Raw genomic sequence first — 72,089 nt, forward strand, 5'->3', positions numbered from 1 at the left:
ATGAGAGAAAAATATGTTTGATAATATGTCTGTTTTTATTCTGAAAAAAAAGAATTATGTTAATAACATAACAAATAATAATAAAAAATCATTACTATTAAACATAAAAAAAAATCGGATCATCACTTTCTTTTTATATGGCGTGGTGGTGGTGGCGGTAGCTGTGGTGGGTGGTGGTGGCGTAATGATGGTAATGGCGGTGGTGGTTACGATGATAGTGGTTGTGATGGTAGTGGTGGTGTGGAGCTAGTGGTGATGGTGACATCTTGGTGGTGGTGATCGTGATGACGATGATGGTGGTATAACAATATCGGCGACAATGACGGTAGTAGTAGCAGCAAGTGATTGAGAAAGACAGACAAGTATTTTTTATTTTGTGCCCAAGAATAAAATTAAAAAAAAAATTGATTCTGTAAAGATTGTCATACACATACTAAATGATCGAACTAAGTCAGATGATTTTTATTTTAAAACCGATCTAATCTAAACCGTAAATATATTAATTTTTTCAACAGAGAAGTATATAAACCTGCTCCGATAGTGTTTAATTAATCAATTTAGTTTAAGAATATATTTTAACACTACATATATTGATGCGATTGTCCACGAAATTTTTTTATTATCATTATTATTATTCATTGATTATATAAATAGAAAACTTCTTTCTATTAAATTTTAATACAGCCAGTGTTTCATATACTCGAATTTGAAATGATTAAGTTAAAATAATTTCTTACCCACTAATCCACATATTTGGTAATAAATATGAAAGCTTTAAAGAGCCATGAAATTGGGAAAAGCGTATTTGATGTAAAATAAAATAAAATAAAGAGCATTTGCGTTTTTTTTTTTACCAAAATAAAAAAGAACGCAGACTACGCTATAAATACTAGCATATGTTGGCAATTTTCTGAGGTTGGATCTATTAAAATAAACTCTGATAGTGCGGCTTGTGACAATCCAGAATTTGCTGTTTGTGGAGGTCTGATTTGGGACGCAAGAGGTAATTGGTTATGTGGATTTGCAAAACGGTTAGGTAGTTGTTCGTCTTTTAAAGCTGAGTTATGGGTTATCCTTTGTGGTTTGAAAGTGGCGTGGAATGAAAGATACCAAAATATGATTTTAGAAAGTGATTTATCTAGTGCAATCATTGTACTCACTTTTGAAAGTGCAGTAGTCTGTGAGATTCAACTTGTTTCTTGTATACAGACATAGCTTCACAAAAACTGAACATACGTATAAGGAAGAAAATATGTGTGGCTCGCAAATTTTATTTTGGATGATAAAGAACAAATTGATCAGCGAATGTTTCAAAAACCTCCGTGTGGAATTCAACTATTATATTTGGCTGATCTTGCTGCTGTTGCTGCTGGGAACCGTGTAGTAGTTTACTCTTGATAGAATATTTTTTGTTTATTTTTGTGTTATGTTTTGATTTTCTTTGGATTTGGTTGTCTTCGTTTTGGGCCGCTGGCCCTTTTGTCTAACAAAAAACGCAGACTACGCATAAAATAACTAGAGATTGATAGTGAAAATATTCCGCACAACAGTGAAATAAGATGTGAAATTACAATTATGCACCTCTTCCCACTTTTTAACAATTAGAACCAATAAATGTTTATCGATTTATACGAATATAACAAAATAATGTTACTCGTTAAAGATATGGTAAGAGTAATTTTAATTTTGTTGTGCCTATCCAAGAACCTAATGAAGGTCAACTGCATTTGCTCTCAACTGCACAAGCCATAGAGTTGAGGCAAGTTAGTCTATATTTAGAGTGCCAAAGGATGTCCCATCACGGGCTTACAAGGTTAAAGCCGACAATATTGTCCGTGGCGACAAATATTTTAGCTGTCCAGAACTTTACAACATGGATCATTTGATAAACGAGATGCTATTGCATTGCATCCAAACATACTTGGAATATACACACCCACGAGTTCCACCGACGAGGGTGTTTGACCCAGCCGGAGTCGAAGCTGTTACATATAAGACATGTTTGTTTGGCCTTTTAAAAATATATATATATATTTTCATCGTTATAATAGAAATATTTTTGTCTACCATAGTCACAAATTTTTTTATCTTCCTGAAAAATTTCTTTCTTTCCTTTTTTTAAATGAGTGGATCCCCAGTTTATTGTGTATGTGATGGACAAAATTGTCTGTCATTGCCTCAGATCCGAGAGAGCCTTTAAAAAAAGTAGCTTTTGTGTTTTACTTATTTTAGAAATATTTTTTACAAAAATTAAAGTTATTTAAATTTTAAAAAAAAATATTTAACTTTTGAAAAAAATATTTGACTTTTATTTTTTTTAGAAGTTAAAACTTTTGGCTTTATTGTGACTTCTGTTTATTTGTTTTTTAAAAACATACATTCAAATAAAGTTACAATAAGTAGTGCTTTTTTAAAAAAAAAAACTCAACCAAATGATATCGTTGAGAATTACATTTTCAATGTGTGGTCAATTTCACGACTCCTCACTATATTCATTTACGAGGTTTGCATTTGTCATTTAACATGACACAACAAATTTTTCTACACACAATATTTTGTGGGACTCACTTTTTGAAGAAAAAAAAAATTATGACACGCAAAACGAATCTCTATAACATTACACAATCACTTTTCCTATAACATAACTCTTATAAAACCCTTTATTTATATTGTCTATATTATCCAAGTCACACGTGACCAAAAAAATACATGTGTGAAGTTCTAAGGGCAGTTCAACTGTCAAAGTTGAGTGTCGAAAGTTGCTTGATCGGGGATTTGATAATTGGTCCAAGTAATTATGGAATCTTTTTGGAGCCATAGGGAAAAGGCTCTAACTTGATGAGGTTTAATATCATCATTTTTTTGATGACATAGCTCAATGCATCGTTGTTCCAACGAAAAGAGGTAGGATTTGGGGTAGTACTTTGAGTATAAGATTATTAGAGAATGTTGAATGAGATAACTCCATGTTTCTTCGGAAAAAAAACACATATGTGTAATATTTTATTGTATTACTTTAATAAAATATTTAATTTTACATTCATTCAATTGTTTATTTTTAAAATTACATTAAAATGGTAAAAAGACTTGTTGAATAGCTTCAAACCAATTTATGGAGTGCTCCTCTATAAAGGTAAATCAAGAGGCTTAATGTCAATGATACAATTTGATAAAGAAAAAAGACTCAATTAAGTCTAGCGTTATTCCTGACACGAACATCTAGCAGTTTTAATAAGAATTTAAGGGAAAAGCATCATTTTAAAAATTTTGGGCAAAAGAATTGTCCAATTAAAATTGATTGGATAAGTTTTTTCAAACTAATGCAGTTAAATATGTCACTTATATAGTACTAGTTCCCTCAGGCGTCAATAATACTGATGAGACTCATGCCACATCAGCATCACGTAGATAGTCTCGTTACCGTAAAACTTTTGAAGGCTATAACTTTTGATTCGGGTACCCAAATCAGATAATTTTTTTTATTTCACATAACTTTTTGAGATCTACGCAATGACACCTAATTTGACATATTTTATCTCCCACAAACATAGTTTGAATTTGTAATAATTGTACCATACAATCACAAAAGCGTTTAAATCCAGAAGATGGCACATGCGGCAGCTCATGATGTTAGTTCGGAAAAAACTCGGGTTCTTCTGAATTTAAATGATATTGTAATTGTGGAGGAAATTTTTTTTTAAATATTGATTTTCTAATAACAAATTACGCATACGTAGTCGTTTTGAAATTATTTACGCAAGCATATCACCCAAACATGCCCTTGGAGGGCGTGACCATCTAGAGAGAGACGCCCTCCAAGGGCGTGTTTAGGTGCTATACTTGCGTAAATAGTTTCAAAACGACTACGTTTGCGTAATCTATTATTAAAAAATAATATTTAATTTTTTTTTGCCTAATTGAAGAACTATTGTTGCAAATTTAAATTATGTTTGTGGGAGATAAAATATGTCAAATGAGGTGTCATTGCGTAGATATGGAAAAATTATGTGAAATAAAAAAAAATCACGGTCTTCCGAAGTTTATCCAAAGTTATCTGATTTGGATACTCGAGTCAAAAGTTATGGTCTTCCGAAATTTTTCGATAACGAGACTATCTACATAGCATTGACGTGGCACGAGTCCCGAGTCCCGCCAGTATCATTGACGGGACTGTCCCGTCGGTATAAGTGACATGTTTAACTGCATTAATTTAAAAAAAAATTATTCAATCAACTTTAACTGAATCATTCTTTTGCCAAAAAAATTTAAAATGGTGCTTTAGCTAGAATTTAATGATATTAATTAGTTTTACATTTTAAATTTTGTTGGGTGGAAACTGTGTGGGATTATTTTCTTCATTTTTTGGGTATATCAGGTCTGTTATTCTCATAAGTATTAACTTTTTAAGATGAGTATTAATTTAAGTTCTCTCCCCCTCTACTCACTCTGTGTCTACTGGTTGAGTTAAATTGCGTGGGATTTTAAACAGGCATTGATTAGCATTTTATTAAATGATTGAGTAAACATTTTGAATTTGGTGTGTGGAAATTGTGTGCGAATTTGTAAAGCCACTGATAGCATTTCCTATTTGATGAATTTTGGGGATTTAATGAGAACTCAACGATGGCTTTTTCACCTTTTTGCTCCTCATTAATTAATTAATAACCATTTTGTTCATGATTCGAAATTATCTATCAATCTGCCCCTCTTTAATCGACTACCTTGCATTTTTAATCGATTAAATGGTCAAAACAGACAAAAATAGTTGTTGGGAGATTTAATCGACTAAATCGGGAGATTTAGTCGATTAAATCTCCCAACTTGCAACAAAGGAAAACAAGTCAGTATGATTTTTTAATCGATTAAGTAGAGAAATTTAGTCGATTAAATCTCCCAACAACCATTTAATTGATTAAAAATGCAAGTTAATCGATTAAAGATGGACAGATTGGTGGATAGTTTTGAATCAGGGGCAAAATGATTATTAATTAATTAATGAGAGGCAAAATAGTCAAATAGCCACTCAATCATATTAGTTTTTTTTTTTTAAATTTGGAAATTACTCAATGATATTACTTAGTGTTTCATTGACTGACTGAGCCACTATAAGAGCATGTTTGGTATTTCCTCTCTCTTTTTTAAGTTAAAAATTATTTTTAAGTTAAAGTAAAAAAAAAACTTAAAAAATAAAGCTAAAAACTATTTGATGACAAAGAGGGAAGATAAAATAATTTGATATTAAAATAAATTATTAGGATAAAAGATAAAATTCATAAATATAAATTTAAAATAAATATGAGAAGTCAAAAAAGCTAACATACATTTTTTTAAAAAAATATATATATAATAAAAACATTTATAAAATTGTGTTTGGCTAAGGCCATGTTTGAATACTGTTTCAATTTTTTTTTAATTTAAAAAAAAAATGAAAAAAAAATTCTTTTGATAACATTTGTTTTGTAAAAAAAATTAAAAATTGTAACTTTTTTATTTTGTTTTTAGAATCAAATTTAAGAACATTTCGAAATTGTTTTTATTTTGTGTTTTGGTTTTTAACTTTAAAAAAATACAAAATATATATATCTTTACAACTATTATACAATCAAAAGATCTTAAATTTCTGTTTTTTTTAAAAAAATAAATTAAAAATAAGATATGCCTAACCGACAGTAACGAGAGCAACATAGAAAATCAAGGTAATACGTTCAGAGACTGCAGAGAAAAAAAAAAGACTAAAGATGTGATGGATAAAAAGTTAGCGGTGTCATTGTTGTTAGATCTAGTGATAAACCCTGGGGGATGGAATTCCCATGAATCAAGGGTAGTGGGGGCCTTTTTCATGACATCAACGCCTCTCATTACACCGAATATAAAAATTTAACAATTATATGTATACCAAAAATAAATTAAAAATATATATATATATATATATATTGGTGAATGTAGCATTGGATGATAAGGCCCGGTTCAGATATTGTTGGGACATAGTCATTTTTGAGAGAGAGTGAGATTCACGCGCGCGATATTTTCTCTGTTAGGGTTTGGTTCAAGTTGGGGCTGAGATGGAATCGGAGGACGGTGACCAACAATCACCGACGGGGGATGAGACTTCTAGGGCTACGAGAGATCGCAGCAACACTGAGGAAGTGGTGACTCCCCGTGGTGGGAAAAAATCCAAAGGGGCTGCGATGGATGATGCTACCATGGACGAGAACATGCAAGTAGAAGGAGGGGTGGATACGGATTCGTGCTCCCCTACCCCTTTGAACCTGGAGGGGAGATTAAAGGAAGCCTGTGGGGGAGCTCGTAGTAGTACGGTTTCCTACAAGGATAAGCTCTTGAAGCTGAATGGCAATGGTGGGCAATCGGACACCGAGGAAGAAGATTGGCTAACTAAACAGAAGAGGGAGGATGAGGAAGCCGAACTTGTGGAAGGTCTGGTGCAGAGGGAAGTTGAAGATCCGCTGTGTCTGAGATACTCTTTTCCCATAGAAGAACACAAGAAGGATTGTGAGAAATGGCGAAAAGCGCTCATAATCAAATTGCTGGGTAAACGGATTAATTTCAGGTTCCTGGTGTCCAGGTTGCAGAAGATGTGGAACCTGGTAAGCTCCTTCGAATCTATTGATCTGGATAATGGATACCTCCTTGTGAGGTTCCAAGATGACAAAGACTATTGTCATGTCCTTGAAGAAGGCCCCTGGATTGTCAATGATCACTATGTGATTGTCCAACGCTGGAGGCCTTTCTTTGACCCGTACGATGAAAGTGTGAAGAAATTGGCTGTGTGGGTTAGGATACCTGGACTTCCAATTGAATTATACACAACTCGTCACCTATGGCGAATTGGTAATATCCTTGGTCGTACTTTGAAAGTAGACCGTAATTCCCTTAGAAAGAATGAGCTAGGGGATGTTGTCATCACTGAGAGGGCACGTTTTGCAAGAATTTGCGTGGAGATTGATCTAAGGAAGAGTCTCATGCCCAGATTCTTGATACGTGAGAAGGTGTACCAGGTTGGGTATGAGGGACTCCATCTGGTTTGTTTCAAATGCGGTGTATATGGTCATAGGAGGGACCAATGTCCTGAGGATCATACCCAGGGCAACCAACAAACCCCTATTTTGGTGGAAGGCAGCATAGACCAGGAGAAGAGTGTGTGTGATACTGTGGCTAAGGACACCAAGGAGGTGAAGCTGGAGGAAGCTTTTGGTAGCTGGATGGTAATTCAGAGAAATCCTAGAAGTAGGAAACTTAAAGCAAACCTGTTAGCAAGAGTAATGATGTGGTGGAGACTCAAATGCATCAGCCTTCTCAAGAGGTTCAGGTTCTGAAGGAGATGGCCAGCCCTTCTGTGATTTCAGGGGGGAAATTTAAGGTGGAGGATCAGGCCATTAACATTCAGGCTATGACTGGGTTGGGAAATACTCTGGCTATGGAAGTGGACACCATCCCAACTAGTTTGGGTAAGGAGTATGGGAATGATGTGTCCAGTCCCCATAAAAAGAGTAGGAGTCCAGAAAGTGGCTCTAACAGGATTAGGAGTAAGCAGGGGAGAGATAAACCCAAGATTGGTTTGAAGATTCCTGCGAAGAAGGGTGGATCTGAGAATGTGTCCCCTAATTCTGTGCTGGAAAGTATGGGGAAAGGGAATTCCAGGATTAGAGGGAATATCCTGAATAGTGCGGAGCTGCTCTTTAGGAGTGGAAGCAATGGTAACATCCTTGGAATGAAGGATGTTCAAGAGGATCCTACTTTGAGCAAACTTATCTCTGATCATAGGACCAGGGTTCATGAGGATGGCCCCTCCTTGCTGGGGCGAAGTTCTGGTCAACAGAAGTGATTCTCCTACCAGGGGTTTCCCTTGTACAGGTTCTTTTATTCATTTTTATGTTTATTATGTCTTGGAATTGTAGAGGGGTAGGGAAGAAGTGCTTCCCTTCCCTAGTTAGAGACTTAAGCTTTCGTTTTAAAGTTAGTATTTTGGCTCTCTTGGAAACCAGAGTTGGTAGCCTAAGAAGTGATGAGATCATTAAGAAGTTGGGTTTTCCCAATTTCTTTAAGCAGGACCCAATTGGTTATTCTGGTGGTTTATGGCTGTTGTGGGATGGTAATAAGGTGGAGATGGAGATTCTAAAGTTCATCATCAATTCATTCATACTAGAGTGAAGTATCTAGATTCGAAAAAGGTTGATTTGGTTACTTTTGTTTATGGTAGCCCTAGAAGACTTGAAAGGAAGTTGCTTTGGACTGAGCTTGAGGTTCTGAGCAATTCTATCTTGGAACCCTGGTTGCTCTTGGGAGATTTTAATTCTATCCTGCATGCTTCTGAGAAAGTGGAAGGTAAGGAGGTGTGTTGGGACAGTATGAAGGATATGCAGTTTTGTTTGTCTAGGTGTGACATCCAGGACTTGGGCTATAAAAGGCCTGATTTTACCTGGAAACATGGGAGGCTCCAGGAGAGATTAGATAGAGCTTGTACAAATGAAAATTGGAATATTGCTTGGCCTGATAAGTTTGCCTCTCATCTCCCTTTCTTTAGCTCTGACCATAGGCCTATTCTTATTTGTGATGATGGTAAGTTCAGACCTGGAGATTATTCTAGGAGCTTTAAGTTCTTGGCTGCATGGTTGACAGATCAGAGGTTCTTTGATGTGGTTAAAAAGAGTTGGGGCAATGAAGGGAATTGGCTATTAGCTAGAGACAGATTCGAAGCTGATGCTAAGGAGTGGCACCAGAATGTGTTCAAAGAGAGAATGAAACAGAAAAATAAACTGTATGCTAGACTTAATGGGCTGGACAGTTACAGGTATGGGAAATTTGATCACAACTCAGAGATCCTTCAGAAAAATCTTTGGAAGGAGCTCCATTCAATCCTAATTCAGGAGGAGTTGATCTGGCACCAAAGGTCTCGATGCCAGTGGTTGAAATATGGGGACAAAAACTCCAGATTCTTCCACTCCTCTACTGTTAGCAGGAGGAGACACAATAGGATAATTACCTTAAAGGATGAACAAGGAAATTGGGTAGCTGATACTGAAGCTCTTGTGAACATGGCAGTGTCCTATTATCAGGGTCTCTTCAAAGCGGATGAGGATAGGGATGATGAGTTTCCTGTTCAGAACTCCTTCCCTGGTTTGACTTCTGTTGAGAAAAGGTTTCTGGCCCAGACTCCCAGCAAGGAGGAAATTAAAGGTACTGTTTTCAGGATGGGCAAGTTAAAGGCCCCAGGTCCAGATGGCCTGAATGCCTTGTTCTTCCAAAGTCAGTGGGACATTATTGGGGATTCTATCTGTAATATAGTAATTGATATCTTTCATTTCCCTGAGAAAGTGAGAGATATTAATGGTACTCTGATTTGCTTGGTCCCCAAGAAGGAAAGCCCTGAGAATATGAAAGACTTTAGACCTATTACTCTTAGTAATGTTGTTTATAAAATCATTACAAAAATTATTACTGAGAGATTGAGGAATATTCTGCCTAGGATTGTCTCCCCAAACCAGTGTAGTTTCATTAAAGGTAGACAAGGGCTAGACAATATTATTATTGCTCAAGAGGTAATTCATTCAATGAGAGCTAGGAAAGGCCATAGGGGTTGGATGATGATAAAGGTGGATTTGGAGAAGGCCTATGATCGGCTGGAATGGGGTTTCATCTTGGAAACTATGAAGGAGATTGGGCTTCCTGATTCACTGATTGACTTGATTTATAGTTGCATCTCCACTTCTTCTATGAGTCTTCTTTGGAATGGAGTCAAAACTAAGAATATTTGTCCTGGGAGAGGAATTAGGCAAGGGGACCCTATTTCCCCTTACCTGTTTGTGCTGTGCCTGGAGAGGTTGGCCCATCTCATCAATGTGACAGTGGATACTAAAGCTTGGAAGCCTATAATTCTTAGGAAGCATGGTCCTCCTATCTCCCACCTATTTTTTGCTGATGATATCATCTTGTGTGCTGAAGCCAGTTTGGACCAGGCTCATGTGATCAATCAGGTTTTAAAGCTGTTTGCTGGTGCTTCGGGGCAGAAGGTGAGTAAGGACAAAACAAGGGTTTTCTTCTCTAAGAATGTGTGCAGAGAGAGAGCCAAAGAGATAAGTGATTCCCTGAGAATAGGGATTACCCCTGATTTGGGTAAATACCTTGGGATCCCTCTTCACCACAAGAGGGTTACAAAAAGGACCTTTACCTATGTGTTGGAGAGAGTGCAAGGGAGACTCTCCGGTTGGAATCCCACGTCCCTATCTTTGGCTGGTCGCTCCACTTTGGCTAAAGCAGTCTTGGAGGCAATGCCTGCTTATTCTATGCAGGCTACTGTTCTGCCGATTGGAGTTTGCAAGGAGGTAGAACAATTGACAAGGAATTTCATTTGGGGCTCCTCCCCAGCTAAGAGAAAAACCCATCTTGTGAGCTGGAAAAAAGTTTGCAAACCGAAGAATGAGGGTGGATTGGGCTTTAGAGATCAAAAGCTAGTTAATAGGGCTTTCTCCATGAAGCTGGGTTTTGGGTTGCTGGCTAATAAGGATGAATTATGGTCCAGGGTTCTAAGGAACAAATATAAGGTGGACGAATCTTTCACTCCTGTGATCAGAAACAGTGCTAATGTTTCCAATGCTTGGAAAGGGATTCAAAGGTCTTGGGACCAGTTCTAGAGGGATCTAGAATAGCTGTTGGAGATGGGACCAAAACCTTATTCTGGATGGACAGATGGGTTCCTTCTGTGGGCAGATTGATAGACTATGCCATTGCCAATATCTCTAATGAGGAGAAGAGATGGCTAGTGTGTGATTGGGTCAAGGAGAGAGCTTGGGACTGGGACAGGCTTGCTACTCTCCTGCCCAGAGATATTCTGGACATCCTAGGTGACATTAACCCTCCTAATGAACTTGGGGGCACTGATAGAGTAATATGGACTCTATCCAGTACAGGTTCTTTTACAATTAAATCTGCATGTACTTGTCTTTCTAACTCTGGTATTGCAACTCACCCTAAAACTTGGGATTTTGTTTGGAAATGGGAAGGGCCACAAAGGGTGAGATTCTTTCTCTGGTTGCTGGCTGGAAACAAACTTTTAACTAATGCAGAGAGAAGCAGGAGACATATGACAACCAACTCTACTTGTCCTAGGTGTCATGGGGATGTGGAGGAGGTTGTGCATGTATTCCAGAATTGCCCTTGGGTTCGTGAAGTGTGGAGCTGCTGGATCCAGAACAGTGAGATGAATTCCTTCCTGAACAATGATTTGGAGTACTGGTTGCACAGGAACTTAAATAGGGAGAAGAGGAATAAGAATTGGAGGCTGATCTTTGGGGTAGTCTGTTGGCTTATTTGGAAAGACAGAAATAGGTTGGTTTTTGATGGAAAGGGTTCTGCCCCCTTGGAAATTTTTTCCCAGGCCTCCTTATTTGTCAATAACACCAAGTTGGCCGAGGATGTACTGGTTGGGGCTGACTTAGCTGTGGACAGATTTTTGGAGATTTTGGTTAGTTGGTCCCCCCCCCCCAGCTGGTTGGGTCAAGCTGAACTTTGATGGTCCTTCTCTGGTGATGGTGTAAGGGCGGCTTGTGGTGGGGTGTGCAGAAATGAGTCAAGTATCTGGCTAATGGGATACTCTAAGAAGCTCAATCCTGAATCAGTTTTGATGACAGAACTATGGGGTCTCTTGGTGGGTTTGGAGTGGGCTTGGGAAAAGAAGTTTAAGAAGGTAATTTTTGAAGGTGACTCTTTAATGGGGATCCAACTGGTTAAGGAAGGTTGTGTTAACTCTCACCCTTGCTTTCTGATAGTGTCCAAGATCAGGGGGATGTTATTGAAGGACTGGGAGATTGAGGTTGTTCATGTGTATAGAGAAGGAAACCAAGTGGCACACTGGTTGGCTGCTAATGAAATATGCTCCTCCTGGAACACTCAGTGGTTTGAGAGAACTCCGGCTGGTTGTGAGAAGCTGTTGCTTGAGGATACCGAGGGCAAGATGATGCCCAGACACGTTAGTTTGTAGTTGTCTTTTCTTTCCTTTGTATACAAAAAAAGATATCGTTGGGACATTGAAATGAGCTTAGTCTTGAAGGAAAAAAAATTATGCTTAGCATATTAAATAAGAGCTAATGATTTAATCAACTTATTTAAGGCTTAACACATTCAATACAAAAAAATTATATTTGCTAGATTTTTAAGTTTGACCATTAAAATTAATGGCAACATTAAAATCATAGAAGTATGTGTTTTTTTTTCCCTCATACTCCATTCAATGACCTTGACCTAACATTCACGCCATTGGTTTTATAACTCGAAAAGGCATGCCATTGGATCCAATCCAACGAATGAGGCGCGCTGCTTCCTTAACTCGTTTTGCATCAATCGTACATCATTTGGTTGACCCCGTATGATTTGTTGTGACTAAAAAATTGCAACATGTAAACCCATATATAGCATAGACATATTTTAATATAAAAACAAGACGGATTTTGACACTATATAGTAAGTTACATCATGTTTAAGGGCATATTCATATTCTTTAGTTATATTACCCAACGTGAATATGAGTGTCGATATTAAATGTGGACAATTCTCTCCAATCTGGATCGACAGATTCTCATTTATAAGGCAATCACTATCTTCATATTAAATGCACATAACTATATATCTAAAACCAGAACCAAGACAAAGCTAAGATGGAAGGGCACCACATGGTAGTGTCATGCCAAGACATAATTAGGTCGATTATTTAAATGCTACTCAGCCAGCAGATACATAACACGTCAACTAAGAAATTGAACCCAATCAGACGAGAAAGGAAAACGTTTCTCCCTAATTGACATTTTGATTATTTCTTTAAAGAGGCAGTACATTTTATTATGCCATAGACAAGGATCATGTGAAATTTAAGTATTTTGAAACCATAGGCTTTTGATTTGATCAAGTCAATTATTCGCCTAACAATTGCCCTTAGCTTATGTATGTACTTGCCAGAGTTTTCAATGCTGTTAAACTTCTTACAATTCCAAATGGACTTACTGAACATTTTTTAAGGAATTAAAAAAATTCATGATGGATCAAATTTACATGAGACAAGTTAAAGCAAGAGGTTGTTTTCCAATTGAAATAAATATCCCACTAGACACAATTGATGACAACCAAATGAGTAAGACAGAAAAGGCCTGGCCATGTGTTATGAATCCCTTCACAAGTTCACATCTAAACCCTTTTGCACATTACAAGAGGGTAATTTACACACATTCCAGAAACATTATTGTCTTTCGCACCCATACTTTGTCGCTCTCCATTTTTCCTCATCAATATCTAGTGTTTTAAATATTACCTTTTCCATTACGGAAGAAGAGAGTCCAAGCATTCTTGGATAACCCCCACCCCGCGAAAAAAAATATATATGTTCCTTAAACAAAAAAATAAAAATTTGATCTTTTCCATTGCAATATCCATAACCTATTTAGTGGAAACGTTAAAGTATAACAAATAATAAATTAACAAGATCTGAGAAATACCTCACTCTTCACTCTTCAGTCCTTGAGTGTTCCTCCCACTTCTTCAGAAGCTCCAGAAAAATTTCATTCCATGTGTCTATAGGCCCTGGCAAGCACCAATGAACACAATCATTCTGAACACGCTCTTGAACCCCATTAGCAAATGGAAAAGGATACATATAAGGACCTGGGTGGCCATCAGGTCTCAATAATGCTAATTTGGTTACATCCAATGCCTCCAACCTAATCCCTCCAAATTTATTGGCTTTTTCCTGTGCATCTTCCACTTCTTCAATCTCAATCTTTCTCATCTCAGCATCCATACCTTCAAGTTGCTTCTCCCCATTTCTATAAGGCTTAATCTTTGGACAAGCACCAGCCTTATCCCATTCACCTTCAAAATGAGCAGGTGAAAATGTTGTCACAATTACATCAATTCCATTGCCTTTACCTCCTCTCCTATCAACTACGCTATTAAGGGTAGTCCTTAAAGCCTTTCTTAGCACATCATAAAACCCAATCTCAGTGTGATTAAGACCAGGACAGTAATGACAACCCAAAACTGAATCACCCTCATAGTATACTGCAGGATGCAAAAACCAGTGCCCAATTGATAGCACAATCAAGTCCATTTGATCCATATCCCCAGCCCACCTCTCATCAACATGATCCAAATACAACTCATTATGATTTGGCCCTGAGTTTGATTTCTCAACACCATGCACAAGAAATGGGGACCAATAAACTGAAACACTCACATTGTGAGAAGGAAAATGCCACCGACGAAATTTGTTATCCTCACCATTTCGGTGGACAAGGTTAGGGGTTGAAGCAGTGGCTAACAAGCAAAGAAGGGACTCTAATTGGTTCCTAGCCATAGAGTCCCCAACAAAAGCTACATGCTTGTTCTCAATGAGTTGGAGAAAAGTGTTAGGTTCAAACCTTGGAAGATTGCATTGATTTGGTTTCCATCTCCAGTAAAGATAGCCCGAGTCAGGTCTTCCATGGTTGATGCAATTCTGGCCTTCTTTGATGGTACCACAAGTGGTACCATTGTACAAAGGACCTCTCCTGTCACGGATCCATTTCCCATTAAAGTAGTCACATGGGGTCTCAAAAGCTTGTTCCTTTTCTGCAATAAAGAACATGTTAAGACTAGCAAACCAACAAATCCTACATCTCAAAGTTGCTAATTACAATTTAAGACAAAACCCACTAACAATAACACAGTTTTGACTAGATGAAATTATCCGTACATGTACCTGAAGAAGAAAGAAGAGGAGGAGGAGAAGAAGAAGAGTGGGAGATGAAGGTGATGTGGTTGGAATTAGGAAGCTCAGTAACTGGAGATGGAAGAAAGGGTAGAGGATAGAAGTATAAGCGAAGCAGAGCTATGGGAAGTATAGCATAGAGAGTCCAAGGAATGAGTCTCTTTGTGAGAGAGAAGGAGAGAGATTGATCTTTGAATGGGTTTGTAATTCTCATTTTCAAACCTTCCTTCTCGCTTATGGCTTTTTCTGGTGTTCTTAGCTAAGATAAATGATAGGGGAAAAAAAACAGTGTTTTTTGGTTTTTGCAAATGTCATGTGAAAGTTGGAAAGTACAGACAGAGAAGCAGGCTTCCTGGGTTGGAAAAACACGTCATTGGATCTCTATGATTTCTCTTACTTTTATTTACTAACTAATCTTTATAATTTCTGTCTTGGACTTTTATGTCATGGAATATTGGTATTCCAATGTTGTCCTCATTCCTTGCCATCGTTATCTAACAAAATAATAACACAGAGGCTATTGTGCCTAGATGCATAATAGTTAAAGGGTTTTATAATTCTCGTTTAACATGATAATTATAATTATTTTATACATCTTTTGATTTTCGTACTGATATGGGTCTTATATATAATTTTTTCTTACACATGAGTTCCATATGCTTTTTATCTCTACAATATGAGATTTCAATTCTCCTTCAACATGAGAATTATAAAACCCATAGTTAAATCATATGTAAATAACACTGTTAGATAAATAAATTTTTTACACTTGTAATTGACTATTTATATATTATTACTCTCTTCTATTTCTTTTCTTTTTGCATTTTTTCTCATTAGAACAACTTTTTCCTTTTCTATGGCATCTATTCTGCTTTTTCTTTTTCCTTTTTTTTTTTTATAAAAAATGCATTAACCGTACGAGAGTGAAAGATCATAGTAACCAATAGATAATATAAATTAGATGTTGTATATATGCAAGGACAAAATCGTCTGGACGGGAAGGAATTTGCTCAAGGACCATACGTTCAAATACCCTATAAAAAACACATACTTTTTTTTGCTGTTAAAAAAAAAAGAAATAAATGTTTAAAGGATTGCATAATTTCGTGCATTAATACAACACGAGACAGTACAACTAGATCAATTATTTTTTTAAGTGAGATGTGCAATTTCAGAAGTATAATACATTTTTGTTGGCGTGTGAAATGCCCACATGAGCCAAAAAAATTTATTGCATGCACTGAATCCTCTAAAGTATATAATTATTATAGAGACAGACTTAATACTTGTTTTGCATAAAGTTATATTATTTTATTTATTTTAAACACGAGATCAACAACAGTACAACTAGAGGGAAAAAAATATTAGAAAAATGTAACCTACTTTCAATTGGAAATGAAAAAGTCTTCCAACTCATAACGATGGAAAATATGAAAGGTGGGGTATCCACTTGATAACGATGGCAACGTGTAATCATCACCACTAAAATTGATTGTGCTGCTAACTTCAACTTTTTAGGGCGATAGCAAGAAAGATTGATCTTACAAAATTAATATTATTTGCACCATTGTAGGTGCACTCTTTCTTGCTTTTGAATATTAGATATTTTCATAGTTAAAACAATTGATTATTGCCGACATAGCAGGTGTTAGAGTACTCAAACCTCCAACTTATATAATATATATTATGGATTTATTAATTTTATGTTGTTGGAAAATAATTCTTTTATATCATAATATAATTATAGATGGGGTTCACTTATTTATAAAAAAAATTAAATTACACAAAAATTAATAGGTACGTATAAAAGAGACTTACTTTCCAACAATATGAAAATAGTTTTTCTCATATTATTTGAGAAAAGATATGTTTACAAACTTCTTTTTTTTACAAATTACACTAAGTATGATCAGTCATACAAGTCATACACTCTTGATTGAAGTATGATCGGTCATACTTAGTGTATTTGTAAAATTTTATAAACATGTTATCAAAAAAAAAAAAAATTATAAACAAAAAATTTATAAATATAACATTTCCCGTATTATTTAACTATAGTTAATCTCACGTAAACTTTTCTAGTTCTCTCTGAGGTAATGTGAATCTAGGTAAATTTTATATTAAATAGTATTTTTTAAAAGTATGTAAAATTATAAGAAATGCGTATGATTAATAATTAATTTAAGTAAAATCGAAAAATATAAATTAACAAATAATTGAAATTAAAAAGAAGATGGATATAATCAATTTAAAAAAATAAATAAAAGTTACATATGTTCTTTTCTAATGAAGAATAAATTAGGAAATTAATTTGTCTTAAAAACTCTGTTAATATAACAAAAAATTAAATTAAATTTTATCCAAAAGTGAACTACTAACAATTCTTAAAAATAGACAGTCAAAACATAAATCTTGATTTGTGTTCAATATTTATTAGTTAAACCAATTGGGGATAATTATATTTATTATGTATTTAATCTTCTCATCTGTGCTATTATTTTTATTACCGTTAGAGTATATTTAAATCAACAGTTGAAAGAGAGATAAATAAGAAGTGTAATTTGCTAAGAAAAATAAAGGAGAGAGAAGCAAAATCTAGAGATGTATAACTATTATTTTTTAAAAAAATTATTATATTTGAGACAGTGATAATTATATTATCTATCTATTTAACTTTTTTTAATTACAGTTAGATTGCATTTAAATCAACGGTTTGGAAATAGAGAAATAAGAGGTATAATTAGTTGAGAAAAGTAAGGGAGAAAAAACAAAATAAAAAAAATTATATACTTTAAATCAACATATACTTAAAACCGTTGATTTAAATTTATCTTACCGTAATAAAAAGGTAATAAAGATATGAAGATTAATTAAATAGGCAATATAACTGTCTCCTTTTGATACTGTTGATTTAAATTTTCTAATGGTAATATTAGGTAATAAGGATAAAAAGATTAATTAAATAAGCCTATAACCGTCCCCAAACTAATTTTAACCGAAATTTTCAATTATTTATTTCACACTTCCACAGCCAATATATGTCCATTATTTTTCATTTTAGAAGCATTTTCTATTTTCCATCAATTTATTTAACAGAAAAATATTTCTGCAATCAATGCAGATAAATTATCTGCATTTATTCTCAAAACGATGTCATTTTGGGATTGAATGATTAAAAAATTATAATTATAAAGACTATAATAATTCTGCAACAAATTAAAATTACAAAAATACCATGATTTCCGTCTAAAACGACGTCCTTTGGGCTTATTGCAGATAACTTATCTGCAATGACCGCAGAAAAAGTGGATCCTTTATTATAAAAATATGAATTAATTATCACTAAATATATAATTTAATGTATTTGATACTTAAATACTAATATAATTAATATATGTAATTACTTGAAAATTAGATATAATTGAGATATTATGTCTATTGTTTTTTATATTTATTTTACCTACTCATTTTCAATACTGTTTGATCAGAAAATTTCAACTAAATTTCATCTTTATTCTCTTCTCTTGAGATTTTGATATAATAATATTGAAAGTTAATAAGTTGAGTAGGCATAAAAAATGAAAATAATAGGTATAATATTCTGTCACATTTTCTGATTCTTAAACTTTAATATAATTGTCGCGAAATAGTTAAAGAACAAAATTAAAAAAACTAGTTTCCTTTACCAAAAAATAAATTAGTTTCAAAAAATGAGGTATAAAAAGGAATAACATTTATTTGAAATGAGATAATGGATACGAAAGAAGAATCCGAATAAACAACAAGGATACATAAAGAGAAAATAGTTTCTCATTTGCATAAATAAAATCTATTAAGAAAAAGAAAAAAAGAAAAAAAAATATATTTCACTTTAATGTGTGTAACCTAAAAAAACTATAATCCCGTATACAAAAGATAAAAGATAAAATTTACTATTATAAAAAAGAGATAAATGACATTGTAACAACCAAGTTGTGTTACTACTATGTTACTACCAATCAATCTCACCGTTAGATCGATTATATTGATCCAACGGTTATATTTATTTCCATCTTTGTATGGTCACGATTTTTCATATTTAATACTTTATATTTATTTTTACCTTTGGATGATTATGATTTCCCATATTTAATGTTTTTATTTTAAATTTAAAAAATCATGACCATACAAAGATAAAAATAAATACAACCGTTGGATTAAGATAATCGATCTAATGATGAGATTGATTGATAGTAACTTAATAGTAACATAATAATAACATAACTTGATTGTTACAATATCCTTCCAAAAAAGAACGGAACATGACGGTGGACCAAGATTTGTAATGGTGACCAGCTCAACAACCAAGAATGGGTTCAGACTTGTTCGGTGCGTGGATCGGTGGATGTGTACAAAAATAAGTTGTATACGACATCACGACTAGTTAATTTAAATAATACGTATATTGTGTTGATATAAATAATTTTTGAATATATTTTATATTGAATTAGCTCGATCTGATGCATCTTAACATGTAACCAGACAGGTAACTCTGGAAACTTTTTTAAAAAAAAGATGAGGTTGGTTATATTTATTATCTTTTCCTTTTATTATTTTTAACTATCAGTTTTGTTATTGTAGAATCAAAATTAAATCAATGATTCTTAATTGATATTATTTTATAATTGTTTGTTTGATTTTGATCTAACCATAATAAAATTAGTAGTGAGAGATAAGAAAAAAAAAATAGTAACTAATAAGTATAACATATCCTAATATATTAAAATGAATTATTAAATATTTTTATTTATTAAAATGTCATTTTAAATTAAGCATGAAGTAAAATTATCCCAATTACAAGCTGATTGCAATTTTCGTCTTGGGATATTGACTTTTGTTGAATTGGCTATTTGCCGTGAAAAATATGCAAAGCAAGCAACAGTCCTGGGCCCCTAAGCAGTGCAACTGTGAAGGCCGTGGAATCCATACAAAGAATTATGTGCTGGGAAATTCTTAGATATTTTAAAACAAGAAAAAGTACTTGTTCTTTAAAAATTATATTACTGTGTCTGTAGCTAAAAAAAAACTATAGTAATGAGGGCTACCAGTATTTTTATTTAATAATATTTTTAATATTTCACTTTTATTTCATTTCTTGTGACTTGAACAAATGATATGAATATTGTTATAACATTTTTTATTTTATTTTTTGTGCTATTATTAAATTAAAAAAATTTAAAAACACCCAATATAAATATGTATTATGAGTATTGAAATCGTAGTTAGTATAATAGAAAACTTGTAATTTTAAGGCCTTGTCTTAGACTTGCAATTCACTAAGACTCTGATTGTATAAGATCTGATTGAATTTTAATATTATTCAGCGTTTGGTACGATATTGTATAAAATAATATATTGTATAAGATAATATCATCTAGTATTTGGTAATGTACTGTATAATACTATATATAATAAAAATAAATATTTTTAATAAAAATATCCTTTATTAAAGAATTTATATAATTCTTCAAAAAAATGTCATAAGATATTACTTTTTATAAAAATTTATTGATCAATGTGTCCAAAATATAAATTAATTTTTATAAAAATAAAAATATTCAATATTTCAAAAATTAATATATTGAAAAATTAATTTGTATTTAAATAGATTAATATTAAAATAATATATTAATTTTTGAGAATTACATTGGTCAACGATGTTAATACATCAATCTCTTATCAGGCCTTATCCCTCACCCTTAGGCCAGATTAAGTTATACATCGTTTTGATGTATTAAGAGATTATGTTGTATAAGCTTATACTATATGATGGTCACACCAAACAACTGAAAATGTTATAATGTATAGTATAAGCTTATACTATCATGCCTTATACGTCACACCAAACAGGCCTAAAGAGTGTTACTAGCTGTAGCACTTGTTCCCAAATTACTATGAATGTTTAAAGTCGATAACAACTACAATCCAGGGGTGGCAATTTGGGTTGACCTGCCCCGCCCTGCCCTGCCATTGTAACACCTCGTATATATCCGGTAATGTTATCATACTATCGTATTAAGTTGCGCTTAATTAAAAATGCGGAATATCTTTTTCTTTTCAATTATGAAGTCATTATCATTACCAACTTGCTTATTAATCAATTAATAAAACATCGCATGTATGCAATTGCAATAAAACAGCTAACTGAAATACCTCATTATAATTAAAATAACATAATGTATGTCTCTAGTCACGGAACTACAACACGTAGACCGGACCACTAGCAGTTTATACAACTCTACTCAAAAGTACTAACAACATAGTGGCATGGACAACTCTCATGCTCACCCAAATAAGGCAACAAAGCCCAACATAAGTCTCAACATCAACAACAGAATAATAATGCGGAAAACATAAACAGCATCCAGTCCAGTCATGCTAGCGAATAAGCAGTAATATCATCAACTAAGCTCTGGCCTCCTGCCGCCAGAGGCATCAGTCACCATACTACCTGAACCTGAAATAAGCATTCCCCAAACGTGGGGTGAGATCTCTAAACAAGAAATCTCAGTAAGGCAAGTGGTCCTCAAGGATCTTCCACCCCAAGCTCACTTACATGTGCAATATAAGTTTAAAAGCAGTTCATCAATATCATTTCTAAAACAGTGCAATGCAGCAGATAATCATGTCATGTGTGTTAATACTATTCTACTGATCAGAGAAATGCAGGAATACGTCTATTACCTACACAATATGCAAGACGCTACTTGCACCCACCCACGGACTCACCATCTTGTATGACGTCACATACTCAGGCTTACCGACTAAGTGGAAACAACATATACATATTATAAGTCATTGCACATATCAGCTCAAAAGTATTTCAAAATATCCAAAGCATGTAACACAACATGCATATAACCATACCCCCATGGGACATGTTGGAACCACAACATGGCTAAACCGAGGACACGAAAGCTTACCTTGCAAGCTAACACCCAAAGCCAAGAGTCCACAGCTCAAAGTCCAAACACAGCAGATTCACAATCTGTTATGGACCAATAATATATCAATAAACATGCACCGCAAGCATACAATATTAAGACAACGCCTTTCCATTACGTTTTACGTGTTAAGGCTTCACACAAGCCATAAGCCCTTAATCATATGATTCTGACTTACATTAATTAATTACAGAAGTTCAACTTCCTCAAACTAGGGTCCACAAACCCATAGATCAGTTCTGGATGAACAGTACGCTACTGTTCCTCGCAAACCCAGGATATCCAGATATTCCTCGGGAGCATATCCGGATATCACATATCCGGATATCCAGATCCCCATATCCGGATATCAATATCCGGATATTTGTCAACCAAATATCCGGATATTTCGCGACAGAATGCAGTTTCTGCATTTCGCGAAGATATCTTTCCAAGTTTCCATTTTTAACACTTAAACATGTTAAAGCATGCATTTTTATACCCTTTAGGTTTACATACCAGTTGGTCACTTGCTTAACCCATTAACATGCAAAGACATCACCTTTAAACCATTAAAACTCATGATCAAGGTTGTACAACTCACCAAAGGTTCAAAACAGAGGCAAAGGGCTGCTCTTGGAGCTCACAACCAGCTCCCAAGGTTCTGACTTGAACACCAAACGAAAATGCCTTCACAAAGGTTGGTTCTTTCACACCAAAGGTCACCACTTGGACCTCAAAATGCCATGACCATGGCTCAACTACACCAACTCCCAAAGTCAGCACCCAAAGGCCCTCAAGACAGCCCACCAACTCAGAAATGGAGCTCACAACACACTCACCCAAGTATTTCCCACTCACCCAAGGTGTTTTGGAGAAGAAACCAAGGAGAAAGGAAGCTCCTTGGCTCACAACAATGGAGGAGAAGGTGGCAAGATGGTGGCTGACTCAAGACTCAGCAAAACTCACGTAGGAGGCAACAATTTATGACCTAGGATCATGTGCACTAAGCTAATATAGTCACTTAACCAATTAACACACAGTATTAATTTTAATTTCTACGCTTAGCATTTTAATCCCAAACTCAGGATTCTTAACCTACTCAATTTTACAAGAATTATCATATTTTTCTTATATTTTTCTGAGCACCTTTCCGGTACGCGCTTTTCATAGCCAGTATCAGTTTCTGGCACCAGTTCTTATTATTTTGACTTGAAACTCGTTTTACAAGTCCTACATATTATTCTAGTAATTATCATGCACTTATTATAATTTTCTGGTATAATTTTTCGGTACGCATTTATACCGACTAGCAGAACCGGTATCTGTACTTTTCTTTCGAAAAACGACTTTCAGCATTCTTACTTACTTACTATAATTATTAGAGCCTCATAATAATTATTAGGGTCAATTATGGAATTATTTCCTAATTTCACATAATTGATTAATTAACTTCCTTAATTAACGGTGCGGGTTCTTACAGCCATCAACCCGCCAAAAACGGGGCGAGGCGGGTTGACCAACCAAAAAATATGGGTTGGAAAAATGAACCCCGTTTTATGGTGGGTTGGCGGGTCAACCCACCAACCTGCCAATTAAAAAGTAATTAATTAAAATTCAAAAATAAATTATATTTTATGAATTTTTATAATATTATTTTATTTTATTTTACACTTCTCTATATTTTTTTAGTCTCAATCTTAAATATATACTAATATTTGTCAAACATTCTTTAGGAATTCATATATAGATAACATTTGTCATAAATACAATTGTTATTCTTTATTTTTTCTAGAAAGTATTAGGATAAAAAAAATTTGGATATCACAAAAATTTAAGGACTAATGAAATACTACATAATTGTAAAAAAAAAAATTTATAACTCGACGGGTCGAACCGTTTTGACCCACTTCTAGGCGGAGCGGGTTGAGGTGGGTTGAAAACCTCAACCCAACCCGCCCCGTTTTGGCGGGTTGACCCGCCAGGCTCAACCTATATTGCCACCCCTATTACAATCCGTACTGGTTTGTTTTTGGGTTGATGAGTTATAGGTTAAATAAAGGGTTCGCTTTTTCTGCAATTACTGCAGATAAGTTATCTGCAGTAAGCCCAATACGACGTCGTTTTGGGACGAAAATCATGGTGCTTTTACAATTTTAATTTATTTCAGGGTTATAGTAGTCTTTATATTTATAATTTTTTAAGATTTCAATACCAAAACGACGTCGTTTTGAGAATAAATACAGATAACTTATCTGCATTAACTGCAAAAATATTTTTCCCTTAAATAAAAGCCGGAAGTTGTCTGTTTATGAGACTAGTGTTAAATATAGGTCAAGTTTGGTTAATTAAAAGTTTGAATTCATTTTCTTGGTTCAAATTTCTGTATTAATTAAATATTTCAAGTTTAATGAGATAAATTCAAATTTGTAACAAACATTTTCAATCTTCCTCGGTATCATTTTAGAAAGGATTTAAAATTTTAATCATAAATTCGTTCCAAATAGAATTTTCTCCTGTAAAGGATATTGTAGTTTATCAAAAATAAATAAATAATAATAATAATATAATACATGAACTCAAACGGAATTGCCTCCGCCAAAAATTGCATGCGATACAATCAACTAAAATAGTTTATGCAAATAGGGTACCATGACGTAAGGTTAGGGGGTGGTTCAAGAAACAAGAATGTTGTAAACAAAAGGCAGAGAATGATATCTAATGTTGTGAGTGGATAAGTCATTTACGGAGTGGAATGTTATTTTTAAGTGTATTTCGAATACTACATGTTAACATATTTTGTTAAAGTGTTTGATGAAAGAGACCAAAGACCAAGTGTTGTTGTCCATGAGGGCATGATATTCAAGGCATGAGGCTTACACACGTTTTAATTGGCTGATAAATTAGGAAGTTATGGTCCGTCAGTCCATTTGATTAATGATTTTTGTTTATACCCCTTTTCGAGGATGGCGTGTCACTTTGATATCCTAGTACTAGAAAAGCACAAAACCCAAAAGTCTTGGTTTGTGTACACGCGTCTAGACCTAATACATCGCTCCCATTTCCAACCACTTTCGTGCTTGTAATTATTAACCAGTGGGATGAAGGAGTTCATCGTTCGTGTTAAATTTCAAGTATTGATTAGTCGGTTGTAATTATTAACTAGGTCATGTAAAATTTTAACTCCATTCCCGTTCAGAATTGAGTTAGGATTTGAATATTATAGTGATAAAACTCTATTGGTCCAACAGTTGTTAGGGGCAGAGGAAGAGGTGGTATACCTGGAAAAAAAAAATTAAAAAAATTAACACTTAATTTGTATTAGGATTCTTTCTAAATTATGTGCAGGATACATTGTTATCAGACATTTGAGATTCAAAAATATACGTAGACCTGAGACAAACACAGGCTCATTCAATTCTTATTATGATGTAGTTGCCACAGTAGGGTCGAAGTCGAAGGTGTGTACCTCCAAAGACGCTAACACTCAAGTTAGATAAGGTACAAAATGAATTGAAGTACTGGAGTCAAAGATTTGAGCGTGATGAGTATGAGCTGCCTCTTATATAACATAGTGATTAATCTAGGATAAAATCTCTTCCAAATTGCGTGCAGGATACATCGCTACAAAATAGACAAGAGATTCGGGATTTAAAATTAGTATGAAACTTTCGCAAAGGCACTATCCATCACCTAAGGCGGAAACATTAAAGTATAACAAATTAACAACAAATGAGAAACACATCAGTCTTCACTCTTTGAATATTTCTCCCACTTCTTCACAATCTCCAGAAAAATTTCATTCCATGTGTCTATAGGCCCTGGCAAGCACCAATGAACACAATCATTCTGCACACGTTCTCGAACCCCGTTAGCAAATGGAAAAGGATACATATAAGGACCCGGGTGGCCATCTGGTCTCAATAATGCTAATTTGCTTACATCCAATGCCTCCAACCTAAACCTTCCAGTTTCACTGGCTTTTGCCTTGGCATCTTCCAATTCTTCTATCTCAACCTTTCTCATCTCAGCATCCATTCCTTCAAGTTGCTTCTCCTCATTTCTATAAGGCTTAGTCTTTGGACAAGCACCAGTCTTATCCCAATCACCTTCAAAATGATGCGGTGTAAATGTCGTCACAATTACATCAATTCCATTGCCTTTACCTCCTCTCCTATCAATTATGCTATTAAGGGTAGTCCTTAAAGCCTTTCTTAACACATCATAAAACCCAATCTCAGTGTGATTAAGACCAGGACAGTAATGACAACCCAATACTGAATCACCCTCATAGTATACTGCTGGAAGCAAAAACCAATGACCAAATGAAAGCACAATCATGTCCATTTGATCCATATCCCTTGTCCACCTCTTATCAGCATGATCCAAATACAGCTTATTATTAGGCCTTGTATTTGATTTCTCATCACCTTGCACAAGAAAAGGGGACCAATACAAGGAAATGCTTGCATTGTAAGAAGGAAAGTGCCACCTGCGAAATTGGTTGTCCTTGCCATTTTGGTAGACAAGGTTAGGAGTTGAAGCAGTGGCTAACATGCAAAGGAGGGACTCTAATTGGTTCCTGGCCATAGAATCCCCAACAAAAGCTACATGCTTGTTCTCAACGAGTTGTAGAAAAGTATGAGGTTCAAACCTTGGAAGATTGCATTGATTTGGTTTCCATCTCCAATAAAGATAGTCCAAGTCAGGCCTGCCATGAATGATGCAGTTTCGGCCTTCTTTGATTCCACCACAGGTTGTATCATTGTACAAAGGGCCTCTGGTGTCACGGACCCATTCTCCATTAGAGTAGTCACATTCATAAGCTTTTTCCTTTTCTGCAATTAAGAACAATCAAGTATAGTAAACCAACAAACCCCATATCCCAAGTTGCTAATTATAATTTAAGAAAAAAAACATCCACTAGCAATTATATAACTTTTAACAAGAGGAAATTGTGCTTGCCTATACCTGCAGAAGAAGCAGAAATATTGATGGGGCTGGAATGAGGAAGCTCAGTTTCTGGAGATGGAGAAAAGGGTATATGGTAAAAGTATAAACAAAGCAAAGCTATAGGAAGCAGTAAGTAGATAGCCCAATTAAGAATTCTCTTGTTGAGGGAAAGGGATATCTCTTTGAATGGCTTTGTAGTTCCCATTTTCAAAGCCTTCCTTTTCTGCTAAAATTTCCTCTCCTTATGTTATGTGTCTTTCAGGTGTTTTTTGGTTTTTGCAGGGAAAGTCAAAGAGGGAGAAACAGAGAAGCAGGTTTCTTGGGTTATTCATTCAGTTTGAGAACCACATCGTAGGATCTCCATTACCTCTCTAACTGATTTTCAGAAATTCTATGTTGGAACTTTATGGTCATAGAACATCGCTATTCCAGTTTTGTCCTGGCTCCTTGTTATTGTGATGTAAACAGAGATTTATATAAAGTAGTAAAGCTAAAGTCACATACATACCTGTCAGAAAGAATGTAACTAAGACCTATGCCTATGTTCAGTGATAACTTTATAGTAAGAAAAAAAAAATTGCATTTATGTTTGATTGTTTTAATTATCATGTTAATGTTACAGCTCTTACTATTTATTTAGTTATTATTGCATTAATTTGAAATTAACAGTATTTAAATTTGTTTATTTTTATCGTTAATTTCAAATTAATCCAATAATAATTAAATAGGTAATAAAAATAATAAATTTAAATTGATAGTAAATATAACCATTCATATCTTAATTATGCTGTTGCAAGAGATATAAACGTAATTGTTGCCTATGATATGCAAGGACTGAATCGTCTATACATATGGGAAATGTGAAAGCAGGGTAACAGGGTTTACCCACTTCACATTGCTGGCTTCGTGGTAATGTAATACTGGTTCCGTGTACTTATCTTGATGGAATTGTAGAAGTTTGACTTAGTAGTATGATTTTTAGAAGAAAAAATTGGATGCTGGAGTTGTTAACCTACTTTGAACACTTCATACTTTCTAGATTAAAAAACTAACTCTAATGACAATCATGTGAAACATCTACAATAATGCAAGAAAAGCTTTTTGTTAAAAAAAATAAATTATTTATTTATTTAAACTTCATGCTTTTTAACTGTTGCGATAAAAAAAAAAATTTAAATTTATACTCGTTATAGTGATAGGGACAATTTATTTACCGTTTTGGTGTAATGAAAACAGGCGAATCCTCATCATGAATTCACTCACCTAATTAAAAATTCTAGAATTTGATTCGTATTAATGTTAATTGATATAAAAGTATTAATAATTTAATGTTGTTCTATCAATTATATGAACGCATCTCTTTATTTTACAATTAATTCAATGTCATTGAATTTTTTTTTTTTTTTTTGTAATAAATGTCATTGAATTTTAATGAATGTATAAACATGGCTATTAGCAAAAGAGATTTTCATCTTTTTCGGAGAGGTTTAAAATTTTAATCTTGAATCTCTTCGAACAGAATTATTTTCCATGAAAGATACCTGAAATTTATGCAAAAGAAGAAGAGAGATTTTAACGTGTAAATACAATTATTTTACATATAATTCTAAAATGTCATTATTCTCAAACCGAATTTTAAGTGTAAGACATAAAATAAAATAAAAGTCATATTATACTGAAAAGATCCATATTGAAGCTTTTGTCATTAACTTCATATATTAAAATATTTCTTCATCATCTCCAAAAAATATATATATATTTCTTCATTAATTATGAATCAGTTAATCTAATATGACTTTAAATTTAGGCACAAATACTTTCTAATGAATAAATTGTGTTATGTGTATATTATTTTATTTTGTAACACTATATTTTTTATAAAATAACGTACATAAAGTAAAACAGTTTAGATTAATCTTTTTCCATGTTTTCATTACCTGAATTCAAATTATATATATATATATATATATATATATATATATATATATATATATATATATAAAAGAATTCTATCAGTTACTTTTAAAAAAATTTAATCGCATTAAATTACTTTGCTATTTATATTTTATCACATTTCAAAATCACATTAACAGTGTTAAATTGCTATCAATGAAATTCCTTAATTTTTTCTAAAAATATAATCGTTTGAAAAATAATCATATTTTAAATTGTTAATATGAAGTATGCTCAGTCACGGAGTTGGGCCTCTTTAATATAAAAAACGATATTTTGGGCATATTTGAAATCTGTGTATTTTTTTTTTTTTTAAAGAATTTGAAATCTGTTTTTAAAATTAGGTTTTTGATTTTCAAAAAAAGAAAACTTGTTTAATAAGGGCTGTTTTGTAAAAATAATAATAATTTTTTATTTTTAGAATAAAACTTAGAGAACGTGGCTGTTACTTTTATTTTATATTTTGACTTTTAACTTAAAAAAATTACAGAAAATACTTGTTTTATTTATTATTCTACAAAATAATTTTAAGAAAAAAAAATAGAACACAAACCCTTTGTTACTTTTCAGATCTAAATCTTAATATAGTTAACAAAGAACTCAATTCTTTTTTATTTTTGATCAGCCATTCTTTTAATTATCAATTAACCACTATTTGAACTATTTTTTATTTTATTATGTCCATTAATTTATTCTAAGATCACTTATTTTTTATTATTTTTTATCACTTATCACTGTTTTTTAATCTAAATCCGTCTATATTTTGATTAATAAAGTACAATATATTAAAAATATAATTCGATCGTATTACATAATATAAATTTTTTATGCATTTTCAACTATTTATATCTTCATTCTCACATAAATTTCCAAATATAATATTCCTACGAGTCGATAACCGCATTGGCATTTCTAGAACAATGTTTGGGAAGGGCCGAAGCATTACTTTTTTTCTAGTGGATTAAAAAAACGTTAATCGATGGGGTTATTCAAGCATCACTCATTGATCCTTATTTTTATACGGTATAGGTTATTTTGCTTACTCTTAACTCTTAATTTGTCTAAGAGTATGCCTATCTTCTTAGTATTATTAGATTACAATTTTATTCAACGGTGAAGATTTATGATATAAAATAAACTCTTTTACCGCTTTCCTTCTCTCATTGCCTCTCACTCTTTCTCTCTCATCCCCTTTCTCTTTCTTCAATGGCACTTCAACATCAAATAAAGGTGCAAGCTTTTTTCTCAATTCATCCAATCCAGCTATTGCTATGAGCATTTACATAAAAAATTGAAATGGGATGTCAAAAAAGAAATAAATCCAGATGCCCTATGTTATGGAACCAAGTAGGTCTGTTATTGGACGTAACATAGAGATAACAGAGATCTTTTCCCCACTTCAAGGTAACAAATAAGATAAGAAGAAGTAGATAAGTTCATTCATTTCAAATTTCAACACCAAAGTATAAACATTACAATAATCATGGATTAATTCAAATGAAGGGTATTTCGTGATTTTCATTTTTTTTTGTAATTTTGTGGTTTATGTTGTGTTCAGATTCAATTTTTTTTTTTGAAAATTATACTCACGCAGAACCATCATGCCATTAATCATTCAGGTTGTAAATTACGCAAATCGATAGAGAGAAAGAGGTGGAGAGAGTAAGAGTGTGGAAGATAGTGAGGAGAAAGAAAGGGAAAAAAAGTTTATTTTATTATGTCAATCTCTACCGTTGGTTGAAATTGTAATCTAATGGTATTAAAAGGAGTAGAAAAGGTAGACAAAATAAGAATAGACAGAATAATCTATCTCGGTATCCCCTATCCTTTTTATACATAGTAAAATCCGTTCTCATTTTTAAAAACTGGCCAATTATAGTAGTAACCGCTCTCATCAACATAGATGTTTGTAAATATTTTCCATTACGAGCATAAGCAGAATAAGCATAATCAACCATTCCTCAATTAAAATTGTTCTCTCTTACCAAAGAAAATAAAAAAGAAATTTGATCTTTCTATTGCATTACGGCACTTTGTGTGGCGGAATGGTTAATGCAATGAATTAACAACACATGATGAATCCTCAATCTGCACTCCTTGGCTATTCCTCCATTCCTCCAACCTCTTCAGGATCTCAAGAAAAATCTCATTCCATGTGTCTATAGGCCCTGGCAAGCACCAATGAACACAATCATTCTGTACACGCTCTTGAATCCCATTAGCAAATGGAAAAGGATTCATATAAGCACCCGGATGGCCATCTGGTCTCAATAATGCTAATTTTGTTACATCCAGTACCTCTAGTCTAAACCCTTTAAATTCATTGGCTTTTGCCTTAGCATTTTCCACTTCTTCTATCTCAATACTTCTGATCTCAGCATCCATTCCTTCAAGGTTCTTCTCCTCATTTGTATAAGGCTTATTCTCGGAACAAGTACCACCCTTATCCCAATCACCTTCAAAATGAGACGGCGAAAATGTTCTCACAATCACATCAATTCCATTTCCTTTACCTGCTTTCCTCTCAATTATGCTATTAAGAGTAGTCCTTAAAGCCTTTCTTAATGGACCATAAAAACCAATCTCAGTGTAATTAAGACCAGGGCAGTTTAGGCTACCTAAAACTGAATCACCCTCATAGTAAACTGAAGGAAGCAAAAACCAATGCCCAAAAGACAGCACAATTAAGTCCATTTGATCAATATCCCTAGCCCACCTCTCATTAACATGATCCAAATACATTGTATTATAATATGGCCCTGTAGTGTCAGATCTTTGAACACCTCGCACAAGAAATGGGGACCAATAGAAGGACAAGTTTGCATTGTGAGAAGGAAAGTGCCACCTACGAGAACCTTTATGGTGGACACTTTTAGGTTTTGAAGCAGTGGCTAACAAGCAAAAAAGGGACTCTAATTGGTTCCTAGCTAAAGAGTCCCCAACAAATGCTATATGCCTATTCTTGATGAGTTGGAGAAAAGTGTTAGGTTCAAACCTTGGAAGATTGCACTCACTTGGTTTCCATCTCCAGTATATATAGCCCAAATCAGGCCTACCATTGGAAATACAATTCTGGCTTTTCTTAATCTTACCACAGGTGGTACCATTATATAAAGGGCATCTCTTGTCACTGACCCATTTGCCTTTGGAGTAGTCACATGGTTTCTCATAAGATTTTTCATTTTCTGCCAATAAAAAAAAAACATCTAGTAAAATTGTAGACTCAATTAGAAGATGAAATGAAATTCACTAGCAATTCTACAGAATTTATGACAAGATGTTGAATCCTTAGAATTTAAGACAAAATCCACTAGCAATTATATAGTTTTAAGAAGATGAAATCATATGCATGTATGTGTATACCTGTAGACGTAGAAGCAGAAAGAGAAGATTGGTTGGTGAAGGGGCTAGAATAATGGGAAAGCAGAGTAAAGGGGAGAGGGTCAAAGTATAAACAAAGAAGAGCTATAGGTGGCAGAGTATAGAGAGTAAAAGGAAGAAAACTCTTGGTGAAAGAGAGAGTTTTATCTTTGAATGGTTTTGTACTTTTCATCTTCAAAACCTTACAACCTTTTTGATTCCATTCCTACCTTTGTTTTTGATCTTTATGTCTCTTGGTTTCGGTCACATGTTCAGTTCAAAAACACACGTCTTACTGTGGACTGTTGTAGTTCTCTTATTTCCTCAATTTAATTGAAAACTTAATAGTAAAGAAAAAGTTTTCTTTTTCAATGTTGAATTTATTATTTTAATTCTTTATTTTATTTTTCTCTCACCGAACTCGATTTCTTTTTTTCTTTTTCTTTTTCTTTATCCTTACAAGAATAGCCAAAATGAAATATAATAAAATTTATTATTATGATAATTTTATATATTTCTCGTATTCTTCTCAAGAAAGTCATCAAAAATATATTTGCTTATTTCTTAATAAATTTAACTTTATCCAATCGATTACATATGTTCACATTATCATGTAAATTATAAAAAATTATAATTGTCCATATTTGTTGTAATTTATAATGTTATTCCAAATATAGGTTTTTTTTTATGAAAAGTCGTAATAGAATAAAAAACTATCCAAATTTATAAGGAAGTTAATAAGGTAGGTAACTGTTTGAAAATGTATAACTATACAGATTGAAAATTTAGATCATTAAAGACAAAATATTTGCAATTAAATGTGCTAATTGTGGATCAATGTATAAAGATCTGGATTAATTGTGGTATAGCTTAAGAAAGAGAACTAAGATCCATTTTAATTTTTTTTTTCAATAAAAAAACTACACTTGAATGTAGTTCATCTAGCCACCGGAAGTTGTTAAATTATTTTTACAGCAATATTTTATCATCGAATGAAATTTGTTACGGTTAGGAATTCGTGCAGTTCTCCAAAAATTACAAAGAATACTAAAGAAACTAATATTTTAAAAATTACTCTTATATTTACAATTTATTTTTCTTTACCATCTCTCTCAATTAGGGATGTAAATAGACTAAGCTTTGTCTTAAATAGTCGAAGTTTGTGTAAAAAATATTGAGTTTGATCTGACTTGTTAACATGTGAATGCCCTACATTATAAGTCTGACTTGACCTATATTTAAAAAATAAAAACTTTAGCCTAGGCATGTTTAAGCCTATTAAACATTTAACAATTAAAAGAATAACTAAAATAATATTACTTTATTATTCAAAATTATTAAAATAATAATTTTATTTATTTTATTTAAAATAAGTAATATGATATAGGCTTATAGGCCCAACATATACAAAAAAAAAAAAAAACCTATGGCCTGTTTTCTAAATAGATTTTTTTTAAAGTCTAGGTCTGTTCTATTTCATTATTTATAATAGGCCAAATCTGACCTAATATAGGCTAGGCCGTAGGCCCCTATAGACCGGCCTAGCCCATTTATATCTCTACTCTCAATTATATTTTTTGCTATTGAATTAAAATCAAATCAACGATTATAAAATAATAAGTGAGAGCAAATATCCTCTCAAAAATTACCCTGAGATGAAACGTAACCTTGATCCTGTTTACAGGAAGTAGATGATTTGAAATTCAAATATTATAAAAAATAATAAGATGTGTACGTATATAAATCAAGGGAAAAATTTTGTCCTTTTAAATGATACAACTTATATCAATTCACTATCACAAAGAGATGAGACCTACACCTAGGGTTGACTCGTAACCCGCCAAAAATGAGCCGGGTTGGGTTGACATAAATGAGCTACCAACCCGAGTCAACCCGACCCGATCCAACCTTGAAAAAACGAGCCAGCTCGCGGATTGGGGTTTTTTTTTAATTAAAAATAATAATATTAAAAGCCAAAAGCTACAGTCAGTCCACACTTTCTTAGTTTCTTTCATCGTTTTCAACGAGCCAGCTCTAATCTTCTCACTTAACATTTTTATCAGCCTACACAAAAGACCTGAGCTTTGCGTTGGCTTTCTACAACTTTAAAATTTCATATTGGCATGAGTGACTCGTTTTTGGTTGATTCATTCCCGGTGATTCATACCATAGTCACCTTTACTTGCTGTTCTGTTCCTACATCTTGATTCCTCGAGATTCTGATCCTGTATCTATGTACACATTGTATGCTATTTTAAAGCAATTATGTGATGAGTGTCAAATTAGGAGTATGCTATGTACCAATAAATTGGCGTTAGATGCCTCTTATACTGTCTCCATTGTGAGTTTTAATGCTACTGCAAATTCTTCATTAAAAGAATGTTAGGCCATTGACATTTTTTTTGTTAAGATGGGATTGCACTGTTCTCTTCCCTCTTATTTCCCTGAAGAATTCATTGGTTCAGCAACAGAAAGACAATCCCATGTCTTTATTGTCATAAAAATATTTTAAAGTGAGAACGGTAACATGACCTTCAGTCTCTCAGCTTTTTACAGTAAATCTGCCTTTTATAATTTGTAACCAAAAAAAAAAAAAATCTGCCTTTATAATTTATATTGGTGAACTCAGTGATCTTGGTGAAGTATGGTTATAGATGTTGGGCAATATTTCAAGCTAACCTGCCAGTTTTTTTTTTTTTTGAGCTAACCCCCGAGCCAACTCGTAAGCAATATTTCGAGTTAATCCGCGAGCTTTTTTTCGAGCCTTTTCGAGCTAACCCGCGAGCCAACCCTAATCTGGCTCGGGTTGGGCTGGGTTGAGTTTTCTGACTCTTTTTTTTTCCGAGTCAACCCTAACCCGACTCGTTTTTTTCAGGTTGAATACGGGTCGGGTCGGATTGAGCTGGGTTGGCTCATTTTGCCAACCCTACCTACACCTTTATATTTTTTGGTCCATTCTCTCTTTTCCTCTATCTCTTTCTTTCTCTTATTTAGAAAGACACAATTTTATATTCTTTAAGATCACACACATTTTTCCTATAAATTAAAGACAAACAATTAAAAGCATTTAATAGTGGGCTAGCTGTGTAAAGACTAAAGAGGGATAAAATTATATTATATTAGATGATTTAGATTTCATATTTTAAATTTGAAAATAAATGGGGCATGTGCAAATATGCATATTAGAGGCAAGTGGGGTGACCTTACCTCATTTGATCGAACTTCCATTTATAACAATTGCTGAGTTCGAGTTCCATTTATACCAATTTCATGACATTAGTTCGAATTAAAAAACCTTTATTGATGAGCAATTTATAATCTCATTATAAATTTATGTTGAAATTGATAGATGATCCTCAGTTCCTGACATTCGAATGGGAAAAGCCTTCAATACCGTATTTTTTATTTTATTTTTGAAAAGAATGTATTAACTGTGGGCTAATCATATGAAGAATGAAGTAAATTAATTATAATTAAAGTTATAAAAGAAATTAATGTTTTGCCAATAAAAAATGACTGTAAAGGTGATATGTAACTTTAGCCCTACCGTAATAAACACGATTTTATATAAGGTAAAGGATTTCTCCGATCAATGGAGATAAGTAATCTTCAGTAAATTCAAAACGACGACGTTTTGTGATGAAAATCAAAGTATTTTTGCAATTATAATATATTACAGGATTATATTAGTCTTTATAATTATAATTTTTTAATCTTATAACTCCAAAACGACGTCGTTTTAAGCTCACTGGAGATAATTTTATCTCCAGTTACTGAAGTAATACTTTTCCTTTTTATATAATAGTATTATATTATAATATAGGGAAAAGTATCTATGCTTTTGAAGGATGTAACACTACATCATTTTAAATAAAACGCAGCGTTTCGTTTGAAAAATCAATTTATTTCTTTGTTCCAAATGTATTGTCCCTTCTCATCTCTCTGCAACCAAGTGGTATTCTTTCCCCTCACTCAAAATTGTTTTTCCCTCATTCTCTTTTCCATTCTCATAGTTGGTTTTTCTTCGATTTCGTTCTCACCTAAACACTTTGATAAAACCATCGATTCAAATTTATCTTGAAGGCGGAAAGAGATGCTGCAATAAACATCAAGCAAAGGAAACACAAAAATAGAAGATTAGCAAATACCACCAATGCAACCAATAGATGAAAAGGTAAAATCAAAAACCCTATTTCTATTTCATGACACTTGACGGACTTTCTTTTTTGGACTTTGATTCATGTTATGCGTATATCTGATTGTGCTTACTTCCCAATTTTTTTTTTCTCTTCTTCTTTTTTCCCCATTTTTAGAGCTGTGAAAATACTTGATGGAGGATATAGGAGTTGTCAGGCAAGTTGAGGTGTCTGAATTTTTACAGGTTTGATTTTTGTCCCTCTATTTAATTTTTTTTTTTGGGGGGTCTTCCTTAGCTCCTATTTTGATAGCATTAAACTTTGCAGCTTTGGCATGGTTTTTTTCTATTTTTTATTTTCAGCTTCTCATTAATCAATTAACGCACCATGTTTAATTTGGCAAATGAAATAGAATTGTATATGTGTCTATGGTTTCCCCTTTGCTGCTGTATTAACATATTTTGATGGCTTTCAAGTTTGCAACTATTTCATGAGTTTGTTTTTAGTTTTCATATTACATCAACAAAACCCAAGTGCAATTATTTCAACTATGGGTGTGATATTTTTTTTAATCAAATATGACTTATTAATTAAATAATTCTTTTACTGATGATATCCTCTACATCAAATATGATTTATTTCAACTAAGGTGTTTTATTTTTTGGTCTTGTGAATATAGGTTGTGTGCAAAACTATCAATTTTATCTGATTTTACAAATGTCTAAGAAGTTTGACAAGATATTAAGGCATCACATTAGAATTACTAGAGTGTTTCAGTGCATCAAAATTCAATTGAGAAAGACAATCATGAGTTTGTTATAATGGATCACTCCCAAATAATAACTATTGAAGACATTGACGTGAGTGGGAGTTTATCACGTTATGATGATGTTGTTGATTTGGAGAAAGACACTGATGAGTTTGTTGATGATGATAAGTGTGAAATTATGGAAGATGAAGATGGTGATCATGTGCAAAATGATGTACTTGAAATTGTGGGAGATGATATCAATGAATTTAGTGAGACTAGTTTTTTATGTAGGGTCTTTGGGACATCAGAAGAAGCTTATGTTTTTTATAATGATCATGCAAAAGGTAAGGGGTTTGGAATACGTAAGCAATTTTTTAACAAGAGTGCAAGAACACAACAAATATATAGGTGGAGATATGTGTGTTCGAAAGAAGGCATCAAGAAAGTGAATGATAAAGTAGTTAAAAGGCGAAGGGATACAAGGACTAATTGTTTGGCGATGTTACAAATAAAGTTGGTGGATGGAGTATGGAAAGTGGAGAAGTTCAATGATACACACAATCATCCATTGATTAACACTCCATCAAAGGTGAAGAAGTTTTCTTCTCAGAATGAATTACGACGCTCAAAGTTTACTAAATCTCTTGTTTCTATGCTTTCTGAGGAGGGTTTAACTTCTTCAAAAATCTCAAAGGTGGTGAATGCTATGGACAAAGAAGTTAATATTACTCCAGTGCAAATCTCCACTATTATATCAAGCCAACGAAAGAATAATGTGGGGCGAGAATGTCAAGGCATCATTAAACACTTTCAAAGGAAGTCTGTTCTTGATGGATCTTTTTATTTTGATATGCATTTAGCCGAAGATGGAACATTAAGAAGCGTATTCTGGGCGGATGGTAGGTCAAGAGCAGCATATGTTCAATTTGGTGATGTTCTTGTGTTTGATGTGTCTTACCAAACAAATAAGTTCAAGTTTCCCTTTGCCCCTTTCGTTGGGGTTAATCACCATGGGCAATCAATTTTATTTGCAGCCGCTTTGTTAGAAGATGAAACAGAGGCAACATTTACATGGTTGTTTGAACAATTTCTGGAATGTATGTTTGATAAGTCTCCTATTGCTATTATCACTGATCAAGACAAAGCTATTGGAAAAGCAATTGCCAAAATATTTCCAAAAGCACGACATCGTTTTTGTGCGTGGCACATGAAAAAACATGTTATGGAACACACTCAAGCACTACGCTCACAATTTAAGGAGAGTTTTGATGTTGACTTTCGTGCATGGTATAAAAGTCGAAGCATTGATGAGTTTGAAGGCAGTTGGGAATCATTGAAGACTAAATATGATATTAAAGAAGGAACTTGGTTGGCTAACATGTATGTTTCACGTCATCATTGGGCAAAGGTATATTTGAAAGATACTTTTTGGGCTGGAATGACCACAAGTGGCCGAAGTGAGAGCATCAATGCTTTTTTTGATGGATACGTCAACTCCAACACAATGTTAAATGACTTTGTTACTCAATATGACAAAGCAATTAAGAGTAGGAGGGATGCTGAAGAAGATGAAGATTTTAAAACTAGAAATACAAAAGCAATTTTGGAGACTACTCATCAAATTGAAGCAATAGCTGGTGAGCGTTACACAAGAAAAATATTTAATATATTTAAAAAGGAGTGGATGGAAGCTGTTCTTCATTATGAGCATGAAAAGATTTTAATGAATGAAGATCTAATCAGGTACAATTAGGAGTATATGTTAAATTGATGCAAAAGATTTTAAATGGTTTTCTTTGATCTCATTTTCTTTTAGGTACAAGGTGGGGTCTCACGAAGTTGATAAAGAGTGGTGGGCAATTGTTGACTATCATTTGACAGAAACCTTCACAGCTGATTGTTCTTGTGGAAAATTTCAGACTATGGGAATTTTGTGCAAACATATTCTATATATTATGAGGAAGAAAAAATTAAAAACCCTTCCTGAAAAATATATTTTGTCTAGATGAACCATGAATGCAAGCTATAAGGTTGAAAATCTTGTAGGTGATCATGCTGATACACCCACTAAGGAAGTTAGTGCATTGTTCTTGTGGTCGCTTCACTCCAAGTGCAATATGGCTATTTCCGAAGCAAGAGATTGTATGTCTGAAATTAGAAAGTTTGATGATTTTCTTGCTGACTTTATTAGACAGCAACTGGAAAGAAAGAGAAATATAATTGAAGATGAAGCAATTCCCCAAGTTGTTCCTTCACTAACTCCCGAAATTCTTTCACAAGTTTCACTCATTAACTACGTGCGTGATCCCATGCATCCAGTCAAAACTAAAGGGCGTCCAAAGGTTGCTTCACGATTGAAATCAAGCATTGAGTTGATTTCAAAACAACATAAGACTTGTAGTTATTGTGGAGGAAAGGGTCACAATAAAACCAGTTGTGAGAAGCGCAAGGTATTTCTTTATAGATGTGTTTTCAATCTTAAACTTGATAATGAGTTTATTCTAATTCATTTGTAGATGGATATTGCAAGAGAGAAGCAAAAGGAGTAGTTTTATTGCACATATATTAGCTATTGTATTTTGGTAAGCACCAATTTATTACGAACAATTTTTAGATATTCTAATTTCAAATTATGAGTTCAAAGCTGCTTATATTTTTATTTATTGTGATTTTTCAGGTACAAAGATAACTATTTGTCAGGTTGGTGACATTTTTTGTAGAAGATTTTTGGATGGGATATTTTTTGTAATGTAGTTTTGTCTATAAATTAGTAGTGATCCTATAAATTAATAGTGATCCCCATTTTGTATAAGATTTTTGGATGGGATATTTTTTGTAGGATCACTTTTGTCTATAAATTAATACATTGATCCTATAAATTAATAGTGATCCCCATTTTGTAGAAGATTTTTCAGGGGATTTTTTTGTAAAGTAGTACATTGATCCTATCAACCATGAAAATATCCTTTGTTGAGGAACCAATAGTTGCTGGAACTCAATCGATTATGGAGCCACGGTGTAGGAACCAATAGTATATAAGTCAAAAGAAAATGACCCCAAGACAATAATTGTACTAAAATAAACCAAAGCAATATAAAGAAGGTAATCAAACTCGGGCAAATAGTATTTTTGCTGATAGTATATAACTCTGGTAATTCTAATGAAATGGTTTAAAGGAGTGATGCTTCAATAATGATACACACTCTTCACATTTAAGCGGAAAGGGGGATTAGGGATGGTTGATAGGAGAAGCAAAACCTATTGTCCACGTTTTGTGAGAAGATCAATTTGACTCTTGTAATCATTATCATCGTACCACACTATAACTTCAAATCTACCAAAAATAATCTGATATCAAGTTCAATATAGAATGACCATCAATTTTATATTTGAGGTGCAATTTCTCCGAACAAAGAGACATGGAATCTGTTTTTAATAATGGAGACTTATAATCTATATAAAAACGTATATTATATGATGCTAATTCAAATAAAGGGACAAAAATCAAATCTGTAAAAATTCAGACACCTCGACTTATCCTCCATCAAGTATTTTCACAGCTCTAAAAATGGGGAAAAAAGAAGAGAAAAAAAAAATTTGGGAAGTAAGCACAATCAGATATACGCATAACATGAATCAAAGTCCAAAAAACAAAAAAAAAGTTTGTCAAGTGTCATGAAATAGAAATAATGGAGTTCTAATCCAGAAAATCATTCAGAGTATCAATTTGAATATGTGGAAGTCCTATCTGATTTTGATGAAGATGTTGGCATTAAAGTTGCTTATGTTGGCAAAGTGAAAGGGTTTGTTAGTCTCTTTCTGCAAAATGTGCAGTATGGAGTTCGCTTATTTTGTGTTCCACCTAATGAGTTATATAGGTTCTCGCATCAGATTCCTTCATATAAGATGGCTGGTGATGAAAGGGAAGAAAAACCAACTATGAGAATGGAAAAGTGAATGAGGGAAAAGCAAGTTTGAGTGAGGGAAAAGCATACCGCTTGGTTGCAGAGAGATGAAAAGGGACAATAGATTTGGAACAAAGAAATGAACTGATTTTTCAAACGAAACGCTGCGTTTTATTTAAAATGATGTAGTGTTACATCCTTCAAAAGCACAGATACTTTTCCCTATAATATATTAGACATTTTATTGTTTAAAAATTAAAAATTAAAAATAAATTTTTTATGTTAATTATTAAGAAAATTTATAAAAGGGGAAAATGAACATAACTTTGTTTCTCTTTAAGTATTTCATAATAATATCGAATCATTTTTTTTTATCGAAATTATTTTTTATTTTTTTAATTAGCTAAATATTATAGTGAAATATTATGTTTTACTTTAAAAATATAAAATTATATTCTTTAAAAAGATAAATATTTTTTCCTATAAGAAAAGGGAGATCAATTGCGATTTATGTTTTGAAAAAAAAATATAAAACAAACATTTAATGGTGAAAAAATAATTTTAAATTACACATTTGCTGAGAAAAAATGTAGCTGTAAGTCATTATCAATCACTTTTTTTTAGGGGGTTACCAAGGGGGTCAAGCCGTCAAGGAGTGGAAATGTAGGTTGAAGTAAACCTAAAACAACCTCAATGACGCCACTAAAACTAAGGGCTGTTGAAGAATGTTATTCATCGTCAAATGATTCAAATCCTTTTTTTTTGTTATTGGTCCACATGGTTGAAGCAAAAGCAATGATTAGGGAGATCCAGATCCAAGGGCCAAGGCCCAACCCAAATTTAAAGTTCGTTCTTCCCTGCGAGGCTACGGTTGAACGAACCACCGTCCACAGCCATGTGTAGTTGAGTTGGGCAGTGGCTTTGCCTTTTCGGTTTAAGCTAAAGACCCATTTGATTCAAACAACTGTTAACATCGGCATTACTACCCTGCAAGCAAGGGACTCTTCCAACGTTGGCATTACTATCCCAATTCTTCCGGACAGGTGTATATTATTTTATGCTTTATACAAAAAAGTAAGTGCTACTGCCCCAAATGCAACATTGCCGATTAATCAGGCACGTTTGTTACGGGAGAAATTTTTTTAACCAGGTAAATACGATTAGTGGGAAAATAGTTGTTAAAGAAAAATAAGTGAAAAAATTTTAAAAATGTTGTTTAGTAGACCAGAATATTATCAGAAAAATTGTATAAAATTTACTGTGACAATGTTTGGTTGAAAGTAAAAGATTGATGGAAAAATATAACAAATATCAAAAATACCCCTAAATATAATAATAGACACTAGTAATGATAGCCTCGTGGCACAATGGGAAGCAGAGAGCAAACAATTTTCTCCATTGTTAAGTCTCACTTCTCTTTGAGAACCTTCGAAGATATATATCTGGAACACTCCTTGTATGAGATGGCCACAACAGATGAATATGATGAACCTGAGATTGCAACTAGTGATTCTTCAGAATCAGACTTGATGTGGCAATCACATGCATCTAAACCAACCAGCATTTCAAATGGATTAGGCTCTAAAGCAAAGAAAATGACTAATTATCCAAGAACAGCACAACCATCAAAGAGTATGATCCCATCATTAATTCCTACACCATCAAAGAGGCAACTCACACAAGTTAATCAAGCCAGAAAGCATACAGGAATATCCATTGATGTAAAGAGGAAGAACTCTTTTGGAGCGAAATGTTGGAGCTGCTTCAGTAAAAACTCTTTTGTCCTTTTTTTAAGCAAATCAACAACCACAAATCAGAGGGGCATTTGCGTAACTAAGTTGGCGTCAAAATTATGACTTTCCTAGCTTTCTCATCATACCACCTCCAAGAAGGTCTTCTCCAACAGTGCAGAGTGTTCCTTTTTACACTGAAACTGGGTTTTGATGGGGAAACGTCATGCCCTGCTTTATTTCTCAAAAACGTGTATCAAATGAGTATGTCTCATTTCTTCACTTTGACTTACCCATCTATCCCCTCAAAAACCACCTACCAAACACCCCCTAAAGAAGGATACCCTGGTGATGATGGATTTTGGAAAGAAAATGATAGAAAGCTAAAATTTTCATTTTAAATAAGTATTCTTTGATTTATGAATTTTTTACTATGAAATGAATAAGAGCCTCTTTGTTTTCTTCCAAAATCATATTTGAGGCCCGAAAACATTAGTCGTGAATGTTTGGGTAATTTTTGGGATTTTAAAATCATTCCTATAGAATTAATTTTTTTAAAAAACATTTATATTTGTACTTTAAAATTGATTCTACTTTGTTAGTAGGTTTGGAAAAAATGAGTCAATCCATCGGGTTAGCTTGTAACCCGGCTAACATGAGTCGGGTTGAGTTAGGAAAAATGAGTTAGTAACTCGAGTCAGCTCAACTCGTTTCAACTCGAAAAAAATCGAGCCAACCCACAAGTCAAACGGGTTGGCTCGCGGGTTATGGTTTTTTAAATATATAAGTATAAAAATTAATGAAGGTAAAACGGAAAGCTAAAAATTAAAATCTCAATTCCAAAGACTCAAATGAAAATACCCTAGAGCTGCCAATAAGTCCAAAACCGTGCATTAAGGACCTTTTTATAGTATGTGTGACAATGTGAATATGGTGCTAACTTCCAATAAGTCAAAGTCCAAATGCAAAAAGAATTTTCTATGATTTATTTGTATAATGTCTTTGTATTGAATGAATTAATAATTTAGGAGAAAAAATTAGAAGTTACAGCATTAATGAAATTTTATTTTATTTTTTATTTTTTCGAGTTAACCCGCGAGCCAACCCTAACCCGGCTCGTTTTTTTCGGGTTGAACACGTGTTGGGTTGGGTTGAGCTGAATTGGTCCGTTTTGCCAACCTTATTTATTATACAAACGACAATTCTTCTAAATTCACTTTTAAAATATCATTTTCAAACACAAATTAATATTTTTAACATAAATTCTTTGAAAAAATTTCACTAGCGTTTTTAAACCCTAATTTTATAAATTCAAAAATGAAAATTTTATGGTCTCTTCTGTTTAATAAAGGGTCTAAGATGTTTAAATTACCCTTCATCTTACATCTAGATCCAGCCCTGTTTGCAAAAACTATTTCGGTGATTGCATGGCATGCATTATTTCAGTTCATATATTGTACTGTGTTTATGAAATAACTTGCTATGGACTTGCACTCTAATTGTAAAAAGAGAATAATAAAATACTTACACCTACACTACCTTGCATATTAGTGCTGTGTATGATGTGTAATGTGTCTACATATATTATTTTCCATCATGGGAGAAGAAGAGAACGTGAGGACACTTAAGCATAGACAGGGATGGCAAAGTGGGCGGCAACCCGCCCCGCCCCGCCACACCCCTTCATCAACCTGTCAAAAAATGAATCAGCTCATCCCGCCCCGTTTGGTGGGTTGGGCAGGTTGATCCGCTAACCCGAGCCTATTTTACACTGACCCGTCCCGCTTTTTAGATGGATTGAAAAACTCAGCCCACCCCGCCCCGTTTAACGGGCGGGACGGGTTGGTCCGCCGAGCCGAGCCCGTTTTGTCGTCTCTAAGCATAGTCAGCCATTCCTGAATTAAAATTTCTCTTTATTACTAAAATAAAAAATTGCTCTTTTCTAATGCAATATGCATCACTTGCATGTTGGAAAGATTGAAGTGTAATAAACTAACAATATATATGAGGAATACCTCACTCTTCTCTCCTTGGCTGTTCCTCCAACTTCTTGATCATTTCCAAAAAAATCTCATTCCATGTGTCTATAGGCCCTGGTAAGCACCAATGAGCACAATCATTCAGCACAAGCTTCGGAACCCCATTAGCAAATGGAAAAGGTTTCGCGTAAGGACCGGGATGGCCATCTGGTCTTAAGAATGCTAATTTGGTTACATCCAGTACCTCAAATCTAAACCCTTTAAATTTATTGGCTTTTTCCTTAGCATTTTCCACTTCTTCTATCGCAATCTGTCTTATGGCAGCATCCATTCCTCCAAGTGGCTTCTCACTTTCTCTATAAGGCTCAGTCTTTGAACAAGTACCACCCTTATCCCATTCACCTTCAAAATGAGCAGGTGAAAATGTTTTCACAATTACATCAATTCCATTTCCTTTAGCAACCTTCCTCTCAATTATGGTATTAAGAGTTGTCCTTAAAGCCTTTCTCAATGGAACATAAAAATCAATCTGAGTATGATTAAGATCATGACAGTTTAGGCTACCTAGAACTGAACCACCCTCATAGTAAACTGAAGGAACCAAAAACCAAAGCCCAAATGACACCACAATCAAGTCCATATGATCCATATCCTTAGCCCACCTCTCATTAACATGATCCAAATACATTGTATTATAATATTGCCCATCATTTGAGCTTTCAATACCTTGTACAAGAAATGGGGACCAATACAAGGAGAAATTTACATTGTGAGAAGGGAAGTGCCACCGACCGAATTTTTTATTCTTGCCTTTTACGTAGACAAGGTCAGGGGTTGAAACAGTGGTTAACAAGCAAATAAGGGACTCTAATTGGTTCCTAGCAAGAGAGTCACCAACAAAAGCTACATGTCTGTTCTTAATGAGTTGAAGAAAAGAATGAGGTTCAAACCTTGGAAGATTACACTCACTTGGTTTCCATCTCCAGTATAGATAACCTGAGTCAGGCCTTCCATTTGTGGTACATTTCTCACTTTCTTTGATCGTACCACATGTTGTAACATTGTATAAAGGACCTCTAATGTCACGAACCCATTCACCATTAGAGAAATCACATGGGTGGTTCTCATAAGCGTTGTCTTTTTCTGCAAAAATTAAATATAAAAAATTAAGTCTAGTAAACCAAAAAGTCCTTGTAAAGAACCTTGAGATCAACATCCTAAAAACTAGCTCAAAGGGTGGGAGTGCCCAAGGCCTTAAATTATAAAGGCCACATTAGTTGCATATACAACCAATGTGGGACTATATATCTCAACACATCCCCTCATACAATAGTCCATTGGGCTTGAAGAGTGGACAATGCAACAGGCCCAGCCTACCTGTGCTAAGAAACGTCACAAGAGAAAGTGGGGGTAAAGAACCTTGAGGTCACCACCCAAAAACTAGTTCAAAGAGTGGAAGTGCCCAAGGCCTTATAAAGGCCACATTAGTTGCACATACAACCAATGTGAGACTATATATCTCAAGAGTCCTTAACCCATGTTGGGAATCCTACATCCTAGTTATTTTTCTGTTAGTCGGTTACATGTCGTTATCTTGCTATAGTTAGTTTAGATTCACTTGAAGGAAAATTTTGGGTTTTTGTTATTTTAACACTATGTTGTACCTAGAGGTCTATTTAATAGACCTTAAGTCAACGCAAAAAGCGAAAATAATTTGGATACCTAAAATTAGGGGTATCAACCGATCTAAACTGATTTAATTCACAGTGATAAAATCAAAAAATCAAAAAAAAAATAAAAAACAATTTTTTAATTGAATTTGATCGGTTTTCAGTTTGGTTAGTAAAAATCGATCCAATCCAAACTGATCCGATGTTTTTATTATTTTTGAAATATGATAACTTGAAATCTTATTTTTTTTATAGACTTGAAATCTTGAATATTATTGATAGCAAATTATCTTGTTTTAATTTTTTATTGTCTATTAATTTATTTTAACTCTTCGTAAGTTTTAAGACTTGTTTTAATTTGAAGATTTGAATTTTTTAGTGATTTGTAACTTTGAATGACTCTATTATGATATAACTAATAATTTGTATGATTGAAATTTTATGTTTCTCGAAAAAATCAAAAATCGATTCCATTTAAATCGAATAAAATTGAAAATTGGATCAAATTTAAAAAAAAATCCAAACCGAATGAATGATTAAATGATCAAACCGAAAAAATTGGATTGAATATTTTTACCTCAAAATCGATTCAATTCAACCCGCGATCACCAGAACAGTGGCCAAAGTGTCACTGTTGGATAAAAAAAATACCAAAATGCCACGCCAACAGTAAATTTTGCAAATATGCCACGTGACATATTTCGCTACACTGTATAGCGAAATATGTGTGCAAATAATTCGTTACACGGTGTAGCGAAATATGCCGCGTCAAAATGCACAGAACCAAAAATGCTACGTGTCAGACAGGGAGAATTTTGCTACACTGTGTAGCGAAATTCTCCCGATTTGACACGTGACATTTTTTGTTCTTACGTGACATATTTTGCTACACCGTGTAGCGAATTATTTGCACACATATTTCGCTACACAGTGTAGCGAAATATGCCACGTGGCATTTTGACAAAATTTACTGTTGACGTGGTATTTTGGTGTTTTTTTTTGCCAATAATGACACTTTGCCCCCTGTTCCCGCGATCACCCCTACCCAAAATTATACTTCAACTGAATCTTAAACTAACTACAGCAAGATAACGACATGTAATAGAAAAGTAATTAGAGTTCAAGACAACTAGGAAGTAGGATTTCCAACAACCCAAGTTGGTAATTAGAGTTTAAGACAAAATTCACTAGCAATTCTATATTTTTAACAAGATGAAATCATGCATGCATATACCTGCAGAAGAAGTAGAAGAGTGGTAGGTGGTGAAGGTGGTTGAATGTGGGAGCTGTGTTGGTGGAGATGGAGTAAGGGTGAGATGGTAGAAGCATATACAAAACAGAGTTATGGGAAGAAGTGTATAGAGAGTCCAGGGAAGGATTCTCTTAGTGAGGGTGAGGGAGAGGGATATGTCTTTTAATGCCTTTGTGCTTCCCATTTTCAAAGCCTTCCTTCTTCCATTCTTTTTTCAGCTCTATATGTCTCTGTTTTATGGTGTTGTCGGCTGAAGACCGAAGAAAAACAGTTAATGTTTTTTTATTGGGGTTTGCATTTATCATTTAACATGATACAAAAAGTTTCTTATACACACAACATTTTGTGGAGTCTGCATTTTTTGAAGCAAAAAAAAAAATTAAGACACGCAAAACGAATCTCTATAACATTACATCATCACTTTTCCTACAACATAATTCTTATAAAACTTTTTTTATTATTGGTTGTTCAGTTGTTGCATTGTGAAAGCCATAAGAGCGAGAGACCTGGGGTAAAACATTTCTCCCGTTAATAGAGATAAGTTGTGTCCGGTGAGCAGAAAATGACGTCGTTTTATGACGGAAATCAAGATATTTTTGTAATTATAATATATTGCAGGATTATATTAATATTTATTATTATTTTTTAATTTTTTTTTGTATATAATTATTTTTTAATTTTATAACCCAAAATGACGTCGCTTTGGGCTCACTGGATAACTTTATCTTCAGTGAGCGGAGAAATACTTTTCCCTTGTCTTATTCATTCAAATATTATATTTATAAATTTTTTGTTTATAAACTCTTACAAATTATTGTCTATTCCCGAAAATAGACTCGGCTATAAATATATTTCCGAAAATACATAATTTGTGAACAAAAATATTATAAATACAATTTACCCCTTAAAAATATAAGGCATCTTTCTTATATTTGCTGAGTTTCACAATTTCACTCTTCTCTGCTCAGTTTAGATCTAAATATGGTCAACACGAAGTTTAATTATTTTGTATTTTAACAAAAAATTAATTAAAACGTAACACGTCCAATAATCGATCATAACGTGGGTAGAACATGCTTATCACTTATCACACCTTTTTTTGGCTGTGCAAAATTCTTACGCGCGCAAGTTTCAACAAAGAATAGAATAAATCTTGAAAAATAAAGAGATTTAAATTCAAATTCAGGATACCAAAAAAAAAAAAAAATCGAATTCTGATAAATTGAATCTATTAAAACTTCTAATATAAGTTGGTATTTGGAAAAAATAATAGAAATATATGGAGAATTGATTATCATATTGCATGACGAAGCATATGACATGTCGTGAGATAAAAAAATATGGAACCCACTTAATTTAAAAAAAAAAAGCATCACACATATTTATGTCTCACAACATAACATATGTTATGCCATGCAATATTATACACAATTCTCCTTAAATAAATATATTTACTAAAAATAAAAATAAAAACAGAAATACGCATGAATATTCAAAATTTATTTAAAATACAATTGCTGTAATGTTAAATTCTTTTTATGGATTTTGAATTTATGCTTGACCTTCTTGTATGGAAAACACAACTTCACTGGCTGAAAGACCTAAAACTTACAACGTGTTTGAATTTATATATATTAGTGTCAAAATAATTTTTAGTTAAAATATTTTCGGAAAAAACTCAAAAACAAAACAATTAATTTTATTTTCGAGATAACACATTTAAAAATATGCACTTAAATCAATTATTGGAACGTGCGTGAGACAGAGTGTGAGGTGTGAGTTCAACGAGTTGACTTTAAGCTTTTATATTATTGAACATTTTTTTATTAAAATCTATGAAAATTAAATAAAATTTTAATGAGTATATAATTTAAACGTTCTTATCGTGTTTGATTAGTTTATAAGTGAATCAAGTTGAAACTAAATAAAAAAATTGGCTCACTATTTTAATAAACCGACTTCTTTTTATCACCCAACTTGGGGGAGTTGGAATGAAGACCTGGACGGGATAAACCAAGTGGGTCTTGTGTGTGTTGGAGTATGCGTGACAATCATTCTGTTCTCTAGCACTGTTTCTGAAAAGAAACAATTCTTTTCAATTTTTGTGCCTTGGAACAATTTCTGAGAAAAAAAATACATTTGATAACATGTTGTTTTTTTATTTCGAGAATGAGAATTGCGTTTAATAACATAACAAATAATATAATAAAATATAATTTCTGTTAAGCATAAAATTTTTTCATATTACCCTTTATTTTCCATATGGTGTGGTGGTGGAGGCGTGGTAGTGGTAATAGTGGCGGTGGTGGCAGGGGTGGGGGCGGTAGAGGTGGTGGCAGCGACAATGGTGGTGGTGGAGATAACAGTGGTTGCGACGACAGTAGGGGTAGTTGGTGGCAATGGCGGTGGTAATAGTGACGATTGTGGTAGTGGTGACGGCAATGGGTGCGACGATGGTGGCGATTGTTGGTGGCGTGGCGGTGGTGTTGCGACTCGGTAAGTGCACCGGTCGTAAAGTGATAAAGTGTACCGGAGTACGAGATCGTTCCCACGAGGATCAGAATCTTCAAGCACTAGTTCGCTAATCGCGTTTTAGTTGGACAATCAAAAGTTGGGTTTGAAAGAATGTTTGTTCAAAGAACTTAAAATTAAAACAAGTAAAAGCATGCAATCAAGAAAATTCAGAATTTAACGAATGAATGAAGATGATGTTTGATTAAGAATTTAAAACAAGCGTAGTTAAGGTTTTGACTTCCCCCAATATCCTTAATATGTTATGAATTAAATAGTCAAGAATCTGTTTCTTAATATATTGCCAATCAATTCTATCTAAGTTAATTACGGCTCAATTCCTTGTTACCATAAATCTATGTAATCTTGAAAGAACTCTAATTCTCCGATTATTCCCCAAGAAAACATGCATTAAGATCAAAAATTACAAGATTTCATAATTACCCTATGCCTATTCCTAGATCACAAGGATTATGATAAATTATCAAGTCAGGATTCATGCACCAACATCCCTATTGTCATACAATTCCCCAAAATCATTCTATAAGGAACAAACTCATAGAAAGCATTAAAGACAGATAATTTATTCAATTATAAAAAGAACAGGATTCTGAGACAATTTAATTCATAAACATAACGATTCAATTGGGTTTCATCTACCCTTAATTACATAAAAGACTACTCAAGCAGACTGAATTGAAAAACAATAATAAAGAAAAGAGAACCCCAAGCCTCCATTGATGTGATGTTGACTTGGTTCCTCAGTGTTCCAGCGCTCCGCAACAGGATTCCTCCTTGGAGTATGAATGGGGATGAATGAATTTCTGAATGTGTCTGTGTTCTGACCCCAAGCTCTTTATTTATAGCCATTGGAGGTTGTATCCTTCATTGCATCTCTTGTCGTATCCATATTAGATTTGTAATTGATTCTCCAATTGTTTCCTTTTTTCAATTAATATCTTGTGGATTGGTTGAGAGATTTGAGCTTGTTATAATCTTCCTTCAATCTTCTCAGGAATCAGCTTCGATATGTTCCCGTTTTAGTTCCATATCATAATTGGACAAGTCTTCTTAAATCTCAGCAAATCTTGGTGAATCTTTGCTGTCTGGGACGTGTTTGGGCGCTCAAGCGTGCTATTGTGCGCTTGAGCATGCCAAATTGCTGAAATTATTGTTGCTGTCTACCTTGGAGCGCTCGAGCGTGCTCCTCGAGTCTGAATTTGTGTATTCTTGGGCGCTTGAGAGTGCATATGTGCGCTTGAGCGTCCTGATGTGCCTAGTTTGACTGTTTTTCCTACTTCCAAACACTTGAGCGTCCTCTTGTGCGTTTGAGCGTGCTTTCCTGGACCTTGAATTGTAATATTTTGGTTTCCTTTGATCCATATTGAACCGCTACTTCTTCGTCATGATTTCTTTAGCACTTTTAGCATCAATTCTTGCGGTTTTACCTTCAAAATGCAAATATTATCAAAACGTCAGCTCAATTTCCTATCTTATGACTTAAATGTATTAAAACCTTGAATTCCATGCGTTCTACTACATAATTCTAGTACAATTTAGCCTAAAAATATGGTAAACCAAAGGTTTATCAAATATTCCCAGATTTGAATATTGTTGTCCTCAGCAATCAATTAGAATAAGAAGTAGGAATTTCAAAAGCATGGAATTCGGAAGGAATTTATAGAGACAGAGCATTCAGACCATAAACATTGTTGCATCAATTATAAGATTCATAATTCATCAGAGAAAATTGCAACAAACTTCTTAAGATCAAGAATAAGAGAAAATTACTGAAACATTTCCTCACTAGGAATTTAATTCACTCAAGCTCAATTATCTGGAGGGTTTGGTGTTTCACTCGTTTCCCACTGAATCAACACTACCAAAGGCTTGATTATATTCTCGCTCTCTATAGTATTGTGACATATATCATAGATCAAGAGGTCTTTCTTAGGGTTATAACTTGGCCTGGCTAAAGGAAGGAAAATTTTGAGAAGGAGCTGCAAGATTAAAATTCAGATTTCGAAGAGGAACTTATGCACTTGTTTACTTTTTGTAAACACTTTCTTTCTTCTTTGCGGTCCATTCTTTTTCTTTTGAACTTTCTCTTGTTTGTCGTTCTCTTCCTCAGAACAATTTTTCTTTCTTTCTTTCTTTTCACTTTGCTTCCTGAGGATTTTTCCTTTTCTTTCTCATTCCACTCAACCTTAGTTCCTTTGCTTTTGCCCTTTTTCCCTGTTCTTTCACAATTTCTATCATTAACAACTAAAACCTTTTTCTCAATTTAATCTGAAATGTGAATCTCAATTAAGGTGAGGAGAGTATGTGGAAAGTGGCTTAATCATCTTTATGGGTTTTCAAAGAATAACAGGCCTAGCTCAAAGGGGTTAAACTAAGGAATATCAGAAAGGGTTGGCTATTTGGCCATCTAGTTTAAAGAAAGAACATGCCCCAATCATATCTATAAAATATATCACATACTAATTCAAGCAAGAAACAAAGCAAGTTCTAGAGTCTTTCATACAGTGGGATGCACACTTAATAAAAATTTTCTGTATAGGCTCAAAACCTCACGGCTATGAATGCACAATAATTCTCCTATTCTTTATCTTAAAAAAATTCATCACTAAAGAAAGAATATTTAATGAATCATGAAAATCATTACATTGATGCTCATTATGAAAATATTCAAGTAAGTGCATCATCATGCTCTGAATCAATTATTGATCAAAAATTTCCGCCATTTTTCCAATTAAAAGCACTGAGAAAAGTTTAAAAATTTCATAAAAACAATGGCTTGGGGTTTTTCAAAACAAACTAAATAAAATAAAAAAATCAATTATAAAAAAAAAGTTAAGCTAAAGCAAAAGAGAAAGGATTTGAGATATTTCCCTAATTTAGCCGGATATTCTGTGTATGCTCATGAAGTTCCTCTGGCTTAATCCATTGTGCTTAGCTGACTGCGCGTTCCCCATTCCCAGATTTAAATGTTGTTGTCCTCAACAATAGATTTAAATCTAAAAAGAAAACGCGTCGAGAAGTAAAACAACTAGTTGTTTGTTCCCTTTTTTTTACCTGTATAATTCACTCAATGACAATCATTAGTCTCAACACCTTCTCCTATATTTTTGTATTTTTCTTAATTGAAAAAATATTAATTAAAACTAAAAATAGTAAAATGGTGGGTTGCCTCCCCCTAGCGCTTGTTTTACGTCACGAGCCTGACGTACCTGATCTAATTCATGGTGGCTCAAAGCATGATCTTGGTGATGACCAAGCTCCATCATTCAGAAATTGTGTCCTACCATAGTGCTCTTCTGCATATGGATGAGGTAAAGTAGTCTCATGACTTTTGAATTTGGTATTTATATGCTTTTCCTTGCTCCTCGACTTTTCCATCTTAACTTTTGGCTTACTTTCTTGAGAAGACTCCTCGTTGTGTTCTTCTTCACATTTCTTTTCACTAATAAAGTAGACTTGATCTTTCGGTTGAGCTACGGATGATGGGACTTCTTTGTCAAAGAACTTGAAAGTTGTCTGCTCTCCGTCTACCCGTAATATCAGCTCGCCCTTAAGTACATCAATTAGTGCTCCTGAAGTTGCCAAGAAGGGTCTTCCGAAGATCATTGGAATTATGGCATCTTCCTTAATGTCAAGGATGACAAATTCAATGATGCCATAAGCTTGCTTTGAAGAGCGGTCAACCAATTGCACTATCGTCTTTGTGGGCTTCACTTCAGTAATCCCCACCTTCTTCATCATAGAGAGTGGCATGAGATTGATGCTAGCTCCAAGATCACATAAAACATTGTCCACTTCCACTTTGCCTATAATGCATGGAATGCTGAAGCTCCCTGGATCCTTGACTTTGGTAGGTAACTTCTTTTGGATGATAGCATTACATTCCTCCGTCAGATTCACCATCTCACATTCCTGCAACTTACGCTTCATTGATAATAGATCCTTCATGAACCCTGCATAGTTGGGAATGTTCTCTAAAGCTTCGGCAAAAGGAATGTTGATCTGCAATCTCCTAAATATGTCTAGAAACTTTGAATACTGCTGCTTCTGAATATCTTTCTTTAATCTCTGAGGATATGAGATTCGAGCATATGGGGAGATATCCAATGGCTTGTTCTTCTTCTCCCACTTGAATAGTTTCTTTTCGTCTTTTTCAGGATTGCTTTTGTCAACTTCAATTGTATTATTTTCCTTTTCTTTATTCTTTTCTTCAACTGATGCTTCTCCATCCTTCTTCTTTTCTTCGGGCTGCTCCTCTATAGGCTGAATCTCTGTCCCACTCCTAGTGGTGATAGCATTGCAATGCTCCCTTGGATTGACAGCTGTGTTGCTTGGAAAAGTACCCGGGGCTCTCTCAGAAAATTGCTTCGACAACTGGTCAATCTGAATTTCTAGATTTCTTATGGAAGCTTCTTGATTTCGGTGTGCTGATCTAGTTTCTTGCATGAAAGCAAATGTGTCCTCTCTGAAAGCATTTGCGCCTTGAATATAATCAGAAGTGGTCTTGCATAGTTATGCAAAAGCTTTCTCCCACTCAGAGGTGTTACTTTGTTGTGGGGTATGTGGTTGCATTGGAAGGAGAGGATTGAGCTGATGGTTGGATTTGTAACTCAACCCTGGATGTTGATTCTGATTCTTCTGATCATACCAGAGTCCATTGACCTCTGTTGGTGGCTTTTCCGCTGCTCTTATGTATTCACAATCCTCAATTGCATGGGCCTCTTCACAAATACCACATTTAATATTAGAATTAGAAACAAAAGAAACTTGAGAAAGATTAAATTTTTATTAAGGGCATCTAATTGTTCTTGTTGTTTCTTGTGCATTTGTAGCATTTGTTCATTTTGGGCTAAGAGTGCATCATAGCCGTCAAGCTTCATAATTCCTGCTCTCCTTTGTGCAACTGGGGCAGGGGCATTGTCAAATTCCTGAGAAGCTAGAGATTCCAGTAATTCCAGCGCTTCCTCTGGAGTTTTTGTTTTCAGGGAGCCTCCTGCAGCAGCATTCACCAGTGTTCTTGTGTTGGATGTCATCCCATGGAAAAAGATTCTTGCTTTCTCTCATGCTTCAATTCCATGTTGAGGACACTTCCTGAGTTATCCCTTGAATCGTTCTCAAGCCTCATACAAAGATTCGCTGTCTTTTTGTTCAAAAGCAGTGATCTCCGCCTTGAGTCTTGCCATCTTTGAGGCTGAGAAAAATTTGGCCAATAATTTCCTTGCTAAATCATCCCAATTGGTTATGCTTCCTTCAGGTAGAGACTATAGCCAATCTCTTGCTTTATCCTTCAGTTAGCATGGAAATAGCCTGAGCAAGATAACATCACGAGGAACTCCATTTACTTTTAATGTATCACAATAAAGTAAGAAGTTATCAAGATGACTATAGGGGTTCTCCGTGCTTCCTCCAGCGAACTGATCTTTTTGAATCAGTTGCAGCAGCGCCAGCTTCAGCTCAAAGTTGTTAGCCTCTATGTTTGGTCTAACAATGCTTGACGTCTGTGGAACTCGAGCTGGGGTCATGTAATCTCCCAACGTCCTTGGAGCGAGTTGATTGTTTTCTGCCATTGGTTCCTCCTTAGGTTCCGTTGAAGTTGAGGTTTCTGTTTCCTTCGCTTTCTTTGCTTTTGCGTCCTTCTTAAGTTTCCTCTCTGTCTTTTCTATCTCAGGATCAGACTGCAAGATTCGCAGGTTAAGAGTACCTCGCATAAACTAAGATTGAAAAGATGTGCAGAAAAAATAGAAAACGCAAAATAGAAAACAGAAAATTAAAGAAAAGAATGCAGAAAAATATGCAGAATTTTTGTATGCAGAATATGTTTTTATAATATGCTTAAAGTGCAGAAAAATAAACGTCCAATCTAAAAGTTAATTAGTTACTTCTAATGTTGAAGAATTCGATCCCCGGCAATGGCGCCAAAAACTTGTTGCGACTCGGTAAGTGCACCGGTCGTAAAGTAATAAAGTGTACCGGAGTTCGAGATCGTTCCCACGAGGATCAGAATCTTCAAGCACTAGTTCGCTAATCGCGTTTTAGTTGGACAATAAAAAGTTGGGTTTGAAAGAATATTTGTTCAAAGAACTTAAAAATAAAACAAGTAAAAGCATGCAATCAAGAAAATTCAGAATTTAACGAATGAATGAAGATGATGTTTGATTAAGAATTTAAAACAAGCGTAGTTAAGGTTTTGACTTCCTCCAATATCCTTAATATGTTATGAATTAAATAGTCAAGAATCTGTTTCTTAATATATTGCTAATCAATTCTATCTAAGTTAATTACGGCTCAATTCCTTGTTACCATAAATCTATGTAATTTTGAAAGAACTCTAATTCTCCGATTATTCCCCAAGAAAACATGCATTAAGATCAAGAATTACAAGATTTCATAATTACCCTATGCCTATTCCTAGATCACAAGGATTATGATAAATTATCAAGTCAGGGTTCATGCACCAACATCCCTATTGTCATACAATTCCCCAAAATCATTCTATAAGGAACAAACTCATAGAATAGAAAGCATTAAAGACAGATAATGTATTCAATTATAAAAAGAACAGGATTCAGAGACAATTTAATTCATAAACATAACGATTCAATTGGGTTCCATCTACCCTTAACTACTTTAAAGACTACTCAAGCATACTGAATTGAAAAATAATAATAAAGAAAAGAGAACCCCAAGCCTCCATTAGTGTGATGTTGACTTGGTTCCTCAGTGTTCCAGCGCTCCGCAACAGGATTCCTCCTTGGAGTATGAATGGGGATGAATGAATTTCTAAATGTGTCTGTGTTCTGACCCCAAGCTCTTTATTTATAGCCATTGGAGGTTGTATCCTTCATTGCATCTCTTGCCGTATCCATATTAGATTTGTAATTGATTCTCCAATTGTTTCCTTTTTGCAATTAATATCTTGTGGATTGGTTGAGAGATTTGAGCTTTGAATCTTGTTATAATCTTCCTTCAATCTTCTCAGGAATCAGCTTTGATATATTCCCGTTTTAGTTCCATATCATAATTGGACAAATCTTCTTAATTCTCAGCAAATCTTGGTGAATCTTTGCTGTCTGGGACGTGTTTGGGCGCTCAAGCGTGCTGTTGTGCGCTTGAGCGTGCCAAATTGTTGAAATTGTTGTTGCTGTCTGCCTTGGAGCGCTCGAGCGTGCTACTGGGCGCTCGAGTGTGCTCATCGAGTCTGAATTGTTGTATTCTTGGGCGCTTGAGCGTGCATGTGTGCGCTTGAGCGTCCTGATGTGCCCAGTTTGGCTGTTTTTCCTGCTTACAAACGCCCGAGCGTCCTCTTGTGCGTTTGAGCGTGCTTTCCTGGACCTTGAATTATAATATTTTGGTTTCCTTTTATCCGTATTGAGCTGCTACTTCTTCGTCATGATTTCTTTAGCACTTTTAGCACCAATTCTTGTGGTTTTACCTTCAAAATGCAAATATTATCAAAACGTCAGCTCAATTTCCTAGCTCATGACTTAAATGTATTAAAACCTTGAATTCCATGCATTCTACTACATAATTCTTGTACAATTTAGCCTAAAAACATGGTAAACCAAAGGTTTATCAGGTGACATGGTGGTAGTGGTGACGACAGTGGCTGCGAAGATGGTGGTGTCGACGACGGCAGTGGTGGTAATGACATGGTGGTGCTGGAGACAGCAATGATTGCGACGACGATGGTGGTAGTTGGTGGCGGTGGTCTTGGTGGTGGTGGTGACGAAAGTGGCTGCGATGATGGGGGTGGCGGTGGTGGTGGTGGTGATGGCAGTGGCTACGACGATGGTGGTGGTGGTTGGTGGCGGTGGCGGTGGTATGGTGGTGATGGTGACGACAGTGGCTGCAGCAATAGTGGCGGTGGCAGTAGTGGTGGCTTCAGTGGCTGTGGTGATGGTAGTAATGTCATGGTGGTGGCGGTGGCAGTGGCTGCGACGACGGTGATGGTGGTGGTGGTGATGGTAGTAGTGGTGGTGGTGGTGGCGGCAGTGGCATAGTGGTGGTGGCGGCAGTGGCATAGTGGTGATGGTGACGACAATGGCTGCAACAATAGGGGTGGTGGTGGTAGCGTGGTAGTGGTTGTGGTGATGTGGCGATGGGTGGAAGTGTTGGTGATGGTGGCGGTGGAATCATGATGGTGGTGACAACGGCATTGGTGGTACGACGACATTGGTAATGGTGGTCGTGTCGAGATAATGGTGGTGGTGGTGAGTAATTGAGAAAGACATGTGTTTCTCATTTTGTGCTAGGGAACAAAAAAGCAAAAAAAAAATTATTCCTTTTTCTGTTCTCCAGCTCAAAAATTAAATCGGTTCATCCCGGGAACAAAAAAATAAACTGGTTTTACCAAACAAGTTTTTTATCCATTTTTGTTCCCGGAAACAAAAATTAAAAAAGAATTGATTCCGAGAAGGTTGTCATGCACACCTGTCATCTGTGCCGCAATTAAGTGTGTGTAAAAGAATAATGAAATTGAAGTAAACTATGAAATGAACTTAATTGTATTTTAAAAAATTAATTCATGAATCAAATTGATTTTTAAAAATCAGTTAAATAATCAAAATGTTTTAAAATTTAAAATAAATAATAAGTGCATAAATATACAAATTAAAAATTTAGATGATGAAAGACAAATATTAGCAATTAAATGTGCTAATTATGGATCAATATATAAAAATGTGGATTAATTATGGTATAGCTTCTGAAAGAGAACTAAGGGCCTGTTTGGTGTGACATATAAGGCATGATAGTATAAGCTTATACTATACGTTATGACATTTTCAGTTGTTTGGTGTGACCATCGTATAGTATAAGCTTATACAACATAATCTCTTAATACATCAAAACGATGTATAACTTAATCCGGCCTAAGGGTGAGGGATAAGGCCTGATAAGAGATTGATGTATTAACATCGTTGACCAATGTAATTCTCAAAAATTAATATATTATTTTAATATTAATCTATTAAAATAAAATTAATTTTTCAACATATTAATTTCAAAAATATTGAATATTTTTATTTTTATAAAATTTAATTTATATTTTGGACACACTAATCAATAAATTTTTATAAAAATAATATCATATGATATTTTTTGAAGAATTATATAAATTCTTTATTAAAGGATATTTTTATTAAAAATATTTATTTTTATCATATATAATATTATACAGTGCATTACCAAATACTAGATGATATTATCTTATATAATATATTATTTTATACAATACCGTGTCAAATGCTGGATAGTATTAAAATTCAATCAGGTTTTATACAATTAGGCCTTATACTATCAGGTCTTATACTATCAGGCCTTATCCTATACTATGCACCAAACATGCCCTAAGATGCATTTTATTTATTTTTTTCAATTAAAAAGCTACAATGGAATGCAGTTCTAAATCTAGCCATTGAAAGTTGTTAAATTATCATTGAATCATTTTTTTTTTTTATGGTTACGACTTCATGCAGTTCTCCAAAAATTGCAAAGGATCCTAAAGAAACTAGTATTTTTAATGAAAAAATTACTCTGAAGAGAAACGTAACACCGAACTTGTTTATAAGAATTAGATGATTTAAAATTCAAATATTAAAAATTTAAAAAAAAACACATGTTTATATATATATATATATATATATATATATATATATATATATATATATAATGAGTTTTATACTTATCTTTGGGAGAAGTATTGTCTTATGTGTTAAAACTCAATACTGCTAAAATACTTCTTCATATTTCTAATCTTTCTCTCAGAGGTATATTTATACAGAGTAAATAATAACAAACTAACAAATTTCTAGGATCAGAATATATAGAATTGTAACAACTCAGAGCCTATTTGCTATGAAACAAATTTCCTAAAAATAACTCAGTTAAGATTCTACAACAATATTTCAAACTCAAACTTTGAATTTAATTTTCTGTTTCAACACTCCCCCTCAAGTTGGTGCGTGTATATCCAACATGTCCAACTTGCAAAGTATACTTCCATGTGCTTTAACAGAGATTGCTTTGGTTAGGCCATCTGCCAGTTGATCTTCAGATTTGATGTAAAGAATATTAATAATTATTTGATCCACCTTTTCCTTTATGAAATGCCTGTCAACTTCTATATGCTTGGTTCTATCATGTTGAACCGGATTTTGTGCAATTTCAATGGTAGCCTTATTGTCACAGTAAAGATTCATAGGGCAATTATTTCCTAATTTTAAATCTTTAAGGACATTCTTAATCCACAGAAGTTCACAAATGCCATATGATATACCTCTAAACTCAGCTTCGGCACTTGATCTGGCAACTACCTTTTTCTTTTTGCTCCTCCATGTGACTAGATTCCCATCAATAAAGGTTAAATAACCCGAGGTAGACTGCCTTGTAGTCTGATCTCCTGCCCAGTCAGAATCAGTATATATCCTTCTATGCCTTCTTTTTTATTTTTCGAAAAAAGAAGACCTCTTCCAGGTGATCCTTTTAAGTATCTCAGAATTCTAAAGGCAGCCTTCATGTGTTCTTCACTAGGAGAGTGCATAAACCTTCTCACTACTCCTACTGCATAACAGATATCTGGTCTTGTATGAGATAAGTAGATAAGTTTTCCCACTAGCCTCTGGTACTTGCTAATATCAGTTCCAATCTGATCTGGGTAAATACCAAGCTTGTGATTTACTTCTATTGGCGTGTCAGCTGGTTTGCAAGCTAGCATTCCAGTCTCAGATAACAAGTCTAGAACGTATTTCCTCTATGATAATGCTATTCCTTGTTCGGATCTTGTGACTTTAATACCCAAGAAGTACTTCAGTTGACTCAAATCTTTCATATCAAATTCAGTGGCTAAGTGTTGTGCAAGAGATTTCATTCCTTCCTCATCATCTCCAGTCAAGATCATATCATCTACATAAACTATAAGGATAGTTATTTTACCTTCCCTGTGCTTGAAGAATAAGGTGTGATCTGCATTGCTCTGAGTATATCCATATTTTTTCATTGCTTGAGAAAATCTCCCAAACCAGGCCTTTGGTGACTGCTTTAGACCATATAGTGCCTTTTTTAACTTGCCTACTGCATTCTCCTTTGAAGAAGAGAGCTTTACTCCAGGTGGCACATCCATATAAACTTTCTCTTCCAATTCTCCATTCAAAAAAGCATTTTTACATCAAATTGCCTTAATTTCCAGTCTCTGTTTGCAACCAAGGAAATCAGAATCCGGATTGTGTTTAACTTGGCAACGGGAGCAAACGTCTCTTGGTAATCCACACCATACTTCTGGGTATAGCCCTTAGCCAGTAATCTTTCCTTGAATCTATCAATATTCCCATCAGCTCTTAATTTTACATTGAAGACCCACTTGCATCCAATTGTTTTCTTGTCTTTTGGTGGCTGCACTAGTTCCCAGGTGTTATTTTTCTGAAGTGCTTCCATTTCTACTTCCATGGCAGCTTTCCACTTTGGATCATCCAACACTTCCTGCACACTATTCGAAATACATACACTAGACATGTTATTAATGGTTAGAGCACATGATTCAGAGAGGTTTTGTGTAGATACATAGTTACTAGTTGGGTATTTGGCTTTGACTTTTGGATCTGGTTCATAAAAGGATTTTGGTATACCTTTATTGGTACGGACAGACCTTCTAATATGAATGGGAGAATTCTGAGATGTAGGGGTTATGGATAAATCAATTTGTATATCACTAACCTGTTCAATTTGTGTTTCATGGTGCTGTGGGGATGAGATCCGAGGTGTAGGAATCAAACATGAAGCTTTAGGATGTGAAGAAATATTCGTGGAGCCAGGAGATGGAGTACAGGCAACACTTGATGAAGGAGAAGGAGCAGCAACCGTGAGCTGGTCTTGGAGACAAATTTCTTCTTCTCCAAATTGATCTAGGACAGTCTCCCCCTTTGAAGAAGAAATGGAGTCTCCCCTTGAATAATATGGTGAATTTCCAAAGAAATATGCATTTTATGAGAAATGGGATCAAAACACCTATATCCTTTTTGTGAATCAGAGTAGCCGACAAATACACATTTTTTTGCATTAGGATCAAGTTTAGACCTAAGGGTTTTGGGAACATGGACATAGGAGGTGCAACCAAAAATTATGGGTTCAAGGTTTATGACATGAGGAAGAGAAAAATGGGATTCAAGGACTTGTTGTGGGGCTTTGAAATCAAGAGCACGGGAAGGAGGTCAATTCAAAAGATAAGCAGCGAAAACCACAGCCTCCCCCCAATAATAGGGGGAACATTCATTTCAAAGAGAGAGGCTCTAACAATTTCCAAAAGTTGACTTTTATGCCTCTCGGCCAGACCATTTTGTTGGGGTGTATACAGACAAGAAGTTTGGTGTTTTATGCCATGGGATGATAAAAAACCAGAGAATAAATTGTTCATGTATTCTGAGCCATTATCAGATTAAAAAATGTGGATGACAGAAGAATATTGGTTCAATACCATAGCATGAAATTTTTTAAATGCAGAAAAAACTTTGTTTTTATGTTTGAGTAAAGTAATTCAGACCATACAAGTGCATTCATCAATAAAGGAGACATAATAATAAGATTTAGAGAAAAAAGGAACTTTAGAGGGTCCCCATACATCAGAGTGTATTACTTGAAATGGGACAGAACTTTTATTGAAACTTGGATGAAAAGGAATACGATGGCTCTTGGCCAAAACGCAAGTTTTACATTGAAAATCAGCATAATTCAAATTAACAAAAAATTTGGAAAACAATTTTTTAAGGTAACTAAAGGAGGGATGACCAAGTCTCTTGTGCCAAAGCCAAGCAGCAGTGGATGAAGAGTCCAAACTCGAGACAAAAGATGCATAAATGGAAGGGAATTTATCATGGATGGAGGAGTCCAAGAGGTATAGCTTGCCGTGTGTAATTCCATAACCAAGGATCTCTTGATTCTGGTTTCCCTGAAAGACACAAAAATTAGGATAAGAAATAACCTTGCAATCAAGTTCTGAGGTTAGTCGACTGACAGAAATAAGGTTAAATTCAAGAGAGGGTACAACCAAAACAGATTTAAGGGTGATTGTAGGAGATAATACAATAGAACCTTGACCAGTGATAGCCGAGGTCCCTCCATTAGCAGTGAAAATCATTTTTTTAGCAGTAGGATTAATATGAGTTAAGGCATGAGGAGTACAAACCATGTGATCAAAGGCACCCGTATCAACTATCCAAGTAGTATTTCGAGAGAGTGTAAAGAAAGCATGAGACATACCTATCAGTCCTTCATACACAACATTGGCAACGGGAGGAAGGGAATCAATAGACTCAGTAGCCAAAATGATAGCCATTTCAGAGAAGAAAAAAAATTAGGGATTCGGTGAGAGAGGTAAAAGGGATCCGGGTCAGGGAATATAGGTGGGTAATTTGATTAAGATATTGGGAAATGAATACAGGTACGGGTCAGGAAGGATGAAGGAAAAAAAACTGAATACGGGTTAGAGGAAAAAATAAGAAACCATGACATGGGAGAAAAAAAAAACCAAGGATCAAAACACTCGTGATACCATGTTAAAACTCAATACTGGTAAAATACTTCTTCATATATCTAATGTTCCTCTCAGAGGTGTATTTATACAAAGGAAATAATAACAAACTAACAAATTCCTAGGATCAGAATATACAGAATTGTAACAACTCAGAGCCTATTTGCTATTAAACAAATTTCCTAAATATAACTCAGTTAAGATTCTACAACAATATTTCAAACTCAAACTTTGAATTTAATTTTCTGTTTCAAAATTATGTCATAAAAAAATAAAATAAAATAGGACTCACATATTAAATTAAAATAAATAAAAGAACCAGCGGTAAAAAAATTTCCTCTCATAGGAGAAATTCATTGCCAATATTTACTAATCGGTTAGCTGCATAAAAAGAGAGGTGTTTATCCGGCACTCTTAACTAGTAAAAGAGGCTAACGTCAATAATAATAATAATAATAATAAGGAAAAACATCTATTCTTTTAAAGGATATAAACTTATATTATTTTAAATCCTAACCGCTGATTTCCGTCCATCAACGGTTATAATCTATTGGGTCAAATTTAATGGGCCAAATTTATTATTAATTAATTAATAATTTTGATCCAATAAATTATAACCGTTGATGGACGGAAATCAACGATTAGATCTAAAATGATATAAGTTTATATTCTTTAAAATAACAGATGTTATTCCCTAATAATAATAATAATAATAATAATAATAATAATAATAAAACTTAAGAGGTGACACGTGACATGAGATCCATTGGTAAAAGGTTTGTATATATAATAGCAAAATTATATTACACAGGGCAGATTTTGATATGGGTATCAAATTAAAAAGTGTAATATCAAATTTTAATAATTAATTTTTATTAATCTAATCATTATAATTTATTGGAACATATTTATTAATTTCTAATAAATTATAACAACCAGATTAACGAAATTTAACGATTAAAATTTGATATCAATTTTTTTAATTTGACAGTGATTTTCAAATAATTAATTCCTATTGTATTAGATGATTTAAAATTCAGATTTAAAATTTGAAAATATATGGGGCATGTGTATATACTATAGACATGCATATTAGAGGCAAGTTGGGTTACCTTAACTCATTTGATCGAACTTCCATTTATAACGTTGCTGAGTTCGAGTTCCATTTTGTAACAATTTCATGACATTAGTTGGAATTAAAAAACCTTTATTGATAAGCAATTTATAATCTTATTATAAATTTATGTTGAAATTGATAGATTATCCTGACCTTCGAATGGGAAAAGCCTTCAGTACCGTAATTTCTTTTATTTTATTTTGAAGAATGTAATAACTGGGGGCTAATCATATGAAGAAGTAAATTAGTTATAATAAAAATTATAAAAGAAATTAATATTTTGCCAATAAAAAATGACTGTAAAGGTGATATGTAACTTTAGGCCTACCGGCATAAACATGATTTTATATAATAGTATTATATTATAAAATATTAGATAATTTACTATTTAAATTTAAAAATTTAAAATAAATATTTCCTGTTAATTATTAACCAAATTTATAAAAGAAGAAAATATTTATCCTTTTAAAGGATATGATTTTATTCCTTTTTAAATGAAATTATAGTATTTCACTATAATATCTAATAAATTATGTTTTTATCAATCAAAATTTATTATTTATTTTAATTAACTAAATATTATAATAAAATATTGTGTTTCATTTAAAAGGATACGCAATATGTTCTTTTAAAAAAAAAGACATATTTTCCCCTGTATAGAAAGGTAGATCAATTATGGTATATCTTATAAAAAATATAAAGCAAATATTTAGAGATGAAAAAATTAATTTTAACTTGCACACTTGTTGAGAAAGAATGCAGTTGTAAGTCATTATCAATCACTTATTTTAGGGGGATAGAATGGAGTGGAAATCTAGGTTAAAGTAAACTTAAAACAACCTCGATCACGCTACTTAAACTAAAGGCATTTGATCATATAAAAGCAAGAAGAAAAGGTTTTTTTTTTGTGTGGGGGTATTGCAATTCGTGTTAACACAATAAAAATTTGACATGATATGAATATATTAATACAAATACGACTTGAATTTTTATTTGTGTCAAAACCTTCGACATAAACACGACATATTAATTTTGCAGGTTGACACGACTTAACACAAATAATACGAAAATTATAAGTGAAACGGTAGTTGATAAAAAAAATGGTCAAATTCACAAAAAATAATAATTTTTTTTAAAGAAATACGAATCGAATTCGTGTTGACACAGACACAATACAAATTTTTTGTAGGTCATATTTTTTCAACATTACATAATTTTTTTTGTATATCAATTTAAACACGGATTTTTGTATAGTATCACATGTCAATCTGCGTGTAACACCTTTTATTATTGATCATCGAATCCTCTTTTTTCGGGTGATAAATCACATATTATTAAGTTTTCGGCTAAATGCAATTTTTTAATTAAAAATTTGCTTTGAGTGCAGACTCTCCTATAGTGTTTTTGGGTCGCCCCAAAAATCAAATAAAACAAAAAACCAAAAATTAGTCCACATGGTTGAAGCAAAAGTAATGATTAGGGAGATCCAAATCCAAGGGCCAAGCCCAACACAAATTTAAAGTTTCTTCTACTCATCACCCCTACGATTGAAGGAACCACAGCCATGTATAGTTGAGTTAGACATTAAGATTTTGTTTGAAAGTTAATTTTAGGAAGGAAAGGAAAGTGATGGAAGAATTTTATTAATCATTTTCTTTATTCGTGAGTTTAAAAAAAAAATGGGGGAAGAGAATTGGAGATTTTTACAAAATCTTTTAAAATCCTTCTCACCCTTATAATTAAAGTTCTTCTAATTTGGGAGGTTTTAAAGGAAAAAATATTAAAAATTACTTATAGACTCTTAGCATTAAAATGTGAAAACTACATAAATATGAGTCATTTTTAAATGTGACTTTATTACAAAAGCCTCAAATACCGGCAGAATTTATCGACGAAAAATATTTCGTCGAAAATAGAGATGAATTTTTGACGAAAATCATATTACGTCGAAAATAGAGACAAAAAAATATTTTTGTCAAAACTAAAGACGAAATTAGAGACAGAACAAGATTTGGTCATAATCACTGACATAATTTTTTTTTAAAAAACAATTCGGTCAAAAATCTTGATAGAATCTAAATTCCGTCGAAACTTTCAACGGAAATATTTTTGTTAAACTTTTCAAAGAAATATATTTCCATAAATTTTTTTGACGAAACACATTTTCATTGAGAATTATCAGCAGAAAACAATTCCGTCAAAAATTTTGTCGAAAAATATTTTGGTCAACATTTTTTATGAAAAATATTTTCGTAAAAATTGGTGACCAAAAATATTTTTGTAATAAATTCTTTACGAAAACTAAATTTTCGCAAAAAATTTTGTCAAAATTTTCACCGATACACATTTTTATTGAAAATTTTGGACGAAAAATATTCCGTCAAAACTTTTGATTGAATTTTTTTTCTATCGAAAATATTTAAGAAATCATTTTCGTCAAAACTTTTGTAAAAAATTTCATCGAATAAAAATTATGTCGCCTTTCGACGAAAAGTATTTCGTCGGAAAAATATTTTTTTAACGGAATTTTTGTCATTTGACACGTAAAAATTTCGTTGAAAATATGATATTTTTTATTAGTGTGAAAAATACATAAATAATTTTTTTAGAAGTTTTAAATTTAATTTTATTTGTTATATTATATTAACTTTTAAAAAATGGTAAAATTGTAAAAAAAATCTCATTAATCCTCCAATTTTTTCTTTACCATTTTTTTAACTCCCAAATAAGGGAAGGAAAGACCCTTCAATTTCCTTCCCATTGAATCCCTTTTCTTTTCTTCCCCACCAAACTCTCAAAGAAAGCCTAAAACACCCATTTGATTCAAATAACTATTAACATCGGCTTTACCAATTTACTACCTTGCAACTTGTAAGCAAGGCGAAAACCTTTGGTACCCTCGTTGTAACTACATCTTTGTCAAATGAAAAAAGTTTTTTGGACTTGAAGGAAAAAATAAAATAAAAACAAAGGTTTAAATAAATAAAAAATTCTTCATTAAGAAAAATAAAGTACCCACTTATATACAGCCACTACATTCAAGAAATTTCCGCAAGGGACTGATTGACTAGCAATTTGAATCCAGAGCTCAACCACCCTTCATTATCCTGATTCTTCCGGACAGGCATATATTATTTTGAGAATAGGATATTATATTTATTTATTTTTTATGTTTTTTTTTTTTCCGAATTGCTAAATTGTAATCGCAATTAACAATTTAAAGAGAGAGAAAATAAAAAAATTGATTGAGATTGTAGAATAACGATGTTAAGAGAAATAAACAAAGTAGATAAAAAAAATAAACTTAATATCTTATTTCATTATTCTATAAAATGTAAGTGATAATACCCCAAATACAAATGGATAATTAGGATATTGTTAGACAAGTGATGGGAAATTAAAGAATTTGTTATTTTGTATTTTCTGTTGTGGTTCTTATAGGTGGGAATAATGACCAGTGTGTCACGTTTTTTGTATTAATATACCAAATTGCCATGTGAACAGTAAAATTTATCAGACTGCCACACGTTGAAGTTCGCTACCATTGATAGCGAACTTGGTAACCAATAATTTGTTGACACGTGATACACTTTCGCAGGAAAAGCTGACTGCCACAAGTCCAAGTTCGCTACGGCTGGTAGCGAACTTGGTAGCCAATGATTTCGTGACACGTGACACATTTTCGCAGAATCTCAATTAATGTACCAATCATCAATCACAATTAATTTTGATCATAATTAATGTACCAATCATAATTAATTTTGATTGGTACATTAATTTTGATTGGTGATTGATACATTAATTGTTTGTGATATCATTGTTACAAATTCGAACGATGTTTGTGAGAGATAAAATATGCCAAATGAGGTGTCATTGAGTAGATCACGAAAAGTTATATGAAATAAAATAAAAAATATATTATTTGGATATCTGAATCAAAAGTTATGGCCCTCCGAAGTGATTGGTGATTAGTACATTAATTGTGATTGGTAGTACAATCAAAAGTTAATCCCATTGGTATGATAATTGTGATTGGTGATTGGTACATTAATTGTGATTGATACAATCAAAAATTAATCTCATTAGTACGCTAATTGTGATTGGTGATTGATACATTAATTGTGATTGGTGATTGGTGATTGGTGCATTAATTGAATAGCCATTTTCATTCGTTTTCTATTTTTTATTGTGATCGGTACATTAATTCTAATCGGGCAACGATATTGTGCCACGTGCATGGTTATCAAAATCGCGAGTTAACTCGTAAAATCGTACGATTTTACGAGTTTACTTTGTTTGGCGAGTTAAATCGGTAGTAAAATCGAAATTCTGAGTAAACTCGTTAAAATCGCGATTTTGCTGTGCAAAATCGCAAACTCGTACGATTTGGGACGAGTTAGCGATTCATGGGCAGTGATGGCAAAAAAAAAAATTTGGACAAAAAATCGATTTGGCCCAAGAGGAAAACAAGAGGAAAACTTGGATTTAGAAACTCAAATTGAAGAAAACATGGTGGGAATCCAAAGTGGAGAAAACATGGTTGTAAACTTGGAAGTAGAAGAAATGGTTGAAGAACAAGTACAAGTTGCCGTGGGAGATGACGACGACGATGCTAACTTTGAGAATTTGATGAACTTTGTACTCTAAGCACTTAGTCTCTAAATTTTTTGTTATGAGTTTGTGTCTTTTTATTTATAATGTTAGTTGGATATTATTATATTTATTATATATTTTTAAAAGTAAAAACTTACGATTCGTGACGATTTTACGATTTACGATTTTACTATCCCCTCACGATTTTACGTAAAATCTCGAGTTTGACAACCTTGGCCACGTGGCACCTAGTTCGCTTGAACCTTCAGCGAACTTGGTGCATGTCAGACACGTGGCACATCTAGTTCGCTGCATATGGCAGCGAACTTCTCCAATGTGTCGGCATTTATTGCAATGTAGTTCGCTACTGGGAGTAACGAACTTATTGTCTACCAGAAACGTGCCACATCAGCAAACCAAGTTCGCTGGGCACTGTGACGAACTTACCCGCGTGGTATATTGGGAAATAACACTTTTCGCGTGGTATTTAGGTAAAAAAAATAGTGAACAATGACATTTTGGTCATTGGTAAGGGGGTATAAGACATTGTTTCACGTTATGAATGAATTAGATAATTTTCAGAACCATTTGTTGGTGCAAGGAGGACTTGCCCTCGCAGAGAGGATTGTTTTTTTCTTTTTTTCTTTTCTAGTTTTTTCAATTGCAGGCTTATTAATTTGGTGTTTTCATTGAGAGATCACACCCTCCATGACAATTATCCTGAAGTGATATGTAAGATAGGTATAAAAAAAATAATCTATCCCTTAAAAGTGATTCTACTTTAATATCCATACAATCAATTCTTCTAAATTCACTTTTAAAATATCATTTTCTAACAGAAATTAATATTTTTAACATAAATTCTTTTAAAAAAAATTCATTAACCTTTTTAAACCCTAACTTTCTGAGATCAAAAATGAAATATGGTCTCTTTTGTTTCTCCCAAAACCTAATAAAGGGTTTTAGAGTTTAAATTACCCTTCATCTTACATCTAGATTCAACCCTGTTTACAAAAACTTTTTTGGTGACTGCTTGGCATGCATTTTTTGAGGGAGTCAATTCCATTTCAGTTCATATATTGTACTGTGTTTGTCAAATAACTTGTTATGGACATGCAGTTACGGTTAGGTATTGCCAGCCACTCTAATTGTAAAAAGAGAATAATAAAATGCTTACACCTACATCTACTCTGCCTTGCATATTCCTAGTTATGATGTATGATGTGTCTACATATATTATTTTTTCGAAAATGTTATATATACAATTATTTTTTATTTACAAACTCTTACAAATTCAATTATGTATTCTCAGGAATAAACTTGGATAGGAATGTCTTCTCAATAATATATAATATAGTTTATAAATTTATAAATATAACCTACCCTTATTTTCCATTATGGAAGAAGAAGAAGAGAACGTGAGCTAGTGAGCAAACTAAGCATACTCAATCATTCCTCAATTAAACTTTCTCTTTATCACAAAAATAAAAAAAATAGCTCTTTTCTAATGCAATATGCATCATCTGCATGGTGGAAAGATTAAAGTGTAATAAACTAACAATATACAGTAGGAATACCTCACTCTTCTCTCCTTGGCTGTTCCTCCCACTTCTTGATCATCTCCAAAAAAATCTCATTCCATGTGTCTATAGGCCCTGGTAAGCACCAATGAACACAATCATTCTGCACACGCTCAGGAACCCCATTAGCAAATGGAAAAGGATTCATGTAAGGACCAGGATGGCCGTCTGGTCTCAATAAGGCCAATTTGGTCACATCCAGTGCCTCAAATCTAAACCCCTTAAATTCATTGGCTTTTGCCTTAGCATTTTCCACTTCTTCTATCTCAATCTGTCTTATGGCAGCATCCATTCCACCAAGTTGCTTCTCCCTTTCTCTATAAGGCTCAGTCTTTGAACAAGTACCAGCCTTATCCCAATCACCTTCGAAATGAGCAGGTGAAAATGTTTTCACAATTACATCAATTCCATTTCCTTTAGCTACCTTCCTCTCAATTATGCTATTAAGGGTAGTCCTTAAAGCCTTTCTCAATGGAACATAAAAATCAATCTGAGTATGATTAAGATCATGACAATTTAGGCTACCTAAAACTGAACCACCCTCATAGTAAACTGAAGGAAGCAAAAACCAATGCCCAAATGACACCACAATCAAGTCCATTTGATCCATATCCCTAGCCCACCTCTCATTAGCATGATCCAAATACATTGTATTATAATATTGCCCTTCATCTGATCTTTCAATACCTTGCACAAGAAATGGGGACCAATACAAAGAGAAATTTGCATTGTGAGAAGGGAAGTGCCACCGACGGAATTTATTATCATTGGCATTTAGGTAGACAAGGTCAGGGGTTGAAACAGTGGTTAACAAGCAAATAAGGGACTCTAATTGGTTCCTGGCCAAAGAGTCACCAACAAAAGCTACATGCCTGTTCTTAATGAGTTGGAGAAAAGAATGAGGTTCAAACCTTGGAAGATTACACTCACTTGGTTTCCATCTCCAGTATAGATAACCTGAGTCAGGCCTTCCATTGGGGATACATTTCTCACTTTCTTTGATCGTACCACATGTGGTAACATTGTATAAAGGACCTCTAATGTCACGAACCCATTCACCATTAGAGTAATCACATGGGTGGTTCTCATAAGATTCGTCCTTTTCTGCAAGAAAAAATCAAATAAGAAAAAAATTGAGTCTAGTTAACCAACAAGTCCTTAAACCCAAGTTGGTAATTAAGAGTTTAAGACAAAATCCACTAGTAATTCTGTAGTTTTAACAAGATGAAATTATGCATGCATATACCTGCAGAAGAAGAAGAAGAAGAGTGGTAGGTGGTGAAGGGGGTGGAATGTGGTAGTTGTGTTGGTGGAGATGGGGTAAGGGTGAGATGGTAGAAGCATATAC

General features: G+C 33.7%; 6 protein-coding genes and 1 non-coding gene across 8 annotated transcripts in view; 2 read left to right on the forward strand and 5 right to left on the reverse strand.

The window, feature by feature from the left end:
• Positions 1–13,232: 13,232 nt before the first annotated feature.
• Positions 13,233–15,054, reverse strand: LOC133312910 (xyloglucan O-acetyltransferase 1-like). Of its 2 annotated transcripts, none has more exons than XM_061514191.1 (2): positions 14,779–15,054; positions 13,233–14,615 (listed from the first exon to the last, which is right to left on the reverse strand). In XM_061514191.1, exons 1-2 carry the CDS (start codon positions 14,961–14,963, stop codon positions 13,508–13,510), a joined length of 1,293 nt encoding a protein of 430 aa, XP_061370175.1. In that variant the 5' UTR covers positions 14,964–15,054; the 3' UTR covers positions 13,233–13,507. The 2 variants fall into 2 exon arrangements, with proteins under 2 accessions (XP_061370175.1, XP_061370174.1); XM_061514190.1 differs by having other exon boundaries at positions 13,233–14,610; positions 14,741–15,054.
• A 10,234-nt stretch (positions 15,055–25,288) lies between these two features.
• On the reverse strand, positions 25,289–27,082 carry LOC133312913 (xyloglucan O-acetyltransferase 1-like). Its single transcript, XM_061514195.1, has 2 exons — positions 26,683–27,082; positions 25,289–26,549 (listed from the first exon to the last, which is right to left on the reverse strand). The coding sequence occupies exons 1-2, from the start codon at positions 26,867–26,869 to the stop codon at positions 25,456–25,458; spliced, it is 1,281 nt and encodes a 426-aa protein (XP_061370179.1). The 5' UTR covers positions 26,870–27,082; the 3' UTR covers positions 25,289–25,455.
• A 3,584-nt stretch (positions 27,083–30,666) lies between these two features.
• Positions 30,667–32,170, reverse strand: LOC133312920 (xyloglucan O-acetyltransferase 1-like). The gene is made up of 2 exons (XM_061514202.1): positions 31,981–32,170; positions 30,667–31,802 (listed from the first exon to the last, which is right to left on the reverse strand). The coding sequence occupies exons 1-2, from the start codon at positions 32,168–32,170 to the stop codon at positions 30,667–30,669; spliced, it is 1,326 nt and encodes a 441-aa protein (XP_061370186.1).
• Positions 32,171–36,934: 4,764 nt separating this feature from the next.
• Positions 36,935–40,821, forward strand: LOC133312921 (protein FAR1-RELATED SEQUENCE 5-like). Its single transcript, XM_061514203.1, has 6 exons — positions 36,935–38,607; positions 38,681–38,763; positions 38,911–39,314; positions 39,381–39,409; positions 39,542–39,564; positions 40,571–40,821. The coding sequence occupies exons 1-6, from the start codon at positions 36,935–36,937 to the stop codon at positions 40,819–40,821; spliced, it is 2,463 nt and encodes an 820-aa protein (XP_061370187.1).
• Positions 40,822–44,515: 3,694 nt separating this feature from the next.
• Positions 44,516–47,584, reverse strand: LOC133312922 (xyloglucan O-acetyltransferase 1-like). The gene is made up of 2 exons (XM_061514204.1): positions 47,383–47,584; positions 44,516–45,621 (listed from the first exon to the last, which is right to left on the reverse strand). Exons 1-2 carry the CDS (start codon positions 47,582–47,584, stop codon positions 44,516–44,518), a joined length of 1,308 nt encoding a protein of 435 aa, XP_061370188.1.
• Positions 47,585–55,002: 7,418 nt separating this feature from the next.
• On the forward strand, positions 55,003–55,109 carry LOC133312924 (small nucleolar RNA R71). The gene has a single exon (XR_009751747.1). It is a non-coding gene; the product is annotated as a small nucleolar RNA R71 (small nucleolar RNA).
• A 15,507-nt stretch (positions 55,110–70,616) lies between these two features.
• The window catches only part of LOC133312915 (xyloglucan O-acetyltransferase 1-like), a 1,591-nt gene continuing 118 nt past the window's right edge, over positions 70,617–72,089 (reverse strand). Inside the window, exons 1-2 of the mRNA XM_061514197.1 lie at positions 71,988–72,089; positions 70,617–71,845 (exon numbers count right to left, since the gene is read on the reverse strand). The exon at positions 71,988–72,089 is cut by the window's right edge and continues 118 nt beyond it. Of these exons, the coding sequence (XP_061370181.1) occupies positions 70,740–71,845; positions 71,988–72,089 (1,208 nt within the window). The 3' untranslated portion in view covers positions 70,617–70,739. The remainder of the gene's footprint in view (positions 71,846–71,987) is intronic.

Source organism: Gastrolobium bilobum, unplaced genomic scaffold (assembly GCF_033153095.1).
Source record: "Gastrolobium bilobum isolate Gb01-03AN ecotype WA unplaced genomic scaffold, APGP_CSIRO_Gbil_v1 utg6455, whole genome shotgun sequence".
Taxonomy (NCBI): Eukaryota; Viridiplantae; Streptophyta; class Magnoliopsida; order Fabales; family Fabaceae; genus Gastrolobium; species Gastrolobium bilobum.

Bases quoted from the DNA above. Each gene is read 5' to 3' on its own strand.
- LOC133312920 (XM_061514202.1), bottom strand. From the start codon at position 32,170: ATGAAAAGTACAAAACCATTCAAAGATAAAACTCTCTCTTTCACCAAG. The intron at 31,803-31,980 runs GTATACACATAC...TTTTATTGGCAG, and splicing joins TTCTGCTTCTACGTCTACAG to AAAATGAAAAATCTTATGAG.
- LOC133312921 (XM_061514203.1), top strand. From the start codon at position 36,935: ATGGATCACTCCCAAATAATAACTATTGAAGACATTGACGTGAGTGGG. The intron at 38,608-38,680 runs GTACAATTAGGA...ATTTTCTTTTAG, and splicing joins ATGAATGAAGATCTAATCAG to GTACAAGGTGGGGTCTCACG. The intron at 38,764-38,910 runs GTTCTTGTGGAA...AAAATCTTGTAG, and splicing joins AGAAACCTTCACAGCTGATT to GTGATCATGCTGATACACCC.
- LOC133312910 (XM_061514190.1), bottom strand. From the start codon at position 14,963: ATGAGAATTACAAACCCATTCAAAGATCAATCTCTCTCCTTCTCTCTC. The intron at 14,611-14,740 runs GTACATGTACGG...TCTTTATTGCAG, and splicing joins TCCTCTTCTTTCTTCTTCAG to AAAAGGAACAAGCTTTTGAG.
- LOC133312913 (XM_061514195.1), bottom strand. From the start codon at position 26,869: ATGGGAACTACAAAGCCATTCAAAGAGATATCCCTTTCCCTCAACAAG. The intron at 26,550-26,682 runs GTATAGGCAAGC...TCTTAATTGCAG, and splicing joins TATTTCTGCTTCTTCTGCAG to AAAAGGAAAAAGCTTATGAA.
- LOC133312922 (XM_061514204.1), bottom strand. From the start codon at position 47,584: ATGGGAAGCACAAAGGCATTAAAAGACATATCCCTCTCCCTCACCCTC. The intron at 45,622-47,382 runs GTATATGCATGC...TAATTTTTGCAG, and splicing joins CTCTTCTACTTCTTCTGCAG to AAAAAGACAACGCTTATGAG.